The following is a 72,089-nucleotide window of genomic DNA, read 5'->3' on the forward strand; positions in this document are numbered from 1 at the left end:
GAGTCTACACTCCTTACAAAATCAACATCTACATATCTAAGAACATATGCATCCTTCCTTCCAAAGCATATGCACATAGACCTAGTGAGATTTAAATACCTAATTATACTTTTTACTACCTCCTAAACTTCTTATTGCTAGGAATTTCCATATACTTGTTAACTACTCTCATTGCATAGGCAACGTTTGGATGTGTAGCAACCATGGCATGCATCAAGCTACCAATTGCAAATGCATAAGGAACCTTGGCCATTTCAGCCTTTTGCTAATCTAACTTAGGGTTTTTCTCTTGGCCAAGTTTCAAATATGGAGGTAATGGAACACCAATTGCCTTTTCCTCTCCATATTGAAATGCTATAATACCTTACCAATGTATTCCTTTTGAGACAAATGTGTATCTTTTTGTCTCTATCCTATGCAATGTGCATATCAAAAATGTGGCTAGCATTCCCCAATTCCTTCATACCAAATGTTTCATGCAACCTTTTCTTTAGTGCACCCACATTCATGATTGACTTTCTAGCAATCAACATGTCATCCACATATCGAATCAAAATCATAAGTTTGCCATCCTTAGTCTTCCTATTGTATAGGCAATAGTCAATCTCACTTCTAGTGTATCCTTGAGACTACATAAAGGCATTAAACTTATAATATCATTCCATGGAAGCTTGTTTCAAACCATATAAGCTCTTGTGCAGCTTACACACTAACTATTCCTTGCCTTCCACAACAAATCCTTTAGGTTACTATATATAAATGTCCCCATGTATGTCAAGAAGGTTGTCTTTGCATCCATCTAAACCAATTCCATATCCTCCTTGGCAACCAAAGTATGAAGGGTAGTCATCTTGACTACTAGTGAGAATATTTTATCAAAGTCAATACTCTTCTCCTTCTTGAATTCTTTGGCCACTAATCTTGCCTTATACTTAGGCAATGCATCATGTGAAGATACCTTCAACTTGGAGATCTACTTGCATAATAGTGCATGTTTGCCTTTACAAAAGGAGTTAACACCCAAGTAGCATTCTTTAATAAAGAATCCATCTTTGGCTACATGGCCTTCTACCACTTATGACTATCATCCCTAATCATAACATCAGCATACTAAGAAGGCTCACTACAGTCCATAACCATGACATAATCTAGAGACTGAGTATATTTGTCTAGCGGACTAAAAACCCTTATAGACTTGTAGAAAATTGGCTCAATAAGAGCCTTTAGATGTCCTACCTATCTATCTTGTAAGACATGCATCTACCCACCATCTTGTGGCACCCCCACATCAACATATCTATCTTGTAAGACATGAGGCTATCCACCATCATGTGGTACTCCCACTTCAACATTAGTTGGTTGTCCAAGTCTTACGTCATGTGAGGTAGGCCATATGTACTGCTCATGTGATGCTTGCTCATCCTCCTAAAACACCATTCTACAAATCTCAACCATTTTAATGGGCTCCTTATGCATCTAATCCTCATTAAAAATGGCATCATGGTTGCGTGCTATGTTATTAGATTTAGGATTCCGCAAGCAATAACCCAATTCTCATGACTCTCCATATCCAAGAAAGACACATTTCGTGGACTTAGGATCAAGCTTACTTCACTTATCCCTAGGTACATGCATAAATGCCTCACAGCTAAAGACATGTAAGTGATTATAGCTAGGTCTCTTTCTAGACCATAACTCCTTGGGATTTTTATCATCATGTGGCTTGTCAAGAAACCTATTGATCAATTGCACTATTGTCTTTATTATTCCAATTCAAAAAGACCACACCAATATGAAGAGTGTAAGCCCAAACCTTCCTAGTAGCATATAATTCAAATGGCACAAAGCTTCCATTCTAATAACTAACATGTGCCCCAAACAGTGATGCCATAAAGAAACTGATGGTTGTTAAGTGATAGCTACAATATAGTCTTTAACTCCAAAAATGTGTAAAGAATACAAAGTATCGAATTTAGGCCCTTTGGCAACACGAAGAGGTCCCTTGTAAATTTTTACACATGATCACTAAATATCAGCCTATAACCAATAGTGAACCACTCTCTATGTGGAGTGACATGAAATGATACTCTAGAATCCAAAAGCCAATTCTTTGACATCCTATTATCCATGGAAACCAAGAATGCATCACCAAAAGACAAAACATCTCCACCATCAATGCTACATGCATTAATATTCTCTATCTTTGCCTTGTCTTTCTTGTGCTTTTTTCCATCATCCTCATTAGTCTTTTTGCCCTTTTTCTTGTTCTTTAACTTGAAGCAATCCTTTTTTATGTATCTAAAAGAATCATTCCACATCCTTTTTGTTGCGTGACTTGTTCCTTTGACTTCCCTCTCTCACAAGAGTTCCTCTTTGCATTTGAAATCCTATCACCACAAGTGCACTAAATGTCTTTGACTATACATTATTCATTTTGTTCACCTCATCGATGAGCAAGCTGCTCTCAATATTAAAACTCATAAGGCCACCCTGCAATACGAAGTTACAAATGGTTGTCTTGAAACTATCCCAACTCTTAGACAATGTGACCAACAAGAACATAGCCTTAATCGAGTCATGGAATGTGATCTTCTAATATGTCGATTGATTGAGAATAACATTGAACTCATTGAGATGATTGGGGACATGGAAGTCCCCTCATCCATGTGGAGATCAATGAGTTTCTTCAACTAGTATATTTGTGAAGTGGCACTTGCCTTCTCATACAAATCACTTAACTTTTTCTATACACCATCTTTTGTGTCTCACATTAAAGTACACAAAACTTTAGAGTGTCAACATAATAATGGAACATGCAATCTCATCCATTACTTTCCATACATTTGCATTCATGCCCTAAGGCTTAAGCTCATCACATTTGAATGGCCTTGCTTGCTTCTTCTAAACCAATACATTATAGATTTACTATTTCTAGTACGAAAAGTTTGTACCATCAAGCTTTTCAATATTGGACAATATCTTCTCTAAAGTTGACAAAGAAGCCATAATGATATCTATAGGTCTTGCAAACCAAATGTCCAAAGTATGCTCAATTACAAGCTCAAAAGAGATTGGTTGATTAAAAATTGAATGCCCCACAAAGTCAAGCAATGGCTATGCCAACATCAAACCAACATAGAACTAATGTAAAATTGATAATTCAACACTCCCAAAGGCATATGAATTTTTTGTAAGTTTTTGACTATTTTCTGAGCATAAAGTAGCCATTCAAGACCAAATGCACGTGAATTGCCTATACATATCCAACACAACGATCATAATCACTACAAAATGAGCATAATCCAACATAAATATCCTCCAAAATGATAGATTTATCAATATCTATGTGTAAAGAAAAGCCAATTGATGATCTGTTGAGATCTCTTGTTTGAAAGCTATGTGAGAGAAGTATTACCGATCAGCTATATGTGGGGGTTGGAGTTAAAATCGCAATAGGCTTTTTCATCAAGACAATGGGTGATATGCTGTGCTTGAAACCCCAGTAGCATTGCACTAGCACCACCGCTTTTAAAACAAAAAAGCAAAAGACAATATCAATATTTCTATCAAGAGGTAATTACACATGTACCCCTAGGATGTTATAGGAAAATAATTTCCAAAATGACTTACAGAGTAGTCTTACTAATGGACCATAAGGGCTACCTCGAAAACGTGCTCTCTTCTTCTAAGTTTCCTAAGTAGTCCCAAAACTTCTCTTATAATTTGTCCATAGATCAACTGTGTCCTCACTCTAAATCCCTTGTGCATTACCACCATGTTCCTATTGGCACATATAACTCTGATAGTGATTGCTCTAATCAAATGCCAGAGTTTCATAGTTTCTTCATCAATCTTTCTCTAATCCCTAAAAAGTGCTTCTTTCATCCCAATGTTACCATTTAGTCTAGCTTTGTTTACCCAAGCTTTGATTATCATCATGGTTGATTGTGCCGAGGAACAGTGCCAAAAAATATGCGATACATATTTAGTGCCTTTGAAGCACATTAGCATCTCTTGGGAATCTTCAGAAACCTAGCAACCTTGTCTTTGGTGGCTATCTTCTTTACACATACCTTCCAAATCAACAAATTCAATTTGTTAGAGATTGCAGCAAACCAAGCCCCTCTAAATTCTCCTCTACCATGCTTTCCAATGCTCCCTTGGGAAGAGACTCTTCCACTCTACGTGTTGCAACAAAAAGTTTTCATCCCTTATTCCTTCGAAGTCTTTCTTCCCTTTCAACAACAAAATCTTCTTACCTGTGTTATTGAACATGGGCCTGACTAGGTTTCTTTGGATTGCCGCACCTAACATGGGTCATCCCTCCTTCCTCTTAGCTAGGATTGACTCTAGTCATTCCACCTCATTGTTTGTAAGCCCGAAGCTTTGCTTGATTGTAGGGATTTGGAGGAAATCTCCTGGACCTGGATCCCACAGGTCTTTCCAATGTTTAATCCCTTTCTTCTCTAGTGCTTGGACACACTCAAGCTTTGCTTGATTGTAGGGATTTGGAGGAAATCTCCTCGATCTGGTTCTCACAGGTCTTTCCAATGTTTAATCCCTTTCTTCTCTAGTGCTTGGACACACTAGAATTTGGTTTAGTTGGGGTTATAGCCTCTTGATAAGCTATGTGTGATAGCCAAAAATGTTGAAGGAGTGACAGGTCACCTCTCTTATTAGGTTCACCTATCCACAGCTTAGGCTTATAACAATCTTTTTCCAAATCTTCAATAGTGCATTGGCCATGGGGGACTCTTTGATTGTAAACCCTCGGTCCATAGCCATCACATCTTCCCATCCTAAAATCTTGCTAGGGTACTTGGTTGGTTTGGCATGGTCATCCATGCCTCATTATCATTTCCTAGGGGGCATCTTGATCAAGTTTCTCCACTAGCTTGAAGGCTAGCCTTGAGGCTTTGTCCTTAATTGCTTTCACTCCTAACTTGCCATTTGAGTTGGAATCACAAAGGAGGTTCCATGCTATTGAGTGTCAATTTGTGCCCTTGGCATACCCCCACACAAAGTTCCTGCATAGCCTCTCTACCATTTCCCAGTTGGCTTAGAAAAGGCATTTGTTGCAACAACACCATAGTGTTGACAATGATAATCTTGCTAGCAAGCTCGATTGGTAAGTTCTAGTACTTGGCTACCTTTATCTCAAACCTTATTTGTATGCTACAAGATTCTAGGTAAGGCCATCTCTATTAGGATTAAGTATTTGTTTTACCAAAGGTATTGCACAAGGGACATCATGGTTTTTTGCAGCAGGGACATCACATACATGATGCGATCCTAAACTTGGCCTTCTCCTTGGACGTGGCATTAGAAAACGATGGGAAATTTATCCTTGTCAACATAGACATGGATAAAGCATACGATAAATATGCATGGAGTTCATCCTAGCAACTTTGAATTAGATGGGTTTTGATCAACCATTTTGTAAGATGGTCCAGGGCTTGTTTACAAATCCAACATTGGTGGTTGGGGCCAATGCCTTGGTCTCCTACAATTTTTAGCTAAATAGGTAAGTTTGCAAGGGATGCTTGTTGTTGGTGCTGTTGCTCTTTGCAACGATTACTTCACTGCTCAAGCTTTTGAATGCCAAGGTTTAGCAATGAGCCTTATGGGGTCTTCCATTGCCACATGGTTCAACCTTTTGCACATAGATGTTTGTGGATGGCAACTCGAACATAATTGAAGCTAACCCCACGTCCCCCCAAACCATCACGGGGCGACTAAGAGTTTGTTGGGGGGGCGGTGGATGTGGGATTGTCGTTCCCCCTACTTTCTTTGCATAGTGTGTGAATATATTTAATGACCGACCATAGAATTCACAAGTTCTTGCTTGGATTGTTGGTTTGCGTGCTAACGTAAAGCCTACACGATTTGGACAAGGGTTCAAATCTTGTGTCTTGTTTTTATTCCAAAAAAGTAATGGGCCTTGTCTGGTACATTAAGGTTAGACATGTATATCTTCGCATGAAAATCATCTTTACAAATCCTTGTTTAACACGTCGGCATCACGAGCCTTCGTATGTTTTTAAATGTGGCCTTCCGCACAGTGTGAACCGTGCCTAAGCCATGTGCAAAGCCCGTCTAACACGGGGTGTGACCCGACACTTGCCATGTTTTTGTGAGATTCTTGGCGATACTTCGTTCACACCCCACGGCCACTCGTAAAGTTTGGAAAATGGTTCGAGTGATTTTTACAAGATTCAAGCGCAGCACAAGAAATCCCCTGCAACACCACAGCGCAGCACAACATTTGTGTCCGCGCGCGTGCCTGAGCGGGAGTGTGCGAGGACCCGGTTGTCGTTTGAGCACATCGTCTGGTTGATCGATCAAGAGCACTCCATTGTTGCCCCCCGCTCCGCTCCCATTTTGACGCGTCCTCTCTCTGCCGTGATGGCGGCCCATTCTCAGTCACTCCCGAATTTGCACGTCCCTCCGCAATCTTCCTCGAAAACGGTACGCTGTCCATAAAGGCTCGCTTGCTTCTATTTGAGAGAGAGAGAGAGAGAGAGAGAGAGAGAGAGAGAGAGAGGTGTGCGCCTCGGAACGCCATGATTGGTCTCCAGTGCTTTCCCTTTATCTGCTGATCTCATCTCCAGCTCAATCTCAAAGCTTTGGTTCTTACTCATGTTGGTGGGCCGCGGGCTCGCCTGGTTTCTTGGCAACTTCAAAATGGCGCATCTTTCTTTCAGAAGCGTCGGACCTGCGTTAGGAGTCACTGCAGACTTTTTAGTAATGGCTGCGTAAATTGAATGTTCATACAACGTGGCTCGTATTACTCGACTCTCGGACATGGACACATTACATTTGCAACGGCCACACCACATGATATCAGAATAGACGAAAATAAAGAGGACAATGTTGAATTGATCTTAGCGTACCCGCCCTTGGAGTCGTGTCGCTGTAACCCATATCCCAGTGGGCGACATTGAGCTGAACTGCTTGTGTCATCTTAAACTCCTGGCTTGGGTGCTTTAAAACTCGAGCTTCTTGCTTACTATGACTTTGTACAGCGATTGCTGAGGTTCCTTACATCATGGATACTGAAGTTGATAGTTGATACTAGATAGTTCCATATGCCACTCAATAGTAGAGATTGGTGTCACAATTTGACCTTTAGGAGACGTGCTTAAAAAATTAGCTGGCTTAGGATGCGTGCATGAGGCCTTAAAGGGCCTTTGCAAGCCGAGATACGATCTTTTGAGCTTGGGGTACTATGATTTGGTGGCCACTTACCATAGATCTCCTTTGGAAGGTTTCCTTCAAGAATGTTGACCTAGTGAATGAGCCACATGTGATGGCAATGACCTCAAAGGGAAGTCAATTGTCATGCACTCTAAATATCTTTGCATATTGTAAACCAAGCTTGCAAGTGAACTCCTTTGTAGGAATCTTGACTATGTGTGTGTTTATGCTCCATGGGAAGTCAATTGTCATGCCCTCAATATATCTTTGCATGTTGTAAATTGAGCTTGCAAGTGAACTCCTTTGTAGGAATCTTGACTATGTGTGTGTTTATGCTCCATTAGTCCTACACTTGGCCTTATGGATGGGGTGCTTGTACATGGTCCCATAGACTTGGTCTTCTAGAATCATGTGACATCAATGACCCTTCTTTGATGGGATCAACTCCCAAGGCTGATCTTGGGATTGATGAAATCTAGCTCCTCTTGCATTGCACATTCCACCTATCTTAGGATAGAGCCTCCTATACAAAAATCTACGTAGCACTCTATGGTCTAGCTTATAGCAACAAAGATAATTCTGGGTGGCTTAACATGTTGCTGGCCATGCTAATACTACTATAACCTCGAGACCTCCATTTGCAATCTAGATAAGGTTGTGGAAAAGAATAAACTATGGGACTTAAAAATAAAGACTTCTAGTAGGAGATGTGGTATTGACGTATTTTGATCACATGCATCATGAAACTCCATCTCTCCCCTCTTTCACACGAGTCGCTAGTCTCATGCATATTTATGAGTTAAAGGAGGCACCTTCAACAAAGTATGCAAGTTGTGGTGAGGGTGGGGTAGGATGGCAGCTGCCCCTTGCAAACAACAATGCAAAGATGGCAATCAAGATGGGAGGGTAGAGCTGCTTGGGTGGAAAGCAATTGTCATTGCTTTGTTCTTCCTGCAATAGAATAGACTATTAAGAGTAATAGAAGCAAGTTGATTGTCAAGCACTACTTAATCAACATCTAATAGTTGCTCTTGAAGATCTTTAATGCTAGTCCTTTATCATCTCCTTCGTCCATGCAAACATCTTCCAATTGCTCATACAAGTAGGCAACTGGCAACTCACTCTTCATTGCGCACTTGATACAACGAAGCAAGTCGATCCCATGCTTGCTTGGTTGTCTGGCATGACTTGCATTGGAATAATGACTTTATTCACTACTAGGGCTTTTAAGGCATGCACTTGGGCATCTTGACCATCCCATTGTATTTGCTTTTGAGTTGGAGCTAATGTAGAAGATGAAGATGATTCTCCATCATGAGAGCCACCTCTTGACGTGGAGGTGGAAGGTGGTGTTGGTGTATGAGAAGCTGGCTTTTGCTTGGTCTGAATATGATATTCCATAGATATTTTGCGACAAGATCATGTCGCATCATGTAAAGCCACATTGAGTAATTGGTGCCAACATATGCCCAATAAATCATAATAATTTTTATTGTTGGGCATGAGTGTAAATCAACAATATTGTGTTTGCAATGAAGAGAGAGAAAATAAATCCTCGAAATAGAGAGATGCCAAACCACTTGAAAGGATGAGGTGTTGGTTGCATGTTGGTGGTAGAAAATGTAGAATTAATAATATTGTCGAAATATTATTTTTTAATTTAATGTTGGGAAATTCACCAAGAAAAGACCCAACAATGGGATTTTTCGCCCACAATAACGAAACGATGTGAATGGAGGCAAAAGCCCCAAAATTTGAATGACTAGGAAATAATATTGGGCAAAAGCCCCAAAAATTGCAGCAGATTGAATATGAAATTCTCACAGAAAATGTGAGGAATTTTTACTTGAATGTAGCTTGATGTCACGCCAAATGGGGAACTAAGCCTTGACTATGATGGATTCCAACAAGAGTTGTACAAGCCCCAAGATTTTTGAGGAAAATTGAAGATCTAAGGGAAATCTCGACCAAAAAAATGATGCTCGATGCCATTGGATCAAATGCCAAATTAGGCCTAGATTTGAATGAATTGTGCCAATATTGAAAAAAGACCCAAATTAGCTTGCAAAATTGAGGCGTACGGTGACAAGCTTCAATATTTATGATCACTGAAAGTGAATTTTTGCAAGGGGAATGGTGCTTGGATGAAAAGTCCTGAGTTGATTGATGCAGTCGTGGCCAAATTGAGTGGATTTTGAAGAAATCCCCTAAATTGGCTTGGCGAATGAAGGTGGGGACTCGGGAGGGAATAGAACAGGGCTTGCAGAAGTCAAAGGCTGGAGCAGTCGAGGTTTGTCTGGTCTATCCGTTGACTTGGAAAAAAAGGCCGGCAATAGAGACAGTGCCAGCGAGTATGGCGGTGTCGGACGAGATGAGTCCAGGCGGCGCTCGGAAACTTTGAACATGGAGCGTGTTGGCTGATGCGAGATCCAAGGAGTGACTTAGAGAGCAAGTTGGTAGATGAGGTGATGGGCAGGTCGGCGAGAAAGGGCGGCAACAACACGATGGTCAAAGCGGCAGGAACGTGGTGGTTCGGGGCAATGCGACATAACGAGACAACTAAGAATGGAGGCACCGGTTGACGACAGGCACTGCTGGTGATCTGCTGAACAGTGTTGAGGGAGGAACATAGTTGGATAGCATGTCTGTGGTGGTAGGATGGGCAATTAGGGTGGTGGGCTTGCTGTTGACAAGGACACAATAGGGCAGGCAGCCGGTTGGACCAAGCTAGCAATTAGGTGGTTGACAGAAACAGTTGTTGGGGCGGCTTTGTGTGGCAAGCTAAAGCAATGTTGAGTTGGGAAGCGGGGAAGAAGAATATCGCACTATCCAAGGCTCAGCTCTTGCAAATGGTGATGCATCATAAGTTTTGGGAAATGGTGACAATGGTAGCATGGTGATGTGGAATCATTGGGGACTGGGGGACCAATGGTTTGAATGGTAAAAGCTAGTGTGATGGCTATGGCTTTGAGCGACAACTGGATGAGGTGTGGTCCTCAATGGCAATGGCTGCATTGGAGTTGGTTGTGAGTGATGGCTATGGACGGAAGCTATTTTGATACCACTATTGGCCTAGGTGTTCGGTGATTGTGTGTGATAGGTGAGGGAAAGAATGAGAGAGGGGTGATTAATATACAATGATACTCAATCACAAATGAATGCCAATGTACTAATGAATGAATGAAAGTACAATCCTCAAAAGACCATAACAAATAATGCCACACTTAATGTCATTTTATAGTCAGATCTAACTCTAAAATAGCTTAACTATCATAATAAACCCTAACCCTAGTTATACTTGAATCATAGATGACTAGGAGTAACAACCATCTTGAAGTGAAGGTTTGAGTACACTAATGAGCCCGAAACATGGAGTGAAGGGCATCGATATAGAGCCAATAAAATTGCCTACAATCAAAAAGTTGATTGAAGGTCATTTGATAATGAGATGCAAGAATGGAAGCAATAGAAACAATTGCCGAACATTGATGGAATGAACAAGAGAACACATGAACCCAATGAAAGGAGAAACGAGCCATGGAATTCATACATCAACGCATGAGAGAAACAATCATGTACCATCTATATTGGTGTATGTGGGCTCCCTACTTTGGCATGGTAGGTCTCTCTCATTGCGTATCTACTTGGGAATTCTATTATTTTTTGATGGAGAACGTTCCTTTGCTGACATTGTCACCAGTATTTGAAGCATTCCATTTCATTCTAGTGACAAAGAAAATAAAGGTTAATTATATGGCATGATTGTTTTTGCAGCATATCTTTAAGCATCATGGTATGGCAGAGTTGATCATTAGTGATCGAGACCCCCCGAAAGACCAGTTTATTTTGGAAGGGGTTGTTTGAGAATATGGGTACCACACTAAAATTCTCATCATACTTCCATCTTCAGACAGATGGTCAGTATGAGGAAGCAAATTCCACAGTGTTAGATCTTTTGAGGTACTATGTTTCAAACCATAAGACAGAGTGGGAGCAGTATTTGCCATTGATTGAGTTTGCTTACAACAACATAGTACATAGTTCTATGGACAAAGCTCCATTTGAGGTGGTTGAGGGTGGCAAGAAGGTACCACCTATTCTCCAAACTAAGCATAAGATCTTTGATGCTGATCGTTATGTGGAAAACTTGGATGTAACCTATACAAAGATAAAATATGCACTTCAAAGATCGCAAGAAAAGCAAAAGAGGGCAGCTGATCGCTATAGACGTGCTTTGCAGTTTGCAGAGGGTGATTATGTATTGCTGCGTTTTGAAAAGGCAAGGTTGAAAAAGATGAAAGGAAGAGAAAGATCGTATTCAAAGTGAGTATGAGATACTATGGGCCCTTCGAGGTATTCGAGAAGATAAACAATGTGGCGTATCGGCTCAAATTATCTCCACATTGGCAAATACACAATGCCTTTCATGTCAATTTGTAGAGGCCTTTTCATGATGATGTGCGAGAGGATATGTCTATTGAAATTCAGCCAGAGGTTGAAGAGCTAGATGAGATTTTGGTATGCGAGTAGATTTTGGCACATAAGGAAAAAAAAAGTCAAAGGTAAAGTTTCCAGGAGATACTTGGTGAAAATTTAGAATTATTCACCAATGGAGGCCAAATGGATGGAAAAGGATAACTTGGCAAACCATCCTTAATTGTTGCACCTTTACCTAGATGCATTTCTGTTAGAGTTGACTTTAGTTCGAACTCTGTCAAGTTCAACAGAGCAAGGGTCCGGAGTATTGTATGATGCTCAAGGGGGAGGTGGCACTTCCACTCCTTGAGTTATGGACAGCTCTTGTATGTAGTGGATCTCGAATGTATTCAGCATGCATCCAAGGTACTGCGCTGACAATATGTTTGCCATGAGGTCACTACTTAGTGTACTAGTCACTGTGAGATGTATGCAGATGAGTATGAGTTTCACTCGGGCGTTGGAACTATACTTTTACATTAGCTTATGATCAATTTAGCATGAATTTTGCCTTGATTTCGAGACAAATTCTTATAAGTTTCAGCTCAATTTTTGATCGGCTTGAGAACCATTTATGATCACTTTTGGGATCAGTTTTGCATCAGTTTATGCATTGATTGCTAGTCCGTTTTTGCAATGAGTTTGTGATCAGTTTGGGGTTACATTTGCAGTAGTTTGTGATCAGTTCTCAGATCAGCAAGTGATCAGTTTATGATCAGATTATGCTTAGTTTTCAATGGTTTACATCTGGTTCCATGGACAACAATATATGTTATGATGCCATTGATGTTTTAGCCATGGTTTATGCTTGGTTATGCTATGCTATGGTTTGGTTTTGCCAGATGAGTTGAGCTCATGAGAAATAGACATGTCACAAGATAATGTGGCAATGTTTTTTTAAAATAAGATTCTTTGTGAGTCTTATGGTATGTTATGATTGGCTTGTAATTTTTAGCATGTGTTGGGCATATGGAATGATTGAGCAACAATGCACAATGTTGTGTTAACTATGATGCCTTGTGGAAATTCCAAGCCACTATTTTTCTTTTGATGCATTTGGTAGTGCAATCGTAGACGATTGCAAGGATTTTGAGATGGAGGGCTGTTATGAGCATATATATTTTTGAAACCTTACTTGACATGTGGATTAATTTTTAATCACATAGTTAAGTGAATATTGCATATGTGAGGTGCAACTCGGATTAGAGTAAATTTATGAGCTTGAGAACCAAGGAAATCACGGAATGTCAAAGGCAAAAGTTGCTATAAGTTATACCGCACAGGTACTTGGTAGTATTCAGTGCCAGTTGTTGGCCTAGGTCATTCATTTTGCCCTAAGTGTCAGTTAGTGACACTATAGAAGTGGTATTTAATGGTACCTAACACCAATCTAATGGTTAAAGATGGCATAGAGACACTTGAGAATGAAAGTTGCCTAGCCAATTTGATTATTGGCCAATCAGATTATTTTTCAGGGCATCGAAATAATTATTAGATTAATTTTCAGTATTTAAAGACTGAAAATGAATATTTAATTATGGATAATGCTTTAAAAACCATTTGGGAAGATTGGTACTTGTCAAAAATACCCTTGCAAGATTGAAAAAACGCCTTTAGAGGCTGGAGAGGCATTTTTAGTGTATTCAACCGGTAAGAGAGAGAGAGGAGATGTTGCTAGTCTGATTTGCAGCCATTGGAGGACCTTCTGAGGAAGCTAGGGGCACAAGAAGACCAATCAACAGCAGGTGACAGCATCTACAGGCTGTTGAGACAGGGTAGTAGCAGTAAATGACTGATTTTCTTCAATTCTTTGCATCTACAAGCTGTTGAGACAAGACATCAGTAGTAAATGACAGATTTTCTTCAAATTTTCACAAAGAAAGTATGAACTTTCTCTCTTCTCAGCATTCTCTCTCATCTCCGAGCCTTACTCTGAAGATTACAGCATTGAGATCACCAGAGGCTGAGAAATTTCTGATTCCTCTGCTCTAATTCCTAATCTATAGCAAAAATTAGGGTTTAGCAGCAACCTCTGGAAGCATACCAGAAATTGGAACCTCCAAGACATGCATTCAACATGGCTGAAGCTGTTTTTAGCCTATTCAAGTGGAGGGACCAGCAAATCATTGAATTTGGGGCATTTTCCATCTCCATCAAAGCGGGTGAAAGCCAATTGATTGTCCGAATAAAGAAGCAAATCAAATTGAAGACTTGCTTATCATTTTGGACAGCAAGGGGAGTTGCTATACCGAAAGGGATTGAGAGAATCCCATCGTACGTCTTTTTCTTCTTTAATTAAGTTATTTAATTAAGTTGAATAAATATAGAAGGGACGCCAGTTTTGGGGCCAAAGGGTGTTCAATGTCCAAGATTATATGATAAAGTATACTTTTCAGTTTCGTGAATTTGTTAATTGTTGTAAATAGTGCTTAATCAATTTATTTTTCACCCTATCTGAGAAGGAAGGTTGGTTATATGCTGATTGCAAGAAAGGATAAGAGTACTCTACATACTCTTAAAAGGTAGCTGAGTTCAACCGTCTCAATGAAAGATTTGGGAGCACCTAAACACATTTTGGGCGTGTTCATTAAAAGAGATAGAGAGCAACATTTATTGTTTCTCGCACAAGACAAGCACGTCAGCAAAGTACTTGATAGATTTAATATGGCTGATACTAAGCCTCTTGGTGTGCCTTTACCACCATATACAAAGCTTAGTAAAATTGATTGCCCAAAAGATGTTGCAACTACTACTATTATTAAGGGCATACCTTATGCATCAGCTTGTGGTTCTATGATGTATGCCATGGTTGCAACTCATCTTGACATCGCTCATGCAATGGGAGTTGTTAGTAGATTCATGTCTAACCCTGGCAAACCACATTGGGAAACAATGAAATGTATCTTTAGATACTTAAAAGGTGCACAAGACAAGTGTATATGTTATGGAAAGGGTACACTAGAGTTGCAGGCATTCTGTGATTCAGACATGGCAGCAGATCTTGATACTCGAAAAACTACCAATGGGTATGTCTTTACTTTGGTTGGTGGGGCTATTCCTTGGTATTCAAGGTTGCAGAAAATTGTAGCACTAAGTACTATAGAAGCTAAATATATTTCAGCCATAGAAGCTTCTAAGGAAGCTATTTGGCTTGGCCGTTTGGTCAAGGATTTTGGTCTTTCTTCACATACTCGAGTACTTGGTGGTGATAGCCAGAGTACAGTATGTCTGGCTAAGAATGCCATGTTTCATGTGCATAGCAAACACATAGATTTTTAGTATCACTTCATTCAACAGGTATTGGATGATGGTCTTGTCACACTAACTAAGGTCAAAATCCAAGATAACCCTGCAAATGTTTTTACTAAAAATCTTGCAAAGGCTTAACATGAGCATTACATTCGACTAGTGGGAGTTGGATAGCTTAAAGGTACCACTTTAGGCCCTCCAGTGGGAGGTTGTTGGATGTAAAGTCCCTTTGGATATAAACTCCCATTAACCCCCGTGTAGATAAACTTACTAGTGTGAACACCCTTAATTTGTACCCTAATATATAAATATATATTTATTCTTTGTATACAATGGAACACACTCGTACACTCACATTCGATTCTCTCACTCTCAACTCTTAACTCTCAACTCTCAGCTCTATCCCTGCTCATTTCTATCTCGCACTCCATAATACTCTAGCACAACATTTTTCTTAGCATAGCCTTTGGCAACCAAGCATACCTTGTACCTATCAATTGAACCAGCAGCCTTGGATTTGAGTTTAAAAGCCCATTCAATATCAATAGCCTTCTTGCCATGTGGCAACTTAAGATGAGATCCCAAGTACCATTAGTAGCAATGGAGAGTCCAACTCCTCTTGCATGGCCTACAATCGATGTACATCTCATTTTGCATCATCAAATGAAGTGGGCTCATCTTCAACTGGAAGTAAGCTCACGAATGCATGCTCATCAAGAAGAGAGATTACTTCCAAGTTTTCCACAAGATGTGCCTCCCCCTACATCCTAAACAACCTTTTTAGCAACCTTTCTATTACATTGAGGTAGAGGAGTATGAATCTCACTTTCGTGGAAATATGTAACTGCCATCTTGGGACTGTTTTTGCTACATTTACAGTAGCTCTTTCTTACTCAACTGCTTAGTCCATTGCCGAAGACAAAACATGATCAACTCAATACTGATCTGGGATAAGTAAAGCAACAACAGCTTGCTATAATATATTTGTTCCTGCATTTACAATAAGCTGGGATTCCAATGTAACCAACCTTTTGTAAATAAATTTCTACCAAGATATATTGGCTCAATGAATCAAATGAATATCATACTCATGTATTTTCAAAGGCAATTTGTATTACGTGAGAAATTAATAGTTTAGTCGGGCGGTAGGATTGATCAAAAAGCTTAAAATGACTAAGACTTTTATACTCAGATAGTAAGATTGACTAGAAACACATATAATGAGTTGTTTCAGAAAGTGAAACCAGATGCTCATGATTAAAGAAACAAACCATGAACAAGTGAATTTATATAGTGAAGCTCCCTGAAAGGTAGATTTAGTGACTCCTAAAATTTAGGAGGTTACTATTTTTGAAGTTGCTCAAATAGAAATTTTGTTCGCATCGAAGGCTCCACAATTTCACAAGGAACGATTTTGTCTTCAGCAACTATCTCAAATTCTTAACATTAGAGAGATTTTTAGAGTAAAAAGTTTAGAAGCTTTTTTATCTAGAAAAGTGGCATGTGGCATCTAAAATAGGACATGTGTCATTTTGAAGAGACAAGTGTGTGTTCCTACACTTGCCCTACATCTATATATTTGAGATCTCTCTCTTCATTTGGAATAAGCTCTCATGCTGAAATTTCAGCCACATGCTTTGGGACGTAGAATGAGCTGCCAAGTCCGATTTTGTTCGATGGAATCGAGCTTTTCCTGGATAGCCTATCTCCAGACATCCTGTGCAAGAACTTCTTTAACCATAGAAGGTTGGGAGTCTTGAAGAATGTGTACATAAGAGCATAGTTCACACAGAGTAAACTATCCCACTAGGCCTGTAATCAGGCTGATCAGCATGGACCTGAAGGAGTAGCAGGAAAGTGAGTGACACCAAAATCTTGCATAAGCTACTTGTACCATAGAGGAATTTGACGAGACTCCTCTTGCAGCTGCAAGGGAGACTAAGAAACCTCCGGATCCTACAAAGCACGTGTTTGTGTAAGGGACTCCCCCTCACCATAGGAAGGTAGATCTTCCTGATCTGAAGAAGGCTCCCCCTCTTACAACAAAGTGTTTCTAGAAAACTTCAGAGGGGAGGCTAAAGGGGTGGAAGAACTCGACGAAGAAGAAGTCATATCCGCCAAAGGTGAAAGGAAAGCCAGGGTAGAGGGTAAAGAAGGAGGAGGAAGAGGAGGGGGAGGAGCCGAAGATGAAGAAGGGGTGCTAAGAGGCAACTTGGAAGGAAGAAGAGGTACTGAAGGTGGGGGAGGGTTAGGCAATGATGAAGTAGCACGTGAAAGACAACCATCACTCGAATCCTCGGAGGCCACAGCCTCGTCGAAGACCACACCTCTACTCACCTCAATCTTTCGTGTGGTGAGGTCATAGAGTTGATATGCCTTCGTGGTCCTGCTATAGCGCACGAAGATGAGCTTCCTCGACTTTGAGTCGAGCTTTGTCTGCCTCTTCTTCTTGTCCATATGGACAAATGTATCACATTTGAAGATGTGAAAATGAGACACGGAAGACTTCTTCCCAAAGAAAGCCTCATATGGAGTCTTGTTTTATAAAGCAGAAGTTGGAGATCAGTTGTAGACATAAACTATAGTAGCCACCGCCTCGCCCCAAAGAGAGTAAGGAAGACTCCGATGCTTGAGCATCGAATGGGCCATCTCCAACATGGTCCGATTCACACATTCCATCACACCATTCTCCGATGGTATGTTCGGGATGGGAATACTCCACTCGAATGCCGTGGTCCTTGCAAAATTGAGAAAAGAGGTAAGAAGTAAACTCGCAACCATGATTCTCTTGTATGCCATGAACTTTGGAAGTAGATTGTGTCTCCGCAAACTCTTTCCACTCGCAAAATCAAGAATACGTTTCACTTTTGTACTCTAAAAAGTAAGGCCACACATAACGATTGAAGTCGTCAACAAGCAACATCAAATACTTGGCCTTCCCAAGGGAGGTCGTGGGCCGTAGGTCTGCAAAGATAGATATGTCTCAACTCTAGTGGTGAAGAAGCCGTTCAAGAGGCAATTTGTGTTGCGGTTGCCTATGTTACTTGCCCCTCAAGCAGCAAGGGCATAACGTGTGAAGAGGAGGGAAATCAGGATGTCCCTCCACCAGCTTCTTCCGAGAAGCCCGCTGGATCGTATCAATATGAAGATGCCCAGAACGAGCATGCAAAAGCAACCCAAGCTCGTGGGAAGACTGTGTGGTTGAAGTTGTGAGCTTGTAGAACCCACCCTCATGTGTACCTATCCAAAGAGCTGCACCTGTAGAAGCATTCTTCATGGTAACTGCATCCTAGGTCAAAAGGACTCGGATACCTAGCTGTGTAAGGTCATGGACAGACAATAAGTTAAAGCCCAAATCCGATACATAAAGAACTATGATGGAAGAAGATTGCATGTTAGAGAATAGAGGTAAAGCCCCACGCCCCGAATAGGAACACTAGAGTTGTCACTAATAGTGACTATGTCCCCTCTAGAAAGGATATCCTGAAGGTCATGTGAGAATAAGTGCCACTATCCATGAGTCAAGGCTTCTCCTAAGTGGTAGAAGCAAGGGTGGTTGTATTCTCTGTAGTGACGGGTTAGGCACGAAGATCTAGACAGACAGTTGTTACGCTCAGTGAGAGACAAAGAGAGTGAGATAGAGCAGAGTCGAGAGTGAGCTTGTTTTTAGGTACAATAACGAGAGAGTACCTTTAGGTTTTTAGATAGAGATATATGTGTAAGTATAAGTGCTAACGGTCTGTTCACACCTGAGCATATTTAAAGGCATGAGCTGCTTTATTCCCAACCACCTCCCACCTAAAGGCAATGTGCCTGAAGAGGAGAAAAGAATCAGCTAAGTCTAGGTATGTACAAAGCTGAAGTACATATAACTATCCAACTCCCATCATCTGTCAGCAATGAGCAAACCTCTCTTTTGGAAGACCCTTTGTGAGAAGGTCTGCAGGATTATCATTTGTATGTACTTTGACAAGCTCAATGCTCTTGCTGTCAAGTACATCTCTAATGAAGTGGTACTTTACCTATATGTGCTTTGTCTTTGCATGAAAGACAGGATTCCGTGCCAGCATGATAGCACTCTGACTATCACAATGGAGAATAGGTAAATCTGAGATGCAACACACTTTTGTAGCTTGGAGATCCAAGAGACTGCTCCTCCTGTGAAAGTAAACACATACCAGAAGTGGACTTCCTGTAGTTCGCATGACCAGCATAGTTTGTATTCGTAAAGCCAACAACAGATGCCTTCTGCTTTCCAAAGCAGATGTATAACTCCTTTATGCCTTTGAGGTATCTCATAATACCTTTCACTACATCCCAATGCTTCTTGCCCGGGGTTGCCATGTATCTGCTAACCACTCCCACTGCAAAGGCAATGTCAAGACATGTAGCAACCATAAGATACATCAAACTGCCAACAACTGAAGCGTATGGTATCTTGACCATGTCAGCCTTTTCATCATCAGATATAGAGTTGTCCTCTGCATTGAGTTTCACATATGGAGGCAATGGAACCCCAATTATCTTGCTCCCCTCCATATTGAAACACTGCAAAACCTTGGAGATATACTCCTGCTGAGATAGATAGAGTAATTCTTTTGACGTATCTCTGAGTATTCGTATGCCAAGAATGTGATTTGCATTATCAAGATCCTTCATGTCAAAGCTGCCATGAAGACTTTGCTTCAGTGAGTCCAAGGCATGAGTAGCCCTGCCACCAATCAACATGTCATCAACATACAAAACCAAAATAATGAGGCTGCCATTTGCTGCCTTCTTGGTGTACAAGCAGTGATCCACTTGACTTCTATGAAAGCCTTGGGATTGCATGAATGTATCAAACTTATGATACCATTCTCTCGGTGCTTGTTTCAGCCCATACAAACTCCTTTTGAGTTTACATACCATTTTTCCTTTCCCTTGTTTAACAAACCCTTCAAGCTGCTGCATATATATGTCTTCATGTAAAAACACAGTCTTTACATCCATCTGTATGAGCTCCATTTCCTCAACTGCAACCAAGCCCAAATGGTTCTCAATGTAGTCATCTTGACTACGGGAGAGAAAATCTCATCAAAGTCAATTCCATGCTTTTGCTTGTACCCCTTTGCAACCAATCTTACTTTGTACTTTGGTGAGGAACCAAAAGTGACCTTCATCTTGTAAACCCATTTGCATGGAAGGGTTTTTTTCCCTTTAGGCAACTGCACCAAGTCCCAAGTGCCATTTTTTTCAAGAGGTTCTATCTTTGACAACATGGCTTTATACTATTTCTTACTGTCCTATCTGTCCATTGCTTCCTTGGAGCAAGACTGTTCAGCACAGTCTGTCAACATGACATAATCAGCCACACTGTTTGCACCGGGAACAAATCTGTCAGGTTGTCTAGTAGCCCTAGACGATTTCCTAACCCAATGGTCATTATTTGCTGGCTGCTCCTTCAAATGTCCATTTTCAGCATGTTGTCTTGGCAATTCAGCCTGCAAATCAGTATTAGTAGCTTGCTGTCCTGGCTGTTCCTGCACATGTAGTGCCTTATTTTCATGGGCAATAGCTAGCTGATCATTTCCAACACTATTTCCTGCATTTATAGGTTCATTTACAACAGGTATTTGCTATTGTACAATGGGCACATTTTGCTGTCCAAAAGGTATTTCTTCTCGAAATACAACCCTACGGACCTCCTCAGTCTTTTTGGGCTGTTTGTGCATGTGATCTTCCTGGAAGATAATGTCATTGATGCGTACTACTTTCCTTTTCTTGGGATCCCATAATCTATATCCCATTTTACCCTCGTTACCGTATCTTAGGAAAATGCATTTACAGGACTTTGGCTCAAGTTTGTTGCATTTTTCTTTACGAATGTGCACAAAAGCCTTGCAGCCAAATTGAAACCAGCCTTCCTTCTTGGAATGGGTGGTGATAACTTGATTTAAGAGTTAATTATAACAATAAATAAATGCACATAAAATGAAATACACACTTTACCATAACATTCTTGGACAGTAGACACCTTGTTGGCCCCAAAATTGGTGCCCCTTACGGTATTTCTTTAGCTTTCATTCAATTGGAAGGAGTACAACTTGAGATTGTTCAATCTCCTCCTGCTAACCAATTGCTCTTGTTGTCATAAATGATCAGCAAGCCTTTTGGGTCATTTGCCCCTTGATTCACCCAGGACTTCTTCTCCAATTTGACCCTTGGCTGGCCAAATGCTGCCCCAAATCAATTCGGGATGGGCTGGCTCCTGAAATCCCTTGATAATCTTCAATTATCAGCTATTGATTTCAGTCCCTTGAGCTTTCAATCTTTGGCACGGATCCCAAGGTGGCTGCTAAACCCTAATTTCTGTTGTAAAGTAGGGTTTACTGCAAAGATTACAGATCAGGCCACCAAAAATGGCTGAGATCTCCTTCGAATGGCTAAGAATTGTGGAGAATGACTGAGTATAGACTGAAGGAGATGAGAGAATGCTGTAGGGAGAGAAAATTCTGAGATTTGTCGCGAAGAACTGATCAAAATCAGTGGCTGCCTTGTTGTACCAACCCCAAACGGATGCATGAACAACAATAGGAGCATCAGAGACTGTGATCTTTAGGAGAAAGTGCATTAGCAGCAATTGCCAGCTTCCCAAGGTCAAGAATATGCAATCTCCATCACCAAAATGGTCTCCAATGGCTAGGAAATGGCCCCAAAAGCTGGCAGCAAACAGTCCAACACCTCTTCCCAACAGCTCCAAAATGAAAAAACGAGATTTTCCTCTTCCTTCAGCCCTATTTAGCCTTTCCCCCACTTGCATGGGAAAGTTTTGCGAAGTGGCAGCTTTCTTAATCCATTTTCGGCAATTTCCAACCATTTAATTAATTTTCAGAATTAATTAATTCTGAAAATTAATTCAGCCCTTAATCCATGCCCAGAAAATTGACCTTGTCCCATCCAAAAATTAATTGGCTAGGCCATTTGCAACCCAAAGTGGTCCCATTCATTAATTGACCCTTGGACAAGCATTAATCCATTAATTAATGCTTAGTCCCTAATGTCACCACACTTAATGGCCAATAATGGTCCTAGGGGCAAACTGACATCAAAATTCACCTAGAATCTAACAAGTGTAACTTGTTACAACTTTTGCCCTTGATACCCATCTTTTTCACAGGGTCCTTTGGCTTTCAATTGTGAAAAAGTAGCTTGCACCTCACATGTGCATCTTTTAATTGCACATTTGATTAATCCTTTAATCAAATGTCAATTAAACATGAGCAAAGGATCAAATTTTCACGTTCTCGTGACACAATCACTTTCAGATGAGCATATGAAGGTGGCTTACTCGACCACGCTTCTTGGGAACCACCCCCTCTCCCCCCCCCTCAAAAGACCTGTTTGGTGATTGATTAATTAAGTGGACGGCTGTTATAACAGCCTTTGCCCAAAAACCATGGGGTAATGCAGCATGAGACAGCATCGTACGGACCTTATATGGTCCGATTCATATGCTCTGCAACTCCATTTTGGGGTGTATTATGAGGGGAAGTGAGCTCCCTCCTTGCTATGAATAGGGTAAATCCATACTTTCCGTATAGCATCATCGACAAAGGTGACAAAATATTTCTTTCCCCCTAAAGATAATCCTGGCTTTTGACATATATCCGAATGTACTAACTCAAGAGGAGAAGATTTCAAAGAAAGAGACTTTTCGTGAGATGTTTGTGCATGTTTGCCATAAATACAATGATCACAATGCTCAAAATCAACATAACGAAGACAAGGCAAGTAACCCAAATGAGAAAGCACTTTCATTTCTGTTTGACTCATGTGTCCCAACTGGCCATGCCACAAAGAAACGCTTGGCTGCTCAGTCATGGCAACAACATGGTTACGCATACCAGATACATGAAGTGGATACAAAGTATCAATCTTGCAACCTTTGGAAATAACCCTAGATCCCTTACAGATCTTCCATTTTCCATCACCAAAGGTGGTATGAAAACCATCATCATCTAGCTTCCCTGTGCTAATCAAGCTCTTCTTGAGTTGAGGTACATGCCGTACATGCTAAAGTGTAAAGATAGATCCATGCTGAAACTGTGACTGCACATTGTCAGTATCTGCAATGTCACGTGCATAGTTGTTCCCAAGATGGACAACACCATGTCGACCCCTTGTATAGGCGGAGAACCATTCACGATGAGGGGTGACATGAAAGGAAGCACATGAATTGAGAATCCAGGTATGCATGTCAGCATCTGTATCTGCAAATAAAGCAAGTGCACCAAAGTGTGAAGAGACAAGGAGTACATTACTCCCACTATCACTGTCATGAGTGACTACATTCACCTCTTTAATTTTTACACTACTCTTCTTAGGCTGACTGTCCTTCTTCTCTTCCTTGCTATCATCTGTCTTCTTGTCTTTTCCTTTCTCTTTCTTCCATTTGTAGCAATCACATTTAAAGTGACCCTTCTTGCCACAATGATGACATTCAACATCTTTGCCATATGATTTACTGCGTCCCTTGCTATCATATTTGCCCTTTTGTTGTGATTTGCCCCTAGTATGCAAAGCACTGGAAGACTTATTGGATGCATTGTTCTGCCGATTCATCTCTTCCATAAGTAGAGCACTCTCTACATCAGCATACAAAAGGATCATATTAGAATTTCTCATTGCAGTCCTGAATGTATTCCAACACAGAGTGCAAAGCAAGAAAGTAGCCTTAAATTCCTCATCAATCATGAACTTTAAGGCAACTGGCTGGCTGAAAATGAAATTAAACTCACTCAAGTGAGTAGACATTGCTGTACCCTCTTTCATACGCAAATCCATAAGCTTTTTCAGCCAATACACTTTGCTTGCAGCACTCTTTTGTGCATACAGTTCTTCCAGTCTAGTCCATATAGCATATGCAGAATCCAAACCTTCAATGTTGAATAGCAAGGCATTAGAAATCGATAGCTCTATGGTTGAGCGTGCAAGCTCATTTTACTCATCCCAATGGTCTTGTTCCATGTCCCCGGGCTTTGCCCCTTTGGTTTTGATCAGCTTTGCTTGCTTCTTTTGCAACAGGATATTGTAGTACTCCTTTTGCCAAATTGCAAAGTTATGTGCGCCTTAAGCTTCTTTATGTGCATCAGATTACTGCTGTCATTGCTGCCAGCCATGATTTTTAGCCCAAATATGTCCAAAAATAGCAAATGCAGGCCCAAAACTGGCACCTAAGTGACCAAGGTACAAACAAGTACCAATCAGTAATAAATGACCACGCAGAAGCATAGATTTCAGATCTGTAAATAAATTTTCAGAAGCACCAAACCATGTGCTACAGCATTATCCAACTGATTACAGCTGTTCCAAGGGCATATGCATCACATTACATGAGAATCCCCAAATTTTAGCTGCAATTTCTGTTGTACATGTACCCACGGGCATAAAATTTGACACGAACAGTCAAAAGCCCCAAAATTTTGTGCTCAAAGCATCAAACACACATTTGCATTTTCTCTGTCATGCATAGAACAGGCCAATTTTGCCAAAATAGAGAAATTTCAGCAAAACCCCCAAATTTACCAAGTGTTGATGTCCAAATTGCGTGGAATTCAACCTGCATGTACATAAAATGACCAAATGCTGTACAGTTTTTACCCAAACTGCAAAAGCCCCAAATTGCATGGGGTCCAATGTGCATCAATGCCGAGAAATTGGGTAAATTTCAGCCCAATTTGTGCATGTACGTGAAAAGCTCCAAATGTCGGGGACAAAATGTCACACATTTCTGCAATTTCTGAGACAGATATCATTGTTGCATCTTGCTTGCATCAAATCTAGACAAATCCCCAAATTTTCCAAGTCCTGCGTATACTAGTTTCAGTGAAATTGAAAAAATTTCACTAAAATGTGAAAGGCCCCGAAATTCTTGGGCAAATGTGCACCGACTTTGCAATTTCTGAGTCAGATTGTCCAATTCTGCGTTGAGATCCCCAAATTCGGGAAAAGCCCTAAATTTTTGGGCTTGAATTGCATGGAAATTTGTATTGTGTCTCCACGCGTGAACCCTCGGTAGGGAAACTCCAATTTTTTTTTTTGAAGAAGAAAAAATATTGAACGGCGAGTCAACAAACTCGCCGTGCAGGTCGCCGCCTGGTACCCGTGTTGCGTCGCATGTGCAGCTTACCAACTGCTACCCGATACCCTATCTGGTCCGTTGGAGTCGCCCGTTGGAGCTGCTCGTCAGTTGCAGTTGCCGTCAGCTGCTGTACCACTGCTGCCCGTTGGTCCACGTTGGACCGGTCGCTTGGTCTTGCCCGTGTCGTTGGTCACCTGAGACGGTTTCCTTTGCTTACGAGCTTGCTTGCCGCAACCGATTGCTCGATTGTCCTCACTACCTGTGACTACCCACGATACTTGCAGGTCAGACTTGCTCGTCTGTGTTGCTCGAACTCCGAGAGGCACGAACGCCTCAACCGCAGCTCTGATACCAGTTTGTAGTGACGGGTTAGGCACGAAGATCTAGATAGACAGTCGTTACGCGCAGTGAGAGACAGAGAGAGTGAGATAGAGCAGAGTCGAGAGTGAGCCCGTTTTTAGGTACAATAACGAGAGAGTATCTTTAGGTTTTTAGATAGATATATATCCTCGTCGATAAATACATACACAAAGACAGACTCTATTATGGCTGGGGTCACCTTTGAATCTATCTCCTTGGGCTTCAAATGGAGATATTTCTGCCAACACCTGTCCTTGGGATGAGTGTCCTTTGTACAGTGTGGACACTTGGGCTTCTTGTTCTTTGAATCCTTATTGTCATCTTCCGCTTGTCCTTGGCCTTCTTCTTTTGCTACTGCTTCTTCCCACTACCTGTACCTACAATAAAAGCCTTGGTCGAGTGAGAATCACTGGCTCCCACCTCTGTGAGTCGCTTGTCATGCTCGAAGTCAAGCGGTGTGTCATGAGGATATGTATTTTTGAAACCTCACTTAACATGTAGATTAATTTTTAATCACATGATTAGGAAAATGTTGCACATGTGTGGTGCAACTGGGTTTAAAGTAAATTTATGAGCTCGGAACCCAAATAAATCGCGGGATGTCAAAGGCAAAAGTTGGTATAAGTTATGGTGCACAGGTACTTGATGGTATTTGGTGCCAGTTGTTGGCCCAGGTCATCCATTTGGCCATAAGTGTCGGTTGGTGACATTAGAGAACTGGCGTTTAATGGTACCTAACACCAATCTGATGGTACCTAACACCAATCTGATGGCCATAAGTGTCAGTTGGTGACATTAGAGAACTGGCGTTTAATGGTACCTAACACCAATCTGATGGTCAAAGATGGCGCAGAGACACTCGAGAATGGAAGTTGCCTAGCCAATTTAATTGTTGGCCAGTCAGATTATTTTTTAGGGCACCGAAATAATTATTAGATTAATTTTCAATATTTTGAAGACTGAAATTAATATTTAATTATGAAAAATGCTGGAAAAACCATTTGGAAAGGTTGCCAATTGTCAAAAATGCCCATGCAAGACTGAAAAACGTCTTTAGAGGCTACAGAGGCATTTTTATAAATTCAGCTTGTAAGAGAGAGGGAGGGGAGGCTATTGGTCTGATTTGCAGACATTGGAGGACCTTTTGAGGCTGCCAAGGCGAGAAGAAGACCAATGAATAGTAGGTGATAGCATCTACAGGTTGTTGAGACAAGGGAGCAGCAGTAAATAATTGATTTTCTTCAGTTCTTTGCATCTACATGCTGTTGTGGTAGGGCAGCAGTTGCATTTGACAGATTTTCAGTCATTCTTTGCTACAAAACTTTGAATTTTCTCTCTCTACAGCTTTCCCTCTCATCTCCCAGCCATTTCACAGCCTTGCTTCGAAGATCTCAGCATTTGAATCCTTGAAGGTTGAGAAATTTCAGATTTCTCTGTTGTAAACCCTAATTTGCAGTAGAAATTAGGGTTAAGTAGCAGTCTCGGGAAGTGTGCTAGAAATTGGAAGCTCCAAGACTTGGATTCAATAAGGCTGAAGCTGTTTTTATGGTATTCAAGTGGAGGGACCAGCAAATAATTGAATATGGAGGCATTTTCCATCTCCATAAGAGCGGGTGAAGGCCAATCGATTACCCGAATGAAGGGGCAAAACAGATTAAAGACTTGCTAGTGATTCATCACAGCAAGGGGTGTTGAAATAGCGAAAGGGATTGGGAGAATCCCATTGTAAATCAACTTCTTCTTTAATAAAGCTAAAGAAATATGAAAGGGGCGCCAATTTTGGGGCCAATCGGGTGTGCACTGTCCAAGATCAGTAGGTAAATTTGTATTTTCAGATTTGTGCTAATTGTTTGTTGCTGTAATTAAGTTGTAATGAGGGATTTACCACCCATCCACTGAAGGAAGGTTGGTTTCATGGTTCCATTGTCGGGACACCACTCAATCCCTTGATTAGGTGGGCCCAAGGCACTTGATTGCAAGCCAAAGCTTTGTGCTAGTGCTGATTTTTACTCTCAGCTGAGAAATTATAGCAATATGTCTTCATAAAGTGAGATGGACTCAAGCAGTGATGATGCCTCTCAATATGAACGTTCACATGGGAATGAAGGAAATGCAATTCTTGACCTTGGATAAGGTTCAAACCATGGACAACAAGCTGAAAATGTTGCTGTTGGGCAAGATGCATGGTCTTTAGGGCATAAGGAGGTTGATGACCAGCAAAGTGAAGAGGAATTTGATGACCAATTCAAGAATCGGATGAGGACAATAGCAAACCTCTTTGTTGAATTGGCAAAGAATCCTCAATTTACTCGATTTTTGAATGTTCCAAAGGACAGCAAAGGCAAGAAGAAGATGCCTTCTACACCTTTGAGACAACAAGATGCACCGAAGATAATGCCAAACCCTTCATTTGAAGCTCCCAAAGATGTAATGAAATAAAACAGTTGAGACCTACGGGGCAAGGAATTCAAATGCAAGGCCATCATAGAAGTGCCAATGGAATGGATTTTGGACAGCCAGGTGTGCATGCTATGATGGGGCAGCCAGGATATTTTGGTGGAAGCACGATTTTTCATGCTATGGCTGGACAAGGACCGCATACGGGAAAGTATGGTACAAATCTCAATGGTATACAGCAACCAATGCATGGTGTGCAAGGCCCAATGTATTCGCTCATGGCTGGAAATATACAAAACCCTATGTATGGCAGCATTGGCTTGATGCCTGGGGCGCAAAGTAGTATGTTTGGTATTGCATCTGCACCCCTGAATGCTTATGGGGCTCAAGGAATGAATGTTAGTCATGCAAATGCTCCATTTGGCATTGGTTTTGATGTAAATTCAGCAAATGCGCCCTTTTTGCAGCAGCCAGTGTATGACAACTTGACATCCAAAGGGGCAGCAAAAGACTATGATGAGGGTGGAAAAGGAGTGAAGTTTGAGTCCTTCAGTGGTGTAAAAGATAGGTTGAAAGCTTTGACTTTCATTCAGTAGTTTGATGCAGCCTATTCAAGGGGAAACTTCACGAAGTCCTCAATGATTCAAAAGGCAACCACTTTCTTGAAGGGGAATGCATTACAGTGGTGGTCCACTCTTTTGATGCAAGGTAGAGCACCATCAACGTGGGTACAATTCATGCAAATGTTTGCATCGAATTGGTTGACAAGTACCTTTGAGGTGGACATCATGACAGCTTGGAATAAGCCGGGTGCTAAGGGATGTAAGAATTTGGAACAATATAATAAGAAGTTTTGGGATGCATTGTTGCCTATTACTTCTTATCGCCCCGTACCCCTTCATGAGCAAGTGGAAAAATATGTTTGTGGGCTGCCCAAAGGAATCAGGGATTTTTACATTAAATCCACCGTTTCTAGCATATCTCAGCTTATAGAGACTGTTGCTATAGCCGATGCTTTGCTACGCGGGAAGGATTCGGGCTTCCTAGAGAGTGGGGAAAAGCCGAATAAAAAGTTGTTTAAGCGTGAGAAAAGAGGCAGATCCGAATATTAGCTTGAAAAGAGGCCAAAACAATAAAGAAAGGGCTTGAAAACATTGGCACAACGTAGGGAATTGATGGCTGCAAATAAATGTTTTATTTGTGAACAAGAGGGCCACATTGTAAGGAACTATCCCAATAGGTAGCAAGCTGGAAATCAGAAAATTAGGGAGATTCTAAAGGAAAGAAGCCTAAAACATCAGTGGGATTGGTGTCTAATGTTGTTAGTGATCGGCCCAATGATGATGCTACTGAGTTGTGCAGAGCATGGGGCAAAATTAGGGATCAACATGCATTGATTTTCTTTGATAATGGTGCACGAGCCAACTTTATCTCTATTGACATGGCCGCATGTCTAGGCATCCAAGAGCATGAGATGGGACCCATGGGCTGTCATGAGGACATGTATTTTTGAAACCTCACTTAACATGTGGATTAATTTTTAATCACATGATTAGGTAAATGTTGTACATGTGAGGTGTAACTGGGGTTAAAGTAAATTTACGAGCCTGGGACTCGAATAAAACACGGGATGTCAAAGGCAAAAGTTGATATAAGTTATGCTGCATAAGTACTTGGTGGAATCTAGTACTAGTTGTTGGCCTAAGTCGTCCATTTGACCATAAGTGTTAGTTGGTAACACTGGAGAAGTGGTGTTCAATGGTATCTAACACCAATCTGATGGTCAAAGTTGGCACAGAGACACTCGGGAATGAAAGTTGCCTAGCCAATTTAATTATTAGATTAATTTTCAGTATTTAAAGGCTGAAAATTAATATTTAATTATAGAAAATGCTGGAAAAACCATTTGGAAAGGTTGTCACTTCTCAAAAATTCCCATGTAAGAGTGAAAAACGTCTTAAGGGCTAGAGAGAGGCATTTTTATAAATTTAGCTTGCAAGAGAGGGAGGGGAGGCTGCTGTTCTGATTTGCAGCCATTGGAGGATCTTTTGCAGCTGCCAAGGGCAGGAGAAGACCAATCAACAGCAGGAGACAGCATCTACAGACTCTTGATGTTGGGAATAAAGGGCCATCGTGCCTTTTATATGTGCAAGGGTGTGAACACACCCTTAGTATATTTGTACTTTCATATATATATCTATCTAAAAACCTAAAGAGGTACACTCGTCATTGTATCCAAGAACGTCGTGCTCACTCTCCTCTCTACTCTGCACTCTCTCTCTGTCTCTCTGCTGTGTGAAAGCATTGCGTGTTTCGATCCTCGCCCTCTCTATCATAACAAACTGGTATCAGAGCTTATAGGTTGTGCATGCTTTTCAGAGTCATTAACAATCATCAGGTTGAGTGTCGCAGGCGAGTAGGAGTTGCAGGTCGCAGGCTGCAGACATTACGTAAGCAGGCGACAGTAGCAATTGGGCGCGATAGGGCAGCGTCATGGCACAGGGACACGGTGGATTGGGGTCGACGGGCTGCAAGTGTCAGACGGGATAGGCGGCACGCGACGGGGGTTGGTGATGACAGTCGACAGGCGACCACCTGTAGTGCCGACGGGCGTGTGGCGACCTGCATGGTGGGTTCAACGGACCTCCCGTCACATTTTTTTTTTTCTCTAAAAGAAAAGTATTTACCCCTTTCCTTTGCAGGCGTTCGTGCGTGTAAGCACAGTTCATGATTTTGGGCAAAATTGTGCTAGAAATTTGGGGATTTGTCCAGTTTTGATGCGAGCAAGACACAATAGTGATAGTTGTCTTAGAAATTGCAGGGATTTGTGACATTTTGCCTCCGACATTTGGGGCTTTTCATGTACATGCAAGAATTGGGCTGAAATTTACCCAATTTCTCGACATTGTTGCACATTGGACCGTGTGTAATTTGGGGCTTTTGCTGTTTGGGCAAAATTTGTGTGCCATCTGGTCATTTTATATACATGTGGGTTTAATTCCATGCAATTTGGACATCTAGCACTTGGAAAAATTTGGGGGTTTTGCTGAAATTGCTCTATTTTGGCAAAATTGGTCTATTCTATGCATGTCAGAGATAGTGCATATGTATGGTGGATGCTTTGAGGACAATATTTTGGGGCTTTTGACCGTGCGTGTCAAATTTTGTGCCTGTGGGTGCATGTACAACAGAAATTGCAGCTAAAATTTGGGACTTCGCATGAAATGTGATGTATTTGTTCTTGGAACAGCTGTAATCAATTGTGGAGTGCTGTAGCACAAGGTTTAGTGCTTCTGAAAATTTATTTGCAGATCTGAAATTTCTGCTTTTACGTGGTCATTTATTGCTGGTTGGTACTTGTTTGTACCTTGGTCACTTGTGTGACAGTTTGGGCCTGCATTTGCTGAATTTTTAGGTCACATTTGGGCTGAAAATCATGGCTGGCAGCAGAGAGAGCAGTAATGTCATGCACATTAAGAAGCTTGAAAGAGCACATAACTTTGCAGTTTGGCAAAAACAGTGCTATAATATCCTATTGCAGAAGAAGTAGACAAAGCCGATTAAGACCAAAGGGGCAAAGCCCGTACATATGGAACAAGAAGACTGGGATAAGTTAAATAAGCTTGCATGCTCAACCATGAAGCTATCGATTTCTATGCCTTGTTGTTTAACATTGAAGGTTTGGATTTTGCCTATGCTATTTGGACTCGATTGGAAGAACTGTATACCCAAAAGAGTGTTGTAAGTAGAGTTTATTTGTTGAAAAAGCTTATGGATTTGCGTACGAAAGAGGGTACAACAATGTCTACTCACTTGAGTGAGTTTAACTCCATTTTCAGCCAGCTGGTTGCCTTGAAGTTCTTGATTGATGAAAAATTTAAGGCTACGTTCTTACTTTGCACCTTGCCAGAGAGGTGGGATACATTCAGGACTGCTATGAGCAATTTTAATGCGATTCTTCTGTATGCTGATGTAGAGAGTGCCTACTCATGGAAGAAATGAATTGACAGAACAATGCATCCAGTAAGTCTTCCAGTGCTTTGCATACTAGGGGCAGATCATAGCAGAAAGGCAAATCTGATAGCAAGGGATGCAGTAAATCACGTGGTAAGGATGTTGAATGCCATCATTGTGGCAAGAAGGGTCACTTTAAACGTGACTGCTACAAATGGAAAAAAGAGAAAGGAAAGGGCAAGAAAGATGATAGCAAGGAAGAGAAGAAAGAGAGTCAGCCTAAGAAGAGCAGTGTCAAAATTGAAGAAGTGAATGTAGTCACTCATGACAGTGACAGTGGGAATGACATACTCTTTGTCTCGTCATACTTTAGTACACATGCTTTACTTGCAGATACGGATGATGACATGTATACTTGGATTCTAGATTCAAGTGTTCTCTTTCATGTCACCCCTTATCGTGAGTGGTTCTCTGACTATACAAGGGGTCGATATGGTGTTGTCCATCTTGGGGACAACTATGCATGTGACATTGCAGGTACTGGCAATGCGTAGTTGCAGTTTGAGCATGGTTCTGTCTTTACACTTCAGCATGTAGGGCATGTACCTCAGCTCAAGAAGAGCTTGATTAGCACAGGGCAACTAGATGACGATGGATTTCATACCACCTTTGGTGATGGAAAATGGAAGATCTGTAAGGGATCTAGAGTGATTGCTAGAGGTTGTAAAAGTGGTACCTTGTATCCTCTCTATGTATCTAGTGTGAGTGATCATGTTGTTGCCGTGACTGAGCAGCCAAGTGTTTCTTTGTGGCATAGCCGGTTGGGACACATGAGTCAAACATGAATGAAAGTGCTTTTTCATTTGGGTTACTTGCCTTGTCTTTGTTATACTGATTTTGAGCATTGTGATCATTGTGTTTATGGTAAACATTTATAGACGTCTCATAAGAAGTCTCTTTCACTGAAATCTTCTCCTCTAGAGTTAGTACATTCCGATGTATGTCAGATGCCAGGGTTATCTTTAGGGGAAAATAAATACTTTATCACCTTTGTCGAGGATGCTACACGGAAGCTATGGGTTTACCCTATTCGTAGCAAGGATGAAGTGTTTAAAAAATTCTTGGCATTGGTTGAGAATCAGACCGATAAGACACTTAGGTGTCTTCGCTCTGACAATGGTGGGGAATATGTGTCCCAGGTCTTTCAGGCATGTTGTGACAGCAAAGGGATAAAGAGGGAGCTCACTGCCCCTCATAATCCATCCCAAAATGGATTTGCAGAGCGTATGAATCGGACCATACAGGATAAGGTCCGTACGATGCTGTCTCATGCTGCATTATCCCATGGTTTTTGGGTAGAGGTTGTTATGACAGCCGTACAGTTGATTAATCGGTCACCAAATAGGTCTTGGGGGGTTGGGGGAGGGGGGAGTTCGCCAAGAAGCACGGTTGGGCAAGCCAGATTCATGTGCACACTTGAAAGTGTTTGGCTGCGAAGCATTTGTGCACATATGTAAGGAAAAACGCAACAAACTTGAGCCAAAGTCCTGTAAATGTATTTTCCTAGGATATAGTGATGAAGGTGAAACGGGGTATAAATTATGGGATCTCGAGAAAAGAAAAGTAGTATGCAGCAATGATGTTATCTTCCGGGAAGATCGTATGCATAAATAGCCTGAAAAGACTGAGGAGGTCCGAAGGGTTGTATTCTGGGAAGAAATACCTTTTGGACAGCAAAATGTGCCCGCTGTACAGCAACAAATACTTGGTGTAAATGAACTTGCAAATGCAGAAGATAATGTCGAAAATGATCAACCAGCTATTGCCCATAATGATGAGCCACTGGATGTGCAGGAATAACCAGGATAGCAAGCTGTTAATGCTGATTTGTAGGCTGAAATGCTAGGACAACAAGCTAAAAATGGAAATTTGCGGGTCAATAGCCAGCAAACAATGATCATTGGGTTAGGAGATCGTCTAGGGCTACTAGACAACGTGATAGATTTGTTCCTGGTACAAACAATGTGGTTGATTATGTCATGTTGACAGATTGTGGTGAACCGTCTTGCTTTAAGGAAGCAATGGACAGACATGATAGCAAGAAATGGTATAAAGCCATGTTGTGAGAGATGGAATCTCTTGAGAAAAATGACACTTGGGACTTGGTGCAGTTGCCTAAAGGGCAGAAAACACTTCCATGCAAATGGGTTTACAAGATGAATGTTACTTTTGGTTCCTCGCCAAAGTACAAAGCAGGGTTGGTTGCAAAGGGGTATAAGCAGGAACATGAAGTTGACTTTGATGAGATCTTCTCTCCTGTAGTTAAGATGACTACATTGAATCATTTTGGGCTTGGTTGGCTGAAGATATGGAGCTCATACAGATGGATGTAAAGACTGCATTCTTACATGGTGATTTGCATGAAGACATATATATGCAGCAGCTTGAAGGATTCGTGGCAAAAGGGAAAGAGAAGATGGTATGTAAACTCAAAAGGAATTCGTATGGCCTGAAACAAGCACCGAGAGAATGGTATTATAAGTTTGATACATTTATGCAGTCTCAAGGTTTTCATAGAAGTCAAGTGAATCACTGCTTGTATACCAAGAAGGCCGCAGATAGCAGCCTGATTATCTTGGTTTTGTATGCTGATGACATGCTGATTGGTGGCAGGGCTACTCATGCCTTGGACTCACTGAAGCAAAGTCTTCATGGCAGCTTTGACATGAAGGATCTTGATAATGCAAATCACATTCTTGGCATACGAATACTTAGAGATAGGTCAAAATAATTACTCTATCTATCTTAGCAAGAGTATATCTCCAAGGTTTTGTAGCGTTTCAATATGGAGGGGGGGAAGACAATTGGGGTTCCATTGCCTCCATATGTGAAACTCAATGCAGAGGACAACTCTATATCTGATGATGAAAAGGTTGACATGGTCAAGATACCATACGCTTCAGTTGTTGGCAGTTTGATATATCTTATGGTTGCTACATGTCTTGACATTGCCTTTGCAGTGGAAGTGGTTAGTAGATACATGGAAAACCTGGGAAAAAGCATTGGGAAGCAATGAAAGATATTATGAGATACCTCAAAGGCACAAACGAGTTGTGCATCTGCTTTGGAAAGCAGAAGGCATCTATTGTTGGCTTTACGGATGCAGACTATGCTGGTCATGCGGATTGTAGGAAGTCCATTTCTGGGTATGTGTTTATCTTCACAGGAGAAGCAGTCTCTTGGATCTCTAGGCTACAAAAGTATGTTGCATTGTCTACTATAAATGTGTTGCATTGTCTACTACAAAGGCAGAGTATGTGGCTGCCACTGAGACATGCAAGGAGACTTTGTGGCTTTCATGTTTGGTGAGAGAGGTTGGCATTACAGAGTTACCTGTTCTCCATTGTGATAGTTAGAGTGCTATCATACTAGCACGAAATCCCATCTTTCATACAAAGACAAAGCACAGATAGGTGAAGTATCACTTTATTAGAGATATACTGTATAGCAAGAGCATTGAGCTTGTCAAAGTGCATACAGATGATAATCTTGCAATCTTCTCACGAAGGGTCTTCCAACAGAGCGGTTTGCTCATTGCTGACAGATGGTGGGAGTTTGATAGATATATGTATTTCAGCTTTGTATATATCTAGACTTAGCTGATTCTTTTCTCCCCTTAAGGCACATTGCCTTTAGGTGGGAGGTTGTTGAGAATAAAGAGCTATCGTGCCTTGGTAGGGCAGCAGTAGTAAATGACTGATTTTCTTTATTTCTTTGCATCTATATGCTGTTGTGGCAGGGCAACAATTGCATTTGACTAATTTTCAGTCATTCTTCGCGACAAAACTCTGAATTTTCTCTCTCTACAGCTTTCCCTCTCGTCTCCCAGCCATTTCACAGCTTTGCTACGAAGATCTCAGTATTTGGATCCTTGGAGGCTGAGAAATTTCAGATTTCTCTGTTGTAAATCCTAATCTACAGAAGAAATTAGGGTTTAGCAGAAGCCTTTGGAAGCATGCCAGAAATTGGAAGCTCCTAAGACTTGAATTCAATAGGGTTGAAGCTGTTTTTAGCGTATTCAAGTGGAGGGACCAGCAAATATTTGAATTTGGGGCATTTTCCATCTCCTTTAAAGCGGGTGAAGGCCGATTGATTACTCGAATAAAGGGGAAAAATCGAATTAAAGACTTGCTGATGATTCATCATAGTAAGGGGAGTTGGAATACTGAAAGGAATTGGGAGAATTCCATTGTAAATCAACTTTTTCTTCAATAAAGCTAAATAAATACTGAAAGAGGCACCGATTTTGGGGCCAATCAGATGTGCATTGTCCAAGATCAGTAGGTAAATTTGTATTTTCAGATTTTCACTAATTGTTTGCTGCTGTAATTAAGTTGTAATAAGGGATTTTCCACCCATCCATAGAAGGAAGGCTGGTTACATGGTGAAAGCTCCTCTCATAAGAGTTTCTTGCGGGTCCTCGAGATGATGAGGGTGGTGTAGAAAACATCAAACTGAGAAGATGGTAGCTAAGTTAGGAGAATCATCACCATATCCTCAGAAGAGATCATTCGTCCAAGAGAGGTAAGCTTGTCTCTCATATCCTCCATGTTGCTATTGATGTTTTAGCCATGGTTTATGCTTGGTTATGCTATGTTATGGTTTGGTTTTTCTAGATGAGTTGAGCTCATGACAAATAGACATATCATAAGATAATCTGGCAATGCTTTTAAGATTCTTTGTGAGTCTTATGTTATGTTATGATTGGCTGGTAATTTTCAGCATGTGTTGGGCATATGGAATGGTTGAGCAACAATGCGCAATGTTGTGTTAATTATGAGGCCTTGTGGAAATTCCAATCTAGTATTTTGCTTTTGATGTATTTGGAAGTGCAATCGAGGACGATTGCAAGCATTTTAAGGGGGAGGACATTCATGAGGACATGTATTTTGAAACCTCACTTAAAATGTGGATTAATTTTTATCTACATGGTTAAGTAAATGTTACACATATGAGGTGTAATTGGGGTTAGAGTAAATTTACAAGCTTGGGATCCAAGGAAATCACGGGATGTCAAGGCAAAAGTTGCTGTAAATTATGCCGCATGGGTACTTGGTGGTATCTGGTGTCAGTTGTTGGCCTTGGTCATTCATTTGGCCATAAATGTCAGTTGGTGACACCAGGGAAGTGGCATTTAATGGTACCTAATGCCAATCTGATGGTTAAAGATGACGCAGAGACACTTGAGAATGGAAGTTGCCTAGCCAATTTAATTATTGGCCAATTAGATTATTTTTCAGGACATCAAAATAATTATTAGATTAATTTGCAGTATTTAAAGACTGAAAATAAATATTTAATCGTGGATAATGCTAGAAAAACCATTTGAGAAGGCTGACACTTGTCGAAAATTCGCATGCAAGAGTGAAAAACGTCTTTTAGAGGTTGAAGAGAGGCATTTTTAGTATATTCAACTTGTAAGAGTTTTGAGGCAGCTAGGGGTAGGAGAAGACCAATCAATAGCAGGTGATAGCATCTACAGGATGTTGAGACAGGGCAACAGTAGTAAATGATAGATTTTCTTAAGTTCTTTGCATCTATAAGTTGTTGAGACAGGGCAGCAACAGTAAATGATAGATTTTCTTTAAATCTTCACGAAGGAAGTTTGCATTTTCTCTCTCCTCAGTATTCTTTCTCATCTCTCAGCCTTGCTTCAAAGATTACAGTATCAAAATCACCAGAGGCTGAGAAATTTCAGATTTCATTGCTCTAAATCCTAATGTGCAGCAGAAATTAGGGTAGCAGTAGCATCGGGAAGCGTGCCACAAATTGGAAGCTCCAAGATTTGGATTCAACAAGGCTGAAGTTGTTTTTAGCCTATTCAAGTGGAGGGACCAATAAATCATTGAATTTGGGGCATTTTCCATCTGCATCAAAGCGAGTGAAGGCCAATTGATTATCCGTGTCAATGGGCAAATCAGATTGAAGACTTGTTGGTTTTTTTGGACAGCAAGGGGAGTTGGAACATCGAGACGGATTGGGAGAATCCCATTGTACATTAGCTTCTTTTTCAATCAAGTTAAGTAAATACCGAAAGGGACACCTGTTTTGGGGCCAACAAGGTGTCCAATGTCCAAGATTATATGGTAAAGTGTGCATTTCAGTTTTGTGAATTTATTAATTGCTGTAAATAGTGCTTAATCAGGTTATTTACTACCCTATCCGAGGAGAAAGGCTGGTTAGACATTGGATGGGGCATCAATCTTTGTCGTAGTTCTAGGCTATAGGTGATAGCTTCCATGGCTATTTGAGTAGAGCAACAACGGTTTTTCAATGTTTCTTATGATGAAACTCTAAGATTTCTCTCTCTATAGTATTCTCTCTCATTCCCCATCCTTTTCTTAGCTTATCTCAGCATTTTGCAGCAGTTGAGCCATTAGAGGAAGAGATTTCAGTTAATTTGTGTTGTGAATTTTAACTTACAAAAGAAATTAGGGTTTTGATTGTTAGCCTGCTCTTTATCATTCTCAGTCTGTCATGTCTTGGTTGTGAGCTCCTGTCAGAGTCTGACAGGAGACAAAGGAGCTCTGTCAGTCCTTTAGTGGCTGTTTTCATCAGTCCACAGCCTGCGGGAGTCACACAGCCCATACTGGGCTGTTATTGTGCAGTCGGCCCAGTTTTCTGGGCAGGTCGGCCAGATCTGGCCAAAGTCGGCCAGATCTGGCCGGTCGGCCAAATCTGGCCAGGTCGGCCAGATTTGGCAGGTCGGCCAGTTTACTGGCCTGGGGGCTATATATAGCAGCCCCCCCAGTCATTCCAGCATTGTATTCTGCAGGTTCAGCACTGTCTCCGTCATCTTCGTCTCCGGCATTGGTGCTGCCATTGCTTCCAGTCTGTTTTGATGCCCTCACTGACGCTCCGGGCTGCGTGCAGGGACTGCTCTGTCCATTTCAGTGTATTCAGCATTCATCTCAGTCAGTGCAGACTTTCTTCCTTCATTCCCTGCTTTCTCTCTCCTCTCCTCTATGTTCGTGTTCTTCTTCCGTTCCGCACTCTCACATGGTATCATCGCCTGATTGAGAGCACGGAGGACATACCCTCAGGAGTGAGATACCTTACTGCTGCTGCCATCTGATCAACAACTGCCAGGCGACTTCTTCTGGAGGCTCTTCAGCCTGCGTTTTCTGTCCACGCTGACTACAGAGGCTGCCACGTCATCCAGCGATGCAACAACCCTGCGTTTTCCACTAGGCTGTCCCTCCTTCTGCCGGGCGACTCATCTATAGGCTGCGTTTTGCTGTTCTGCTGGTCGCTTCCACTCCAGGCGGCACATTTCCTGCTGGCGACTCCTTTCTTGGCTGTTTCTTGGTGCTGGTGGTCTCTTTTCTGGTGATCGTCATCAGTTATCTTTGCATTTTGCAGATCCAGGTGTTTGTAGGCATACTCAGCCTGCGTCTTGGTGGTTGGTGACCAGATTGCTGGTCATGTTTCGACATCGGCACAACTTTCTTTGGTATTTTGCAGATTGAAAGATGTCTTACCAGTTTTCAGGCTTTGATGACTCAGAGGATGAACTTCTTTCTCATCATTCCTCTGAGCGGAGGCGGGATTATCATGAGGTTCGACGTCGGGAAGAACCTCCTCACACTCGTCCTTCTTCAGTCCATGCATCTCAGAGGGTTCCATCTACCGCGAAGGTTTCTTCCGTGAAGACTGCTTCAGATGTGCGGATGCCTTCCTTGATTTCCTCTATTCAGGTGCCGATTCTCCCTTCCTTTCCGAAGGAAGATAAGTTGGATGGTTCCAACTACTCCCTCTGGTCATGCAAGGTGGCCTGCATCCTCGATACATTTGACCTTTGGGAGCTTGTTTCTTCACCCATCGACCGTTCCCCCGCGGATTCGTCCGATGGCACCTCTATGGACCGTGCAGCCTTATGGGATAGGCTCAACTCTCGAGCCCGTTCCTTTCTTTTTATGAGTCTCCATGATTCCGTTCTTGTACATGTTCACAGGTTACAGACCGCGGTGGAAGTGTGGAAGAAGCTTGCGTCTTTGTATCAGCACAAGACATTTGCCCACAAGATTTCCTTGGAGAAGAAGTTGCAGATGCTCAGTCTTGATGATTCTCCTTCCATGAAGGAGCACATCACGAAGATGGAGGATATGCGAGGCGAGTTAGCCTCTCTTGGTCGTCTGATATCGTTTGAGGATATGGCGATGATTCTGTTGACTCAGCTGCCATCACCTCGTTATGATGTCTTCTATATCAGCCTCATCACTTCGAGGACCCGTGAGACACTCCTATGGGAGGAGCTTTCCCCGCTTGTCTTGGAGCATGACGAGCGACTCAAAGAGGTGGGAGCCAGTGGCTCCACCAAGGCATTTACGGCCGGCACAGGTGGCGGCAAGAAGAAGAAACAAAAGAAGGAGAAGGCCAAGGACAAGAAGGAGGAGGACAAGAAGGATGTGAAGGAGAAGAAGCCCAAGTGTCCCCATTGTGGGAAGGGCACTCATTCCGAGGAGAAGTGTTGGCAGAAGTATCCCCATTTGAAGCCTAAGGAGAAGGACTCGAAGGCGGGCCCAGCCACAACAGAATCTGCGTTTGTGCATGTCTTTGTTGAGGAGGATACAGTCCTAGCTTCTACCACACAGGAGAAGCCTTGGCTCGTCGACAGTGGAGCATCTTCACATATGACCTTCCGTCAGGATTGGCTTCAGGATCTTCGTTCCAGAGGGGGTACCGTCACCATTGGTGACAATTCTACAGTCCCTGTTCGAGGCGTGGGGACTTTACCTATGTTTTTTGACAGGCGGTCTTCCTCCGCCAAAGTTCTCTATGTTCCTGATTTGGGTTTTAACCTATTATCTGTGCATGGCCTTACTCAGCTAGGTACCCGAGTCATTTTTACACAGGATGCAGTCACAGTGGAGGATGCTTCTACAGGTGATGCTCTTTGGACAGGTACACAGGAGGGTGGGCTTTATACGCTCACAGCCTTGGCTGCGCGGACTTCCCATGAGCTTGGGCTGCTTTGGCATGCTCGGTATGGTCATTTGAACCTCGATTCTCTTCGGCGGGCTTCTAGGAGGAAGATGGTGGAGGGAGTTCCTGATTTCCCTCCTCTTCACACTTTGTGCCCTAGCTGCTTGAGGGGCAAGCAGCACAAGCAACCTCACCCTCAGGTTGCTTCTAGTAGGGCTACTTCTCCACTTGAGTTGGTTCACACCGACCTTTGTGGACCTATGGGCATGGCCTCCCTTGGGAAGGCCAGGTATTTGATGCTGATTGTGGACGACTTTAGTCGCTATGTGTGGCCTTATTTCTTGGAGTACAAGAGCGAGGCGTACTCCCGTTTCTGTGAGTGGCAGGTGTTTGTGGAGACCCAAACAACTTCCAAGGTTCGTGGCGTTCGAGCTGATCACGGTGGCGAGTTCACTTCTCACCTTTTCTCTCAGTTTTGCAGGGATCATGGTATTCGGGTGGAGTATTCCCATCCGAACACACCATCAGAGAATTGTGTGGTGGAGCGTGCGAATCGGACCATGGTGGAGATGGCCCGATCTATGCTGGAGCATAGGAATCTTCCTCATTTCCTTTGGGGTGAGGCGGTGGCTACAGCGGTGCATATTCGCAACCGCTCTCCGACTTCGGCTTTACAGGACATGACTCCCTATGAGGCTTTCTTTAGGAAGAAGCCTTCCGCGTCCCATTTTTGCGTCTTTGGGTGCGATGCTTTTGTCCATGTGGACAAGAAGAAGAGGAAGACGAAGTTCGACTCTAAGTTGAGAAAGCTTATCTTCGTGGGTTATAGTACGACCACAAAGGGATATCGGCTCTACGACCCGATGACGCGGAAGGTTGAGGTAAGCAGGGATGTGATCTTTGATGAGGCTTCGGCCTCTGAGGATCCGATTGATGGTTCCATTACAGATGTTTCTTCGTCATCGACGGACCCCCCCCCCCCCCCCCCCCCCCCCCCCCCCCCTTCTCTACCTTCACTTCCTTCCAGGATACCCCTTAGCACCCCCCCTATTCCTCCTCCTTCGGCTTCTCTTTCCCCTTTGGTGGATGTGACTCCGTCTTCTACGAGCTCTTCCATCTCCACTTCGGGATCTTCACGGGATACACAGCCTTCTTTTGATGCGGAGGATCTACCTTCACTCGGTGAGGGGGAGTGTCTCTCTGCTTGTTTAGCACATGTGATGCACATGGCAGTTATTTCATGGTAACAAGCCAAGGGTCCTAAGGATGTTGTGGGTGTGAAATGCAAAAGTTGTAAATAATTATGTGTGATAGATACTAGATGGTACTTGGTGTGAAATTTGGGCTTAAGCTAATTTATTAGCTACTAAAGTTAGTGGTGAGGTTAGAGATTAGGCATTAATTAATTAATTAATGTTGATCTAAGGGCTAATAATTGCTCACGGATATATGGAAGACAAATTGGCCTAGCCAATTTAGTTATTGGTTGGTGAAATTAATTTTTTGAGTACTAGAATAATTTGTATCTGCAGCTGCCATTTCTAAAGTAATGAAAAATCATCTTTCAATGAACTTGGTTTTTACTAAGCATAAATATGATAATGAGAATGTTGGAAACATGTCTAAGGTAGAGAAGGATCGCATGTCATATCTGAGATATATGTTGATTGCTTCTCCCAGTCAGTTCTAGGGCAGCTATTGCTTGAAAGACCAGAAGATCGTAGCATAGATCTTATTCCTAGAAGTAGCCTACCTAATAAGCTACCCTATAGAGTCATTGCAGCCTAACAGGAGGAGATTATGAGTCAGGTGGATGAGTTGTTAGAAAAAGGGATAATTCAGCCCAACTCATCTTCTTTTTGTTCTTCGGTGCTTTTAGTGTAGAAAAAGGATGGTTCGTGGTGCATGCATATTGATCATCGTGCTCTGGATAAGATCACAATAGAGAATCACTTTTTGGATTTCTCGGATCAATGATGTTATAGATAGATTGCTGGGGGCAACCATATTCAGCCATATAGATTTCAAAAGTGGATATCATCAAATATGCATTAGACCACAAGATGTGTCTAAGACAACATTTAGGATATCTTTTGGATTGTACGAGTTTCTTGTTATGCCTTTTGGACTTATGAATGCTCCTACCACTTTTAATCAGATGATGGATTTATCAATGACAAGAAAAATAAAATTTTCTTGCATGAAATGCACTTTTTAGAGCATATTGTATCGGCTGATGGTATTCACATGGACCTTGGAAAGGTTAAGGCAATATGATTATGGCCACCTTTGAGTATTGTGTATGAGATCCGTAGCTTTTTGGGTTTATGTTCTTACTACAAGAAGAATGTATGTGGGTTTGTGGAAATTATATCTTCATTGCATGCTTTGTAGAAGAAGGATGCGTCATTTAGATAGACAATAGTGGAAATTTCAGCATTTGAAAAGAAGAAAAACACGACTTCAGATCTTGTGCTTGTGTTGCCCGATCTAAGGAAGTCATTCGTAGTTCAATGATGCATGTGGTAACAACATTGGGAATGTTCTTATGCAGGATGGCTGAGTTGTGGCTTATGAGAGCCGAATTCCCTACGGTGCAGAAAAGAATTTACAGGTTTATGGGAAAGAGCTCTTGGTTGTAATTCATGCACTGTCTATATGGAAATACTATTTGTTAGGGCTTGATTTTACAATGTAGACAGATCATCAGACTTTGAGGTACTTTTTGACGTAGACAAAGTTGTTAGAGAAGCATATGAGATGCTCAAAATTTCTCTCTATGTTTCATTTTCAGATTGTATATATTAATTGTAAAAAGAATGTTGTTGTTGATGCACTATCACGTAATCCACAAAATCCAACCATAAACATAGTTTATCACACTGAGTTGGATGCCATGAAAGAGCAATACACTGCTGAATCGGACTTCGCTAATGTTTATGATCAGCTTTGCAATGACCGTGATGATGCATGGACGATTGTATCACAAAGTAATTAAGGCTCAGAGTTATCACTATTCTTTGTATGTAGGACACATGTATTGATGCCATGGTCAAGGCAGTAGAGCATTCAGGACATGTATTGTATGTTAGAAGGTAAAGCATGATAGTCAAAAGATGCTAGGTTTGTTGCAGCCCTTGCCTATTCCAGATAGGCCTTGGTAAAGCATTGCAATGGATTTTATTTTTGAGATGCCTAGGACACCTATAGGGAATGACGGGATATGGACTATCGTTTGCAGGTCTAGTAAATAAGTCCATTTCATTTCGGTGAGGAAGAAAATAAAGACTGATTATATGACACAATTATTTTGGTAGCACATCTTTAAGTATCATGGTATATTAGAGTCGAACGTTAGTGATCGAGACCCTTGGATGATCAATTTATTATGAAGGGGTTATTTGAGAATATGAGTATCATGTTGAAATTCTCATTATCCTTCCATCTGCAAACAAATGGTCAGTCTGAGGAAGCAAATTCCATAGTGTTAGATCTTTTGAGGCTCTATATTTGAGATCACAAGACACAGTGGGAGCAGTATTTGCCCTTGGTTGAGTTTGCTTACAATAACACAGTATATAGATCCACTGACAAAGCTTCATTTGAGGTGGTTGAGAGTGGCAAGAAGATACCACCTATCTTGCAAACTAAGGATAAGATCTTTGAAGCTGATCGTTATGTGAAAAACTTGGATGCAGTCTATACAAAGATAAATTATGCATTTTAGAGATTGCAAATTATCTCCACATTGGTGGATACACAATGCCTTTAATGTCAGTTTGTTGAGGTCTTTTCATAGTGATGTGCTAGAGAATATGCCTGTTGAACTTCAGCTTGAGGTTAAGTAGGATGAAATTTTGGTACTCAAGTAGTTTTTGGTACACAAGGAAAGAAAGGTTAAAGGTAAAGTTTCTAGGAGATAGTTGAATCATGAAATTTTTAAACTTATTCACCAATGGATGCCAAATGGATGGAAGAGAATGACTTGACAAACCATTCTCAATTGTTGCAGCTTTATCTAGATGCTTTTTAGTTGGAGCCTCGGACTCCGTGAGGTTCAGTAGAGCAGGGATGCGAAGTATTGGATGATGCTCAAGTGGGAGGTAGTACTTCCACTCCTCTAGTTATAGACAGCTCTCACATGTAGTGGATCTTGGATGTATTCAACATGCATCCAAGTTACTGTGCTGAGAGTATGTTTGCCATGAGGTTACTACTTAGTGTACTCGTCACTATGAGATGTATGCGGATGAGTATGAGTTTCACCCAAGCATGGAACTATACTTTGCATCAGCTTATGATCAATTTGGCATGAATTTTTCTCAATTTTGAGACAAAAATTTTGATAAGTTTCAACTTAGTTTTTGCTTAGTTTGAGAACTATTTTATGGTCACTTTTGGAATCAATTTTGCATCAGATTTTGCATTGATTGCTGATCAATTTTTTCAGGCACATTTAATTTTGGGTAGGGTCAGAAGGGCTGAAATTAGTTTTTAGAATTATTTAATTTTGAAAATTAATTAAAGGGTTGGATAATACTGAAAAATGGGTTAGAAAGTTGTCACTTAGCAAAAATGCCCATGTAAACTGAGAAAATGCTTTTTGGGGGTTGGGTCTTAGCCATTCAGTCAGTTTTATTGCTTGGGAGAGGGAGAGAGAGCTGTTGGTCCATTTTCTAATTAGAGAACAACAATTTGCTGCAAAAGATAGTCATCTAGGGGCCTCAACAAGCAAGGACAACATAGAGTCACCTTCCAGGGGCTGGCAACAGCATTGTTGATTAGGTGACAGCATTTTGAAGGTGCCTGGCAATAGGTGATTGCATTAAATGCAGGCTAGAGCAAGCAGCAAACAGAATTTAGGGTTTTCTCGCAAGGAAAGTCGGATTTCTCTCTCATCTTGGCTTTCTCTCACCTTCTTCAACCCATTCTCACGAGATCTCAGTATTTCTCAACCATTTTGAGTAGATCTCAGTCAACTTTGGTGGATAGTAGAGAGATCTCTGTTGTAAACCTCAAATTTTTGAAGACATTAGGGTTTGACAGCCACCTTGGGATCCGTGTCAATTGGTGAAGGCATTGTACATTGAATTCAACACTTGAAATTTGTGTAATTTTCAAGGAATTCAGAGCTGGCCCATTAATTATAATTTGAGGCAGCGTTTGGCTAGTTGGTGGTTCCATTTGTACAAGTCATAGGTGAAAAATCAAGGGATAATTGGCTTGAATTGATTATTGATTGTTGCTATAATAAAAAGGATTTTCGGAATAACAAAGGAGATTGTGAATCTTAGCTTATACTCATTCTATTAGCAATCAAGTTAAAGAAATACCAAAAGGAGCACTAGTTTTGAGGCCAACAAGGTGTCAAATATCCAAGATTATTAAGGTTATTTGTGCATTTCAAGTTATATTCATTTACTGATTGCTGTAGTTAAGTGCTTAGTCAAGGAATTACCACCCTTTTCAAGAAGAAAGGTTGGTTTCATTTGTCTTAAGACTTTGGTCTAGATGTCAGTCTTCATCTGTGTGCTCCAGCGCCCAACATTTTTAGCACTCATTCTTAGGACTATACGTTCCACGTAGGTTGCTCCATCGGAGCCTTGGATTTTCAGCCATGTCTTGTTGGTCGCAGCTTTAGATCTTGTCTAGTATGGAGATAGGGATATTGTCCTCTCTCTTCAGGCCTAGAATTAGGCCTACTTTGTATTCTAATTGTCACAAAGACATGTATTTTGAATGCATAGCTTTGGCATTGTTAAGTTGTGCACGGGTGAGGTACACGAGAAATGCAATCCAGTTAAATGACAATGAGACTGAAGTAATCCCGGTGATCAGTGGGTGACATTGGAAAAAGTTATAATAATGTGTACTTGACAGATATTAGGTGGTATTTGGTGTCAAAACTTGGCCTAGAACATTTAATTAGCCATTATGTCAATGGTGATATTAGGGAATTGACATTAATTAATTGACTAATGCCAATTTTGGGCTAATGAATACTCAAGATCACTTCGGTGATAAATTGGCTAAGTAATTGTTAGCTAGTTCGATTATTTTTTAAAGCCATAAATAATTATTACTTTTTTAAAATTAATATTAAAACAATTAATTTAATAAAGCTGAAAACTATTTTGAAAGGTTACTAACTTGCCCATGCAAGTGGGAAAAACTGTTTTGAGATTGGTGGAGAGAGAGAGAGAGAGAGAGAGAGAGAGAGAGAGATTACCGAAAAAAAAAAGAGAGAGAGTTGTCATTGTTGTTGGAACAATTGATAGGCCATTTCTAGCCAATAGAAGACCCTCTAGGAGCTAGTGACATGTCTAGAAGAGACTACAACAGTAGGTGACAGTAGTTTGAGGGTTCTTTCAGCCAAGCAACATCATATTCGGGGTGTTCCATCAATGGAAACAGCTTTCTCGGCTGTCTAGACAAGCCAACAATTGATTTCTTCCATTTTCTCATGATGGAAGTCTGAAATTTCACTCTTCTCAGCATTCTCTTCATCCTCTAGCCTATTCTCATAATTTCTTAGCAATTTCCAGCAAATTTAGCCATTGGATGTGGAGATTTTGACTAATCTTTACTGTAAACCCTAATTTACAGCAGAAATGGGGGTTTGATAGCCAACCCGAGAAGCGTGTTGAAAAAGCGAAGGCCTAGAGACTTGAATTTCAATCACTATTGAATTTGGGGCAATTTCAAGAGATTTAAGTGGCCATTCAGCTAGCAAACATTTGGTGCTGAATTTATCACCCAAGGAGCACAATTGAAGGCCAATTCCCAAGCAAACCAAGGAGCGAATGATGGTCATTTATAATAGAAGAGGTAATTGGAGAGTGAAGAAGATTTAGGGAACCGCATTGTGTTCCATCCAAATTGCAATTCAAGATAAATAAATATAGCAAGGGGCGCCAATTTCGGGGCCAAGAGGTTGTCCAATCTCCAAGACTAAGTGGTAATATTTGCATTTTCAGTTTATGTGAGTTTTATGCGTGCTGTAAATGTTGTCTAATCAAGTAATTACCACCCTCTTGGAGAAGAAAGGTTGGTTTCACTTACCAACATAGAGATGGAACTAGTTGTTTCTCTCCAAGGTCAAGTTTGAGGCACCTTTAGCTATCATCTTGGCTATTGCTATCCTCTTAGGTTTTACATCTATGGTAAAGGTGTTGCTTTGAGTTTTCCTTTCTCAAATTGCTATGGTGAATTACATTCAGTTCCCTCTTAGCCTATCGACGATCTTTGTCACGGACACCCTTGCCTTACAGCTATTCTTTATAGGGGGTCCTACCACCTTTTTCTTGCCTAAAGAAAAAAAGGGGAGTGAGAGAGAGTCTCTCTCACACACACACACACACACACACACACACACACACACACACATACTTAATGCCTAATTTTACTCCATTAGAACGACCCCAAAAGAGTTATTTGTGTAAAAAGCATTTAGTTTAGTTAGTAGGACAAATGCCCAAAAATCCTCCATACAAGGACGCGGGCATCCATCACATGATCACCCCCTCCACTCCTCAAGTGTTCATTCACCTATCATCCTGTCTTGCTGTCCATGGACCACCACTATACGAAAGGCTGCCACTATTGACAAGAGCTGCTTCCGCCACTCAAGAGGCTGCCACCAGAACCAGCAGCTGCTGCAGTGCCCTCCACTGGCTGCCACTGCCACCAGCTGCCACTCTGCCCTGAAATGTTGTCGTCAGCCATAGATTGCTATTGGCATCTGCCACAGCAGCCTCTTGAGTCTGCTGCCTGCATTTGCTGCAACCAGGTTGGAAAAGTTGTTGCCATCATCATCTCTATTGACTGCTTTAGGTGGAGCTGCGTTTTAGCAAGCAAAACTTGCGTTTTGCTGCTCGGAGTCATCTTTGGCATCCTGCTGATTAGGACTGCCTTTTGCTCCCTCCACTCACTCCTTGCATAGGTGCTGCTGCCCTTCATCAGCTGGGACAATGTTGTCATCTTGAGGCACTACAAAGTCATAAGACTCCTTGGCTCTTCTCAGCCCCGGTCCTAGAGACACAGAGACTTGAGGTCATTGTATCATCATTGTATTTTCTTCATCATTCTCTTGTCTCCACTGCAGACCCTACATGCTTTTTAATTTCGGAAGAAAAAGGAAGGTGTTTTTTTTTTCGGGGTGGGGGGAGGGGGCGCAGGCAGATGGAGTTTATGGTGCCATAAAATATATCGAGGTCCAATACTGTTATGTTTGAGAGCAGGTCTGGTGTCCAGAGTCGGCAGGCTGATGGAGTCTATGGTGCAATAAATTACTTCAAGGTCCAATACTGTTATGGTTGAGAGCAGTTCTTGAGTTCAAAGTTGGAACTTTTGTACTGTCCTATGACGGAAAATGTGGTGGTCATCTTTACGAAGGCATTTCTGCCAAAGTTGGAGCTTTTGTCCCATGACAGGAAATGTGGTGGTCATCTTTAGGAATGCTCTTCCATTGCATTCAGTTTCTTTCTCATTTGTGCTCCTTGGGATTTTAGGAATGCCTAGGATCTGAGAGGGGGTGTTTGTACTTTGTAGTCATGGTGATCTGCTTGTGAGCCTTATCCATTCAGGGATCTTTTTTGATTTTCTATCATCTCATTTCATATGGCTGTTTTGGTTTGAAGAGAGAGGAGATTCGCAACAGGCAAGGATACAATTCTGTACTCTGGATATTCTTTTTGTGGTGTATATTGTGTTAGTACCAATTAAATTGTGGCTAAAATGTACTTCTCTTCTCAAATGTTTAATTACTTTGTAGGCAGCTTGTCTTTTTGCGCCCCAAAGAATGTAGCTTACTGATCTTTCCTTTCTTCACGGCCAAAAGTCTGCTTCTGCAAGTAATTGTGTGTCATTATTGTGAAGGAACTGACAACTAAATCTTTTTTCCTGCTGTGCAGCTCAAAACTCTTCGAGTAGTATGTAAAAAAAGAGAGAAGGGAGACCGAGAATTTTGTCCTTATCATGTCACACTGATAACACCACCTCCTCGAAACCTTGGTATACACTGCCTCCCCTTGGTGAGTTAATTGTTGACGGCTTTTGTGTCATATAAAGATGCCATCTATGTATGCAAGAAGCTGATAAATATTTTATACTTGATAACTGGTAGCAGAACACGCAGTGTGGTGAAACTGTCACCGTCAAAGGTGAGCATTACATCGTTTCAGGTGTGACCTACAGATACCAGCTTAGAAGAGGCAAATATGAACCTTGTCAAACACGACTTGATGTACTGTCAACAGGGAGGTATCTAGTCAATCTGTACTTAGAGGAGTTATTTGACCAGTCGTAGAACAAACATTGGTCTTCTTCAGCAGTGTGACTTATCTGATTGTAAGCAAGATACTCTGCAGAGAAGAAAACAGTTGTCTGACAATTCCACAGTCTGCTCTGTTTTGTAAGAGCTATTAGAGGCATACGTTCTTGTCGCTTATGCTCGACTCCTGGTACAAAGGTTTTCATTTCATTGTACGAACCCAGGAGGTGCCCAGAGAGAACCACTCTCTCTGCCATTCATGGGCACTCTTATGTAAAGTTCAACTGCAATCTTGCCAATCAATCACCATGCATATGCTTGTTTGGTGAGCCGCACTTAATAAAATGTCAAAATCTGTAAGTAGCCACATGTATAAGGCTGCAAAATGATTCAAAAGCCAAGTGTCTGTCTGTCTCTAAATCCAACGTCTAACAAGTAATAGTTTTTTAGTGCCCGCAAAACAGCATATGGTAGATGCTGCAATCTGTAAACAAGGACAAGTAAAAGGTAATGCTGGATGAAGCAAGGATATATGTTCGACGGTGCATGTTGTGAGATCTCACTAGATATTTCCAAATGGATATCAACCAAGGGCAACATTAGAGTATACTTGGATATCGTCGAAAGTAAAATTTTATGAGGAGGAATGCTTGCTAATCTTCACTCATTGTGAGTGAAGATCGTGATTCACAAAGCGCAGCTGGATTTCTTGCAGATCTGCAGGTATTAAAGGTTTCAACCAAACAAAATACGTGTTTCACGAGTCGCACAAAAGGCACCTGGACAGGTGGCACAGGTCTCTGGCTCCAACGGAATTGAGGACGGTCGTACAGCTATTCGTTGTTGCGCCAGAGAGCGCTTTAACAAAATGTGTTGCGTATGGCACTCTCTCTTCGAAGAGAAGCTCGTGCTAATGTTCTCCTTTAGTTTGGAGAAACCTCTAGGGTAAAGGGGCCAATAGATTGTCATCTAACAATCCTCCATTATAATTTTTTTTTTCCAAGTGAGTTGCATAAATATTTGTTAATAGTCAAACTATTTATATTATATAGAGCTCAATCAAAAAATATTAGGATATTTTGATATTTTTATGAAGTAGCCTTAGTTATAAATGAAAGGTTCATAAAAGAGGGACAGCGAGGGTCAATAGAGTGACACTCGAGGATGCATTGCTTTAGGGTTTTACAAAATCCAAAATATTTTTTTTTTAAATGGCTCAATTGTTTGACTTAAGTTAAGCTCATTTGTAATTTTTAAAAAATTATATTATATTGTTAAGTGGCTAAAAAAGCCACATCTTTCTTGTAAATTGTCACTCAATTGGGGTGGGATGTGTTTTCCTTTTGGAGGGCACTACTCTATTGGCCCCTTTACCCTATGCTTACAATTGCTTTCGAGATCTTGTGGTACCCCTATGAAATCTTTGCATTGGCCTCATTTATCAAAATATATAGTAATGCAACATTAGCATCAACACAAGCATAGACCTTGGTTGAGAGTTGACATTGTTTTACAACTCACATTTATTGATACAATATAATAACGATGCATTTCAAACTAATCACAAACATTAATGATGCATCGTCTTATTTTGGTATTTGGTTGAAATGGTGTCGAGTAAACCTTTGTTCCATGTGGGCTTCTGGGCTTTTAGTATCTACTTGGTCTAAGCTTACATGATGTGCTCATTGAAATAGAAACTACATTAAATTTAGCCATTTAATGGTTGATGTAGGGTCATAACTTTGATCCACAACATAATCGGACATAAAAATTACAACAAAATCCTAGTTGTCATGGTCTTTTAACGTGTGAAGCTTTTCACTTGGTGCTTTTTATTTGTGTTCTTTTTCTTTATGGCTTCAAATTTACTTGGTGCCATTGTTGTTAAGAATCTCATATTTCTTTGATAAAATATGATTGTTGGGTTAGCAAATTTGTAATCAAAATTTTAGTAATAAACCCAAATGCAAGAACCTAGTTGGTTGGGTATATGGTGTACATGAGTGAAGGTTTAAGAATCAATTCTCAGGCGGTATAGTGGGAGATCATCTTGCTAACTTTCGAAGCCTTAATCTGTAAGGCGGACTTGACCTTGGAAATTATGTGTGTCATGAAGCAATTCAAATGCATTGCAATAAATTATCAGTATTATCAGTTATCTCAAGTTGTGTTGGCATAGCTCGTTAGGGTATATGCTATCACAATGATATAGTGGCATAGTAGATCATCATTGAAAAATTTACCCCATGCGACTTAAGATGTTTACTCTTAGGGAAGATTGATAATAACAAAAGGGAAATGCTTTCACGCACGCTCATCTACCCTTGCTGATTGGTTACTTGTTTGTCATATTTAGTATAAGGTACATCGAATTTTTTATCCAATTAATCATTTCTAGTTAGCATAATAGAAGTCACCTATAAGCACCATTAATGTAGGCCCCTGTAGGTAATGTGGACTCTCACCAGTTAGCTTAAATTGCCTCTCTCGATGGGTTTCCATGTAGAGAAAAGCCATATCCCAAAGGTTGGGTGGCACATCAAGGAGTTGTCACATCATTTGGATCAGTAGTCATTCTTTTATATTTTTTGCCATGTGGCCTAATAGAAAGTTTGGATTTTAATTTATTTATTTACTCTTTGCAATGTGGCTTAATAAATACATTTTCTTTTAACAAATGATGACATGTTGACTTGATAATTATATGTAATGTATGGTGGAGAGTTTGCATAGCTCCTAGTGATCATGGGGAGCGCACCCTCCTTGGTGTTGTAAGAAATAAATGCACTTAGTCATTGAGCCAATCTCTCCAAAGAACTTTGAAATTCTCAAAACATGTGTGCGCGCATGTATACATGCATGCATGTGTATACATACACACATATATACATGTGTGTGTGTGCGTGCACGTGCGCGCACACGTGCACACACATTTATGTATATGTATATGTATATGTGTACGTATATGTATATCATATATATCTACGCGTGCACATGCACATGCACACATTTTTAACAAATATTTGTGATCTTATGCATTTTCATGGGGAGCTCTTGACTATGCATGTAAATTGGGAGCTCATTGACAAATTAGCACATTATTGATCATGTGCATTTAGGTGGCCTAGTCCTTTGCATAATTACCCTTATTGCTACTCTCCATTATGATTATCTGAACCAATACCTTGTTTGTGGTTCTCCTTGGGTTCATTGTTTTTTAACAAGCTTTAACATTTGAACAATCATTATAAAAAGTCCAAGACTCGTTAGGTTCATTTGCAAGCATTTATTAAGAATGTCTAAATCCCTACTAGCCTATTGGTCATGCTAGTGAGGTTCATGCCCAACTCCCACTACAAGGAAAAAGGCCTCTTGATTAATAAATCAACACATTCTATGAACTAAGAAGAAAAATTTATGAGTGCATCTACACTCATGTTTTCATGTGTGTCTATAGGGGTGAGTGAGCAACCATGTTAAATTCACACACATAAGTACATAAATTAGTACTCTTATAAAGTTGCTTATTTCTATAATTTAGCCACACATACACACATGAGTAACCTTGGTATAAAACAAGGCTGGATTGCAGAATTGCGTACAAAGCAATATGCATTTGTGCAACTAGAAATCTTTTTAAAAACATTTGTATAATGTGCATTGTGTGTGTTGATTACAAAAATGACAAGTTTAGTTTAAGAAGATCCAAGAAATTTTACAACTTGCACAATTAAAAAAGGCTCCAAAAAAAGAATCTTTATATATGTTTATGTAATCTACATTTTATACATTAAGTGGAAACCACCAAGTATAGTTTGTACTATAAAAAGTTATGTCTATGCTATAGGCATATACATGTATTACAAAAGATGTTTATCTGGAATGTATACATAAACTAGAAACCACCTAGAGTGGCATGTAGTACAAAAAAGGTTGCCTAGTCTATATATCTCATCAACTACATTATATCTCACATGAGGGGCTATGCTCATCATGAGTTTCCTCTTCATCACCTTATCTTTGCTTGTTGAATCGCCCTCCTTGTTACCTTGCCCCTATAGATGTGTAAAAAACAAATAGCAACAACGAAGAAGTTTCAATGCGTATGACATGAAGCAAGAAACCTAAGTGGAAGCATGAGACGTGTGAGCTATGGTAAAGAGAGAGAGAGAGATATATATATATATATATATATATATGGGAACGCCAACAGTCACAATGTGTAACCGGCCTTTCCTTTATGCAAATGTCACTGAAAGAATAAAGAATGAGGTGATAGTGATGGGCACCTGCCGCCTGCAGTGTGTAAGTGTGGGTATTGTTAGTGTAGTAATACATGACCAACTAGGCATGGGGACTTTTACCCCTAACAACCTCCCACTTAAAGGCGAATGTGCCTTGAGTGAAGAGGGAACAATAAAAAAATGACAAAGTACAATGTGTATATAGAGTACAACACGATGAGGAATAGACTTTGTCTCATCCAATACCCATCAACTTCCTAGGAAGGCAAAACGCTCTACTGAGAGACTTTTCATGAGCAGGTTTGCAAGATTTTGGTCAATTGAGATTTTAACAAGGTTAACATACTTGTCCTCAATGATCTCTTTGATAAAGTGGTACCGCACCTCAATGTGCTTTGTCTTCGCATGGAAGACTAGATTCTTGGCTAACTAGGTAGCACTCATAGAATCCAAATGCAGTGTAGGGACCACGTTAGTTATACCAAGGTTTGCCACTAGATGTCTTAACCAGAGAGCCTCCTTTTGCAAGCCTCAATGGCTGCAACATACTTGGCCTTTGTAGTAGAGAGGGCCATGCATTTCTGCACCTTGGACATCCAAGAAACAATACCCCTAACAAAGGTAAACACATAGCCAGAGGTGGATTTTCTACTGTCTGCATGTCTTGCATAATCAGAGTCAGTGTACCCTATGACTCCTATATCCAGGCCACCATAACATATGCACATATCTGTTTGTGCCCTTAAGGTACCACATGTCATCCACATAGAGTGTCAAAATCAAAAGGCTGCTCTATCACGAGCCTTCTTCGTGTATCAACATGGATCCATATCATTGCGCGTATAGCCCTATGAATGCATAGAAGCATAAAACTTGTGGTATCATTTGCTAGGTGCCTCCTTAAAGCCATAAAGGCTCTTTCTCAATCCGCACACTAGGTGTTCCTTACCTTTTTCCTCAAAGCCCTTATGTTGCTGCATATAAATCTCCTCATGCAAGTCTCCATGTAAGAGAACCATCTTAACATCCATTTGATAAAGATCCACATCTAACTAAGCAACCAATGCTAGTACCGAGCGTAGGGTAGTCATATTGACTATAGGACAAAAGACTTCCTCGAAGTCACCACCATGCTCTTGTTTAAAACCCTTAGCAACCAATGTGGACTTATAGGTAGGCTTGGGGCATCCAGGGATACGCTTCAACTTGTATGTCCACTTGCATAACAATGCACACTTTCTACCAAACAAAGGAACCAACTCCCATGTATGATTTTTCTGTAAAGAGTCAAACTCTAATTGCGTGGCCCCCTCCCAAGAGTGACTATCACCATAGCGTATGGCCTGATCATAAGTGAGAGGCTCACTTGCATTTGTCACCATCACATAATCAACAGAGGGCTTTAACTGCTCAGGAGGATGTCTGGCTTTGGCAGAGCATCTCAAGGTAGCAGGCTAAGGTGCCTACACATTGTGTCTAACATCATGGTCATCGGCCCCACTGGAGCATCAACTGTTGTTGCAGGTTGTCTAGTTGGCTGTAGGGGAGCATGAGGCTCCCCTTGAAATATAACGCTATGTATCTCGACTATTCGCTCAGATTGCTTATGTATCTTTTTCTCATGGAAAACTATATCATGGATGTGGATGACTTTTCAAGCCTATGGATTCCATAGGCGATAGCCCATCTCACCTGTATCCCCATAACCAAGAAAGATGCATTTCATGGACTTAGGATCTAGCTTTGTGCGCTTGTCCTTGGGTACATGGCAGAAAGACTCACAACCAAAGATACACAAATGGGGGCATATCTGGGAGGTTTTTCAGACCACACCTCCTCTGCAACCTGAAAGTTAATAGTAGTGCAAGGAGATTGATTGATCAAGTATATGGCAATAGTCACTGCCTCAGCCCAAAACTATTGTGGTAAGCTTGCTTGACTAATCATACTACAAACCCTTTATTGTATTGTCCTATTCATGCGCTCAACCATACCATTCTGGGGTGGGGTGTATGGGGCAATCAACTGATGCTTAATACCCCTCTCACCACAAAACTAAAAGGCTTTAGAGGCATACTTACCCCTATTATTGGACTGTAGGCATTTCAGCCTATACCCAGATTGGTTCTCAACCAATATAAGCCAACACTGAAAGGTAGCCAAAATATCAAATTTGAGCTTTATGGGATATGTCTAGACCTTATGTGAGTAATCATCAATGAATGTGATAAAGTACTTAGTGCCTCCTAATGAGACTGACAGGGCATAGGTCCATAGACATCAGAATGAACAAGAGCTAAAGACTCACCCATGTGTAGAGTGCCAAACTTCTTATGCGTACTATGTGTCTGCCTACCATACAAACAAGGATCACATGACTCAAAACACTTATAGTCAAGGGGTGGAAGATACTGCAAATGACTAAGCATTTCATTCCTTTTAAGGACATGCGCCTGTTGAGTGTTGAAATGACTTGTTTTTTGGCTGATTTTTGTTGTTTTTGAGAGCTGAATGGTTGATTTTATGAGATGATTGATTGGTTTAGAAGTGGTTTGAGAGTGTTTTGGATAGGTTGGAATGGTTTTATTGAGTTCATGATGTTTATCAGTGGAGATGTGATGTTCTGATAGGTTCTGATTGGTTCTGTATACCTTCTGTATAGCTTCTGTTTTGTTTTGATTGTCTTCTGTATGAAGCATGGATTGATGATTGATGAAGATTGAGATCTTGTGAAAGCTTATTGAATAGTTTTTGAGAGTTTGGAATGGTTTGAGTATGAGTTATGAGGTTTTGATAACCTTCTGTAACCTTCTATAGATCTTCTGTAGAGCTTCTGTAACTGTACTGTAGCTGTTTTGGTACTCTACTGTGACTGTTCTGTATGCTTCTATATGTGTTCTGTTGGATGAGAGTGTAGCTTGGGAAAGTTTTCTAGCCTTGGAAAGAGGTGAATACAAGTAAAAAGAGCTAAAAGAAGTGAAAGAACTAGCTGCTGAAGACTCAGGTTAAGACTTAAGTGACAGTGACAATAGTGAGCTATGAAAGGACACTGTAGTGGTTTTGGTGACTCTTCATATCAGACATACCTCTTGGGAGGGGTATCCACGACCTAAGAAGGATTATTGTGAGTGATTATGAGAGATTTTAGTGAGGATATGATGTATTATTGATGGAGAGAGAGAGAGAGAGAGTCAGAGATAGCCAATTCTACTAAAATAGAGTGATTGTATATGAGAGATTGAGAGAGAAGACTATGAAGATATTGAAGATGAATACTATGTGATGTATTTCCATTCAAAGATGGTGTATTCCTTTGATTTCTTTGTTCTATTGATGGATTTTGTGAAGATATTGAAGAATATGGTTGATTCTATCAAATCCGTGGGAGATCTACATGATGCTGCATGAAGATTTGTTGTGCTTGGTGTTCTTTTCTTCATTGTGATCATATAAAACCTAATAAAAAAGCTTGTTGATGTTACTAGATAGATTTTCTTGCAAGATAATTCCCTTTTCCTTGGTGTTCCTCTTGGGGCTCCATGTTTTTGGTGCACAGCCGGGGGAACTTGCCATCAACAAGCACCAGAAGTGGCTGAAAATGAAGGAATTGGCATTGCCAAGAAGAGAAGAATTCAATGGATGTTTGTAAAGTTTCTTCTTCCACTGAAGAGTTGGAATTTCTCATAATCCAAGCCACTTTTCACAAGAAGTTCATCCCACAATGGCGGAAACACATCACCATCATGATGCATGCTCTATGTGGTGGACAGTTTCCTCTTCCTGTTGAAGCAGCAGAAACTTGCATCTTGGTGGCAAACTGTTTGTGAACAAACTGAAGAGCAGAAACAGAGAGAATGACCATCCATGGAAGATTTGGCATTCATTAAGAAGTTTCCAGACATCATCAAGTGGGAGATTGTGAAGAAGCTTCAGGAGTCTTGGTCTGTAGAGGTTTACAAAGACAAGAAGGAAAAGAGTTGGAATTTGTTTGTGGATGCTCAATAGCAAGATACATGGGATGCTTGGTGCACTGATAATCTTCTGTTTGTTCAATTAGAAACCCACTGGACATTGGTAGACAGAGCGTTCTTTACAACATACACTGTTGAAACCACCAGAAGCTGGCATTACTATGATGATGGCACCACCACAATGCTTAGATGTATGCATTTTGACACCTTCAGAACCGAATACCTTCCTCTGTGTAGTGGCATGAAAGCAGAATTCAGAGACGTTGAAAAGGAAGAAGTAGAGGAGATGTTGGCAAAAGAGTCCTCTAGAGACTGAAGCCTTCTGTTAACCCTCTGTGGAGCACTAACAACATAGTGGAGCCAACCCCCTGATGAATGACGCAATAAAGAGGCAAGCGTTAGAACGAGTCCAGAGGTACGTGAGAAGAGAGAAAGCAAAAATCAAAGCTGAAAACGAGCTCGCAGCAGAAGCCGCCTTTGACGCCCTTGCGGAACTCTTTACAGAAGTCCCAATGGCACATCAAGCCCTTCCTCCTCCTGCTGGAGGTCCACTTCCAAGCCAGATCCATCCTAGAAATATTGATGACAGGCCAATGAATGTAGTCCCATTGCCAGTTTTTAAGGGAGAGTACAATGAAGACCCCGATCTTCATGTAGCAGAGTTTATGGTAACATGTGTGGCTAACAATGCCAGAACCCCTGAGCATTGGCTAACAATATTCCCCGCCACTTTCAAGGGCGCGGCATTTCAGTGGTATGAGAGACAAGCAGCAGGAACTTTTGGCACATGGGACGACCTGAAGTTGGCCTTCCTCACTAAATTTAGGTGTGAAGGTTTTGAAGAGCGGATGCGAGAGGAATTTAATAACCTAAGTCAGTCCTCTGGAGAAAGAGTAGAAGCTTATGTCTCACGAATGGAATCCATCCTGAAGAGATGGATTAATCATAATCTACATGATGGCATTCAGAAGGGGGTGTTTCTCAGAGGATTACAATCAGAAGTCCGTAAGTTGGTGGAGCTGCAAAGACCAGCCACACTGCAAGCTGCAACAGAAGGTGCAAGACTGTATGATGAAGTGGAAGCTAGATTGGCGATGAATCCTGGAAGAGGAGTCCTACCTCCACTAATGCCAGGAATGATGTACCCACCAAATGTAGTCCCAGGGATAGTCCCCTACCCCTACCAACAGATGCCCTCAGTATCACAGTTAGTGCACCAAATCCACAGTGGCCACAATCAATGCCTCAAATGATGGTTCAACCACAACAACAATGGTCTCAACCAATTTTCCCAATGCCAAATCAGCAGCAACAGTGGAACCCTACCAACTGGAGCCAACATCCAACAGTTCAAACAGGAGCTTTGAATCAGAATCAGAACAGAGATCCCTTTGGACCAGCCCAACCTGTTTATGCAGTGATTACAGAGACTCCTCAAAACCCTACTGCCAGTACCTCAGGAGGAGAAAGCTTGAAGGATTACTTATCCAACTCAGTTGCAAATATAAAAAAGGAGTTGATGGATGTGATTACAGAGCAGCTACAGACGCTGAAAGTGAATACCGCCAGCATATCTAACGTTGCAGGAGCAGGAAGAGATGTGATGCGGTCAAACACTTGGTGTGGTAAGTGTCATCAAGCAGGCCATTTAGCTACTGAATGTACACGAAAACCAATCATTCCTGGAGCTTTCTGTTCCTACTGTTTACGGAAGAACCATACAGAGGATATTTGCTCTCTGAAGGAGATGCATGATAGGAGAAGGAAGGAAGAAGATGCAAGATTCAACTTGCTGGAATCCAAAATGACAACACAGGATATTGGACCCAAGCCTAGAGAGTTTGGTCCTAGTTTCGATCCAAGGAGGTTTCCATCTCAAAGTTACAGAGAAAGACAGTCTGGTGGTGGTCAGAGATCAGAAGTGGAGTGTTACAGATGCGGAGAAAAGGGACACATTTCACCAAATTGTCCAAATCCCAGAAGGTTAGTGGATTATAAACCCTTATGCACTCGATGCAAAGGAGAAGGCCACACTACAAAAGACTGTCCAAGCCCAGCCCCAGTGAAAAACAGTGCTACTGATAGTCCGGCTAAGGCCCAAGATCCTACCGCCAATTTAGTGGAATTGGAAGTTGCTGCCATCACGCGTGCAAAGAAGAAGGAACCACCTATCCAGAAAGAAAATAATCCTCCTACCAAAACAATAAAGTTAAATCATCCACAAGAAGAACAGAACAGAACAGAGCCTGACAGTGCCGTACAGAGCACTACAGTGCCACAGAGAGTTACAGAGACAGTTCCAGAGACAGGACCAGAAGTCCGGGAGATAGAAGAGGAGGAAGTGCCACAAGTGGCAGAAGAAGTCCCCATGATGCCCCTGTTGGAAGAAACAAGAAAAATAAAAATGGGTGTGGCCCCATTTCCTAACCGGTTAGAGAAGCCAGTGGATCCTATTAAGGAATACGATCTGGTCAGAGATCTAGATACCTTTAAACCAAACCTCACATTCCGACAATTATTGATGTTGTCTCCCAGTTGTCGAAAAAGGTTCAAAAGTATACTGACAAGAAGACGTGGCTTAAGGATTGCTCCCTCAACAGCAACAAAGTCCAACAACACTCCAAAGCCTATAAAAGAAGTGGATGTGGCTAACGCCTTCCTAGATCTGGGTACCCCAGAGACTGGCGTGTGGATAGAAGGCTGCTTCATTGCAAATGCATTGATTGATGGTGGTTCATCAGTGAACATTATGACGGATGTGACAATGAAGGATCTAGGCCTACAAGGTGTGCAACCAACCCAATGGCTCATCAGACTGGCGGATCAGAGCAGAATCAAGCCTTTGGGTATTCTCCCATATGTGAAGACTATAGTGGCTGGAAAAGATTATTGGCTAACCTATCTGGTGGTGAAGCCAAACTCTTATGGTACATCTTACCCTCTGTTTTACTGGGCAGACCATGGCTTTTTGAAGCCAGAGCAAGGGCGGATTGGTTCAAAGGAACCTTGACCTTGGGTAGAGGACCCAATAAAGTGGTGTTGACGCTATATGGTTCTCAAAAAGGGCATGGATCCACCTCCTTGGAATTATCTTCCGACTCCCCTAATGAGGCTACAGATGGAACATCAACAGACGAAGATGCTGTCAAACAGATCCTTTCCAAGAAAACAGTGGCACGTTCCTTAACAGTGGATACTGTAAGCCGACTCCCAAACGATGCAAAGTCCCCTATCAATGGGTGAATACTTCCTGCCTAAACCAGTAACGATTTTTGAAATCACTTCTGACAGTGAGATAGAAGCATGGATGTACTGCTCTCCCTGTTACATGGCCATAGCAGAGCCAGAAACAGATGCAGAAGATGAAACAGAGAACCTGTTCTTCTCGTACAGAGCTCCTACAGAGGCAGAGCCAGAGAGAGACAAAGACAGAGACAGAAGAGGATAGAGATGATATGGAAGAAGAAGGTTATGAAAGCGAGATGGAAGAGTCTATCCTACCTGAAGAGGATACATATGAAGAAGTTCTAGAAGCATCATAAGCAGACGAGCTCATGCTGTGGGACAGAATGGCGATGGTACCATTTGGTCTAGTAAATGGATCTTCTCATATGCACAATCTTTGTAAGAAATGTGTAAAGAAGAACAAGTCGTCTTTCAGTAGTGGTTCTTGCCGTCCTCAACCATCCTTGCCAAAGAAAGATGATGATGATGCACCGTGCCAACAAGCACCAGTCTCACGAACCCAACGTGCATCAGAGGGTCCCTGTTATGTGACATTCCTGGACGTGTCATCAGAAGATGAGTCTTCAAGCTTGGTAACTAATCTTGAAACCAAACCTGAAACGGCTCTAATCCCATTTCAACATCTCAATGAGCAACCTAAGTCTCCACCAAAAGAAGAAGTTGATTCTAGCGGGACATCAGAAGAGGACACCACTCCCTTGAAGGAGTCGGATCTGTATCCAGAAGCAGTTCGCGGAACATTCATCTGTGAAGTAGAATGTGAAAGGTAGTTAACTTTTGTGGATGTAGATGGCACTGAATGCCACTTGAAGGTGGGTAGCAGCCTACCAGAAGAGGAGTTGTCAACCTTGTACAACTTGTTGAAAGAGAATTTGGATGTGTTTGCTTGGTCCTACAAAGACCTAAAGGGGATTGATCCCACAATATGTCAGTATCATATTGACTTGGAGCCTGATGCCAAGCCAGTACAGCAACGACAGAGGCGAATGAACCCGAATTATTCCACATTGGTGAAAGTAGAGCTGCTGAAGCTTCTGGAAGTCGAGTTCATCTATCCAGTGGCAAATAGTGAATGGGTCTCACCCATCGTGGTTGTACCCAAGAAGAATGGCAAGCTTCGTATATGTGTGGATTTTCACAAGTTGAATTCCAAGACGAAGAAGGATCATTTTCCTATCCCTTTCACAGACCAACTGTTGGACACAGTGGTAGGACATGAGCTTTATTCCCTTCTGGATGGATTCAGCGGATACATCCAAGTCCAAATCACAGAAGAAGACCAATCCAAAACAACCTTCACCACAGAATGGGGGAGCTACGCTTACAGAGTGATGCCATTTGGGCTCTGCAATGCCCCTGCTACATTCCAGCGAGTCATGATGGCCGCATTCCAAAATCATTTGCACGACTTTATTGAGGTATATTTGGATGACTTCTGTGTCTATAGTTTGATCTGTGAACACTGGGGACACCTGGAACAATGCTTTGACCGATGCCGGGAGTATGGGATTTCCCTCAACCCCGACAAATGCATCTTTGGGGTCTCTTCTAGAGTTTTGTTGGGCCACATTGTCTCTGCACAAGGGATATCAACAGACCCTGCAAAGATTGAAAAGATTGCAGCTCTGACAGTACCCACCAACCTCAAACAGTTGAGGGGATTCCTAGGCCATGTGGGTTACTAAAGAAGGTTCATAGCCCATTTTGCAACAAAGGAAACCTCCTTGCACAAGCTTCTGAGGAAAGATGCAGAGTTTATTTGGACAGAAGAATGTGACAAAGCCTTCAACACTCTGAAGCAGTGTTTGATTGAGGCACCCATTCTGCAACCTCCTGATTGAACGAAAGAGTTCCATGTACACACTGATGCATCTATTGAAGGCTTAGGCGTAGTTCTATGCTAGAAGGGCTCCTTGAAGCTGGATCAAACCATCTATTACGCAAGCCAAAAAGTCACTGATAGGGAATAGAACTACACAGTGACAGAGCTGGAGTGCTTGGCAATGGTGTTTGCCCTAGAAAAGTTTCGCCACTATCTCCTGTCTATCCACTTTAAATTTTATGTGGATCACGAGGCCCTATCCTTCTTGATGAACAAAGCAGACGTGAAAGGACGAATGATGAGATGGCTCCTTCTATTCGAGGAGTTTGACTTTGAGGTAATTACCAAACCTGGTCGTTCCCATGTTCTGGCTGATCATCTGTCGCGTATCCCACAAACTGCAGACGAGGAGCAGGATGATCCAGACCTCCCTGATGCTTCCCTATTCCTGGTAGAAACTGTAACCCCCTGGTATGCAGACATTGCCAATCTGCTGGCAACCCAACAGTACCCTCCTGACATTTCTAGTCGGGAAAGGAAGAAGCTTATCTTAGAATTAGCCCCCTACACCTTGTTAGGCGGTGCACTATACAAGAAATTCAAAGAGGAAGTGCTCAGAAGATGTGTTGCAGGAGATGAGATTGAGATTGTTCTGAAGGCTTGCCATGACGAGCCATGTGGAGGCCACTTTGTAGGAGAAGCCACAGTCAGGAAGGCTCTGCTCACAGGATACTGGTGGCCGACCATTCACAAGGATGCCTATGATTACTGTAAAAGATGTGATGCTTGTCAGAGAATGGAGAAACCCACGAAGACAAGTGCCATGCCACTGCAACCTATCCTTCCTTTGAAGCCGTTTGAGAAGTGGGGCATCGACTTTGTAGGCCCGATCGATCCTCCCACTCGAAGGAAGCAGAACAGATACATCCTCGTATGTATGGATTATGTCACAAAGTGGTGTGAAGCTAAAGCCCTAAAGCGGGACGATGGTAACAACGTGGCCCTATTCATGTACAAGAATATCATCACCCGTTTTGGCAGTCCCTTAGAGCTGGTAAGTGACAGAGGCACTCATTTTATTAATAAAGTCATGGAAGAGTTGACAGAGCTGTATAAGATCCACCATCGCAAGTCCACTCCTTATTACCCCCGAGCCAACGGCCAAGTTGAAGTTACCAATCGCATCCTCTACTCGATTCTGACAAGAACAATTGCCGCACATCGTCGTGATTGGAACGATCGACTTACAGAGGCCCTCTGGGCATATAGAACCTCCCATAAAGTAGCAATAGGACAGATACCCTTCCAGCTGGTGTATGGTATAGAAGCTGTTTTCCCTGTTGAACTGGAATTTTCCTCTTTGCGAGTGGCTATCACAGAGCGTTTGGGGGACGATGATTCACTGCAACACCGTCTCTTGCACCTAGAATGTTTGGACGAAACTCGTAGGATGGCTCTACAGTGCATGGAAGCCACGCAAGCTTGACGTAAGGTTTACCATGATAGCTTCATCAAGCACAAGGAGTTCAAGGAAGGTGATTTGGTTCTAACCTATGATTCACGATTTGGCAAGTTTCCTGGCAAGCTTCAACAAGGGTGGATGGGCCCATATAAGGTACTTGCTGTCAACCCTAATGGCTCTGTCCAAGTGCAGACCGTTGATGCCTCTGATGATCCCTTCCTGATCAATGGATATCGCTTGAAGAAGTACTTCCTGTAAAATATAACACGGCGCAGCGAACAGAATCTGAGAAAGAGATAGAGAGTACACAACAGATAAGAGGAGAATCAGTAAATTCTTTAACTCCAAACAACTAATACAAAGATGGCTCTGTCCACCCGTGCGCTTCCACTGTGTGAAGCTTAGATGGCGATCTAGACAGAAGATAGGTGAAGAGTTTAAGGCTAGTTGGAACAACAACTCTGACTGGGTGAAAGATGAGTGAGTGATGGCTGCGAAGGGGTTTAGCTTTTATAGCCTGCGAAGGTCGTTAGGTTGGCCTGCTCACGCAACTCAATGCAATGTGCCTCGAGTTGCTACCAGCTTAACCACTCCGTCTAACCCAAAGATTAGACCCACAACAGTCACCTTTTTGCCATCCGGTCACATAGACCTCATCTGATATACAAGTCAGGACTCAACCAATGTCCGGGCTCACATTTGGCTTCTCCTCATATTGGGGGCCTTACAACTTTGAGCACCATGGATCATTGGTAGCACCTAATGAGGGTGGGGCATTGATCATATCTAACACCCCCCCTCAATGTCCACCCATAGGTGAACTATCTCCTCGGCCCAATGCCGAGTCTCTGAAGATGAAATTGAAGCAGATCCTTCGTAAGTGCTTTGGTAAAGATATCTACTCCATTCTCCTCTGTTGGACAGTATACCAATTCCAATATCCCATCCTCCATCAAATCACGCACATAGTGATACTGGATCTCTATATGTTTGGTGCGTGCATGAAACACTGGATTTTTGGCAATGGCGATGCAACTCTGATTGTCACATCTCAGCATAGTTGGTTCTTCATCCTGCACTCCCATATGCCATAGAATCCTTCTCAACCATACGGCCTCACATGCAGCAAAACAAGCTGCCTTGTACTCTACTTCGGTAGAAGACAATGCCACTGTTGGTTGCTTCTTACTAATCCAAGAGAAAATTCCTGAACCCAAAGAGCAACAATAACTAGAAACTCACTTCCTGGAATCAATGTCTCCTGCCCAATCTGAGTCACAGTTCCCCACAAGAGAAGTTCCGAAACTGTATGTGATACCATAGTCAAGAGTTTTCTTCAAGTATCTGAGCACCCGCATCCCAGCCTTCCAATGACTCTCATGAGGTTTGTTTGAGAACCTGCTCAAAACACCAACAGCAAAACTGATATCTGGTCTGGTGTTACACAAGTAGATCAGACTGCCGACCAACCTCCTATACCTCCCAATGTCTGCTAGTGCTGATGTATCCTCGACGGATAACTTTGCATTCACCTCCATAGGTGTAGCTATCTCCTTGCACTCGGTCATGCCAAATGCCTTCAAGATCTCCCATGCATACTTCTTATGAGAGATGAAGATCTTTCCTGGCTCTTGCCAGACTTCAATCCCCAAACAATAGTGCAGCAAGCCCAAGTCTGTCATTTTAAACTCAGAACTCAAAGCCTTTCGAGTTTGGTTGATCATATCTTCATAGTCACCTGTAATAAGAAGGTCGTCCACATATAGGACAATCACTACAAACTTTTTACCATCCCTGTAAACATACAAGTTAGCATCTGAGGCACATCTTTTGAAGTTTAGGTTTAAAAAGAACCTATCTATCTGCTGGTACCATGCTTTGGGGGCTTGTTTTAGCCCATACAATGCCTTCTTCAGTTTACACACTTTGTTCTCAGAATGGGGGGCCTCAAACCCTGGTGGCTGAGCCACGTACACCTCCTCCTTGAGGTCACCATTTAAGAACGCTGACTTAACATCCATTTGGTACACTGGCCACTTCTTATTGGCAGCCACTGCAAGTACCGTGCGAATAGTGGTCATTCTGGCAGTTGGGGCAAATGACTCTTGAAAATGAAACCCTTCAACTTGTGAAAATCCTTGGGCAACCAGTCTAGCTTTGTACTTTTCTAAGGTACCATCAGCCTTGTACTTTACCTTCCAGATCCACTTGGTGCCAATAACCTTTCACTTTGCTGGTCGATCCACTAGCTCCCAAGTGTCATTCTTCATTATGCTGTCATATTCTGCCTGCATAGCAGCCTTCCATGATGGATCTGCAAGTGCTTCTTCTAAGTCAGTTGGCTCCTTTACTTCTCTCATAATCTCAACCATCAAGGCCATATTGACTATGTGAGCAGAAGCCCTCCTTTGCTCCTCTATTCTCTGAGACCTCCTTGGTCTGTCTGCCTTCTCCTCAACAAATGCAGGCATAGGATTATTGTGGTCATAGAGCTGCTTCACCCAGCGCGGCAATGGCTTTTCCGGTGGGGTGATGTCAAGTTGGTGAACTTTTTCCTCATCATCTGAAGATGATGCTTCCTCCTCCTTAAGGATAGGGATAGCTCTCGGGACAGGTTCATAGTGGACTACTTCTTCGCTTGATGATAAAGTGGAAGAACTTGCCTTCTCCTCCTCCACTATATGCGGCTCCTCCTTGAACACCACATCACGGCTCGCGATGATCTTCTTTGCCTCTTGGTCATATAATTTGTAAGCCTTCTGCTCATCACTATAACCCAAGAAGATACATTTTCTGCTTTTTGGTTGTAACTTGTTTCTCTTCTCATCTGGAACATGTGCATAACATTCACATCCAAAAATTCTGAAATGTGAGACAGATGGTTTCTTACCAGTGTAAGCCTCATGAGGTGTTTTTCCCTTGAGAGCCTTTGTATAGCTCCGATTTAGAATGTAGACTGCAGTATTAACAGCTTCAGCCCAAAAATGGTTAGGCAATCCCTTGCCCTTTAGCATGCATCTTGCCATCTCCACAATGGTGCGATTCCTGCGTTCCACAACACCGTTCTGCTGAGGTGTGTGAGGCGTCGTCAATTGACGCTTGATCCCTTTGCTCTTGCAAAAGCCTTCAAACTCCTTTGAGTTGAACTCACCACCACCATCTGTTCTAAATTTCTTCACACTTTTCCCTGTTTCATTCTCAACAAGTATTAGCCATTCTTTAAACTTACCAAAAGCTTGAGCTTTATCACGAAGGAAGTACACCCACATCTTCCTACTGTAGTCGTCGACAATCAACATAAAATAAGAAGATCCCCCCAAGGCCTGTGTAGGCATCTTACCACACAAGTCAGCATGCACCAACTCTAGAGGAGCCTGTGCTCTATTCTTGCTTTCTTGTGGAAATGCCTTTCTCTGTTGCTTGCCCATCATACAAGTTTCACTTGGTTCCTTCAATTCAGTTATTGTAGGTAGGTGAGCAACCATACCTTGCTTTTGCATCTCCTTCAATACTGCAAATCCGATGTGTCCAAACCTTTCATGCCAAAGCTTACTTGTGCCCACTCCAGCGGTGGTTGTAAGAGCACTTAGCTCATACAGGTTGTTTATTCTTTCTCCTTTGCCAACAATTGTGCCAGCACTATCAATAATTTCTGCACGTGTCTTCTTGAACCTCACTTCATGACCAAGATCAGTTATGGCAGCAACTGATAAGAGATTTCTCCTGATTTCGGGAACATACAACACATTTGAAAGCTTTTTGACTTCACCATTTGCAGCAACAAAAGAAATAGTACTTGTGCCCGCAGCAGGGCATTTAGCATCATTTCCAACCGTCACAGTGATGGATTCTTGTAGAGGCTGCATAGAACTGTATAGACCTTTCTTGTTGGTCATGTGACGGGAGGCCCCACTATCCAACACCCAAGAGTTAGTGGTAGATTCTTCTTGCGCCGAGGAGCACACTTCCTCAATGATCGCCATGAATAATTCCAACTCTGCTTCAGCCGTATTGGTTGTCTCTTTCCCTTTACTTTTAAGGGTACCATTCTTTTCATCTGCCTTCTTGACACGACAATTTGCAATTGCATGTCCTTTCTTCTTACAGTAGAAGCACTCTCCTTGAAACTTCTTCTTGCCGCCCTTCTTCTTTTTGTCACCATCATTTTTGGTGGAGGAAACACCTTTGCCTTTTGCATTGGCAGAGAATGCAGCATCTCCATTGTTGCTTCCTTCTCGGGCTTTCAGCCTCAACTCCTCCTCCATTAATAATGCACAAAACTCCTCAAAAGTCAAAGCTTGAGGTCTCACCTGAGTATTAAGGGCAGTTACTAGTCCATCAAACTTTTGTGGACAAATCCGAAGACACCTCCGAGCTAGCTCTTCACTAGTCTTTTGTATCCCAGCGCCAGCCATCTGGTCGCGTAGATTCTTAATCCGAGTGATGAATGCTTCAACCGTCTCTCCTTCAGCAAACTTCTCCGCTGCTAGTTGATTCTCCAAGTTTTGAATCCTTGTTTGGTTTCATGTTTCATACTGACTCCTTAGTACATTCCAAGCATCTGACGCTTTGGTTGTATGCTGAATCAGAGTCAAAACACTGTCAGAACAGCTTGTAACTAAGGCACACAATGCATCTGCATTCCTTCGTTTCCAAGCTCGTAGAAGATCTGCATTCGGAGGAATCATCACACTAGGATTTGATGGGTCGGGGGTAGGCTGTGGTTCTGCGTTAGTCCCCAGCACAGTCTCCAGAAGCTCATAAGAATCAAGGATAGTTGTAATTTTGAACTTCCACAAGGTGTAGTTTGTACCATCTAACTTGCCTTCGCTGAAGGTTGGTGGACGAATCCTCAGTGTTTGAATAGCCGGTACAGCAGCACCACCTCCTGCACCGCTTCCTGATGCGCCAGAACTGCTTCCCGGAGTCGACATCGTTTCTCTTTGCTCTTGAAGCCTTTGCCTCTTGCACGCTCTCCGATCTCTAGAGCCCCTTGGGCTCTGATACCATGTAAAATATAACACGGCGCAACGAACAGAATCTGAGAAAGAGATAGAGAGTACACAACAGATAAGAGGAGAATCAGTAAATTCTTTAACTCCAAACAACTGATACAAAGATGGCTCTGTCCACCCGTGCGCTTCCACTGTGTGAAGCTTAGATGGCGATCTAGACAGAAGATAGGTGAAGAGTTTAAGGCTAGCTGGAACAACAACTCTGACTGGGTGAAAGATGAGTGAGTGATGGATGCGAAGGGGTTTAGCTTTTATAGCCTGCGAAGGTCGTTAGGTCGGCCTGCTGACCGACCTACCATATGAGCCTCCACTAGTCGGCCAGGGAATATTCCAGGGAATATTCCCTTTACCATCGGGCCCTTTTAACTCCCTTACCACGCAACTCAATGCAATGTGCCTCGAGTTGCTACCAGCTTAACCACTCCGTCTAACCCAAATATTAGACCCACAACAGTCACCTTTTTGCCATCCGGTCACATAGACCTCATCTGATATACAAGTCAGGACTCAACCAATGTCCGGGCTCACATTTGGCTTCTCCTCATAATGGGGGCCTTACAACTTTGAGCACCATGGATCATTGGTAGCACCTAATGAGGGTGGGGCATTGATCATATCTAACACTTCCCTCCTTGGGGATATTGAGAATCACGGTCACCTAATCCTTTCCCCCGTTGATGTGGCACCATCACTCGTATAATGCTACTTCTGATAGCCGTTCTTCAGCCATTCCTGATGAGGTGGACGCAATCCTCTGTCCCCTCAACCCCATCTTCTAGCCTTGATCTCTTATCCTCTATTTTCCATCAGCGACAGTGGCGAGGTGGGTTTTGACAAATGGTATTTCTACCATTCCCTTGCTTAATTCGAAGAGAAAAAAAAAAGAAAAAAAGAAAAAAAATATACATATCGGTCATGGGAGAAAAGGACTTCGGTCCCTGTCATGTCGACCTATTCTTCGAGAAAAGGTGGAGACACCCTCGGGAATAGGGGAAAACAAGAGAAAAGAAGAAGAAGAAAAAAAACACCAAGATAAGAAAAACGAACAAAAACTGTTATGGGAGAAAAGGAAGCAATTCCCTGTCATAGCAGGCCTCGTTCCAAGAAAAGGTGTTTAACACCCTTGGGCGAGAAGCTGGCTGTGGAAAAGGTGGCAACACCCAACAGTCCAGAAAGTGGATTCATTAATTGATATCCCCAGGATCCAATTCCGAAGCTGCCTCCCTTGGTACGCTATGTCCCGGGTCTTTCTGCAGAGCATCTATCTGTCCTCTAGGAGACGTCATGTTCCTATCCAACATAACGTTCGATTTGATGGCTACCTCCCTGGGTACGCCTCTTCAACAACTGACGACGCGATCTTCATCGACAAACAATCAAGTGATGTGAGCTTTCATCCTAAGCGGATGGGGAAATGAGTATGGGTTGTCCTCTGTAACTATCAACAGAGTGTGAGATAGAGGGTGGGGCGAGAGACCAGTCTTTTTCCTTCAAATCAAATGAGAGGTGAGAAGTGCGAATGGAGTGTTGCATGCACGGGATGGGCCTCTCAATGCACAAAGCACAATTTGTTTCTGTGCACTGCATTATAAGGCTCTCTGGCCTTCCTTCTCGCATCGTATGCCGGCATAGGGCGGGATGCATAGTTGCACCATCAAATGCGCACAAGGCATACAACCTTTGCACAAGTGACTGTGAGGATTACATCAATGGGTTTCAGGAAAGGGCTGCCCTCCTGTATCTATTAGCAGAGCGTGAGACAGAGGGTGGGCTGAGTGTGACTGGAGTTTCTTCAATCAATTACCGAGAGGTGAGATTGAGGGACGTTACGACGCTTGGAGTCAGGTATGTTTCCGTTTCCCTATGCACCCACGGGATGGGTCTCTACCGTCATCACAAGACACGTCACCTTGTTCGGTACACTGCACTGTCAGGCTCCCTTGCCTTCCTCCTTGCACTTATGCCAGACGGGTTAGACGTACTAATGCACCATCAACTGTGCACCCTGGCATACTCCCTCTACACCATTCCCTTGTCGATTTCTAAACCGGGTATGAGATATGGGTTTCAATCATTCTTCCTTGAGTGATATTAGTCATGGGGCGAGTGACTGTTCTTTCATTCCATTTGAGTGACTGTGAATTGAGTGTAATATCCCTCGTCATCGACAAATTTCCTGCGATTCCTTCAACCAGCTACCTCCCTGGGTGCTGCCGCGTGGTCCCTACCATGAAGGACGTGTGCTATGCAGATGCCTTGGTACCTCCTGCTGCAGTCGACAACAACAGTGGAAGTGCCATTGACAATCAACCTTGAT

General features: G+C 42.0%; 1 protein-coding gene across 2 annotated transcripts; it reads left to right on the forward strand.

Annotated features, from left to right (window-relative positions):
* The first annotated feature begins 6,168 nt into the window (after window positions 1–6,168).
* LOC148020564 (uncharacterized) lies at window positions 6,169–50,985 on the forward strand. Of its 2 annotated transcripts, none has more exons than XM_087699399.1 (3): window positions 6,169–6,468; window positions 49,651–49,770; window positions 49,863–50,985. In XM_087699399.1, exons 1-3 carry the CDS (start codon window positions 6,406–6,408, stop codon window positions 50,043–50,045), a joined length of 366 nt encoding a protein of 121 aa, XP_087555525.1. In that variant the 5' UTR covers window positions 6,169–6,405; the 3' UTR covers window positions 50,046–50,985. The 2 variants fall into 2 exon arrangements, with proteins under 2 accessions (XP_087555525.1, XP_087555526.1); XM_087699400.1 differs by having other exon boundaries at window positions 6,173–6,468; window positions 49,866–50,985.
* Window positions 50,986–72,089: the final 21,104 nt, after the last annotated feature.

This window comes from Lygodium microphyllum, chromosome 18 (genome assembly GCF_053477565.2).
Source record: "Lygodium microphyllum isolate KBCC chromosome 18, Lygodium_microphyllum_v1.1.10, whole genome shotgun sequence".
In the NCBI taxonomy this organism is placed as follows: Eukaryota; Viridiplantae; Streptophyta; class Polypodiopsida; order Schizaeales; family Lygodiaceae; genus Lygodium; species Lygodium microphyllum.

Coding starts and splice junctions, on each gene's coding strand:
- LOC148020564 (XM_087699399.1), top strand. CDS start 6,406: ATGGCGGCCCATTCTCAGTCACTCCCGAATTTGCACGTCCCTCCGCAA. Junction 6,469..49,650: donor CGCAATCTTCCTCGAAAACG/GTACGCTGTCCA, acceptor CCTGCTGTGCAG/CTCAAAACTCTTCGAGTAGT. Junction 49,771..49,862: donor GTATACACTGCCTCCCCTTG/GTGAGTTAATTG, acceptor GATAACTGGTAG/CAGAACACGCAGTGTGGTGA.